At 42.2% G+C, this 72,089-nt stretch overlaps 1 protein-coding gene across 1 annotated transcript; it reads right to left on the minus strand.

Moving 5' to 3' along the window:
* Positions 1–33,897: 33,897 nt before the first annotated feature.
* SOX9 (SRY-box transcription factor 9) lies at positions 33,898–43,911 on the minus strand. Its single transcript, XM_060764224.2, has 3 exons — positions 42,792–43,911; positions 38,049–38,302; positions 33,898–36,901 (listed from the first exon to the last, which is right to left on the minus strand). Exons 1-3 carry the CDS (start codon positions 43,304–43,306, stop codon positions 36,084–36,086), a joined length of 1,587 nt encoding a protein of 528 aa, XP_060620207.2. The 5' UTR covers positions 43,307–43,911; the 3' UTR covers positions 33,898–36,083.
* Positions 43,912–72,089: the final 28,178 nt, after the last annotated feature.

Raw genomic sequence — 72,089 nt, forward strand, 5'->3', positions numbered from 1 at the left:
TTCAAACTAATACTGTTGGTTAGTCCTGACAAGAGTATGTATGCATATATGCCTTCAAGCCACCAGTCAATTTATAGCAACCACACGAGTTTTACATAGTTGTTGTTGCCAGGTCTCATCACTCTGTTCAGCATCCACCTTTTGATTAGAAATAGATTATATTAAATGTTCATTCATTTGTCTCCCTAAGTATGTGTTTTTCACCTTAATCTGGGATCAGCTCCTTTAGTGAAGATTTCTATCTTAATTTCCAAACAGCAATGTATGTTCTCCTTGTATGTACAGTATTTATGTGTGTATATGTTTGAACAACAAGCTGTGAGCATTGCATTTGGAACTTAAAGGCCAAATCTTAGAGATATCACCAAGGGCCATTTTTAGGAATTACATTTTGACCAATCAACTTTATGGCTTAGCAACCCAGCATGTATGTGTTATTCACAGTTGGTTCAAGTACTACAGATTGAAAGGTTGGAATTCTGTTGGGGACTCATGTCTTTACAATAGCAAATAATAGAGTAATAGAGTTGGAAAAGACCACAAGAGCCATCCAATCCAACCCCTGTCACGTAGGGAGACACAATCAAAGCTCCTCCTGCAGATGGCCATCCAGCCTCTGTTTACAAATCTCCAAAGAAGGAGACTCCATCAGTATATTCCACAGTCAAACAGCACAGTGTGGATTTGTGTATGTGGGATTAAGAATTATGCAGTTGTGAAACATCCATCTCCATTAGGAGGCTGCTGTTATGTTACAATGTAGCAGAGCCAGCAAAGTGCTCAGTGTGCATTGCTGCCTGATCCACAATGGGACCAATGTGCATTGGGCACTAATGCACATACAGAACCCTTGCTTGTTTCCTGTTACACATCTTCTTAATTCAGCAAAAGGGTACCTTATTATCTCTGTTCTAAGTGTATGTAAAATTATGCAACCTGCCAGGTCATATAGGATTCTTGTGGACATTTTTGAAATACTTGGTTTGCTCAGGCCATCATGATTATCACTTGATCTGCAATTACATTCTTTTCATTTGAGAGTTTCATCCTCTTTAAAATGGAGACCTTCACACCAGTATAACAGAAGTGGGACACATTGTATACTATGAACCACTTTTGTTTCATTGTATCCTTATAATGCGCCCAACCTCCATCTTCCCCCCCTCCCCCCAAACTTTCAGTTCTTCCTAATTTGCAGGGGAAAAATGGGTGCTTCTGGTTGTCTCTTCTGAGATAGGAATTTGAAAGACGAATATTTGTAAAATTGCCCTCATAATTTATAGGAAAGAAATACATGCTCCCTGCAGTTTGGAAAACTCCTCTGATGTTAATGCTACTTGATGTAATTATATTTATCATTTAGCAAACTACAAAGTCATTGTGGTCAAAACCCATTTTAGTGGCTCAAATGTCATGCCAGAGAAAGTGCTTTGTATAGACTGATGCCTCTTTTTATCAAATTTGTGGGTGAGAGATTACCTCCATTTTAAAAAAAAGGCTGTTGTTAAAAACCAAATTTCTGTAAATATATTCTTTATGCCACCTTTCAAAAGGTTAGGGAGAAACTTATAGTGGATTGTTTTACATATAATTAAAAGCATTACTATGGAACTTTTAACTCCTCCACCACCCTTACTCCCAGAACAGGTGTGATAGCACACTGGTGTTTGTTTACAGAGAAGGATGGGGAAAGCAATTCTGCGGAGCTTTTAAGGGAGTTTTGCAAGGTGCTCTGGATTAATCATTAATCACAACCATTATTCTTCAGCTTCACTCTGTGCATTTGCCCTCTCCTTAAAGAATGTTTTGAAGTAGCCGAACTTACAGGAATGGGCCAACTGTGAATGAAGAGCCAAGAGAGGTGTGACCGCACCATGCCTTTCAATGCTTGCGAATCACTCAGACCAAGGCTGGGGAAACATGTGGCCTTTCCCATAGCAGCAGGCATGTAGCTGGGGGGGGGGGGGCTTGGGGGGGCTTTTAAAAAACCACATGGAAGTTAAAAAAACTACAAAATCCTTTTTTAATGCCAGAAGCAAGTCGCTTCTGGTGTGAGAGAATTGGCTGTCTGCAAGGACGTTGCCCAGGGGATACCAGGATGTTTTGACATTTTACCATCCTTGTGGGAGGCTTCTTCTCTCATGTCCCCGCATGGGGAGCCAGAGCTGACAGAGGGAGCTCATCCACGCTCTCCCCGGATTTGAACCTGTGACTTGTCAGTCTTCAGTCCTGCTGGCAGAAAGGTTTGACCCACTGCGCCACCGGGGGCTCCTTACAAAATCCATGATTCCATAGCATTGAACTATGACAGTTAAAATGGAATCAAATTGCATTAATTCTGCAGTGTAAATGCATTTTATGTTAAATAGATTCAACAAGGGAAATTTTCTGTGAAAGAAAGGAAACTATCTAATTTACAAATCCTCCTTTGTGGTCCTTTTGGAAACAAACAAAATGGCCAGCAACCCCCTCCATCTAGTGGTGGGTTGTGCTTGTCCTAGAAGGTGTTTTGCAACCATCAATTAGATAAAAGTCAATGAAGATCTAAATCTTATAACAGCAGGGTCTAAAAAGGATTGATGCAGTATGCTTAATTCAGTGTCTTTTAGTGTTTACATTGGGGGTGGATGTGCCCTTGACGAAGATCACAGAAAAAAGGCAGTGGCAAAGACAAGTAGAAAAATGGTGCTTTCAGTAGGCAAACTAGACTCTGACTCCAAGGGTACACACTTCAGCAACAGGGTGGTCATTTGAATGGATTATCCTTAAAGGGCCCTTAGTGCTTTAATGCTGATGGATTGGTCAATTGATTGGCTGACAGAGGAAACAGATCCATCAGTTCATGCATTAGTTACGCTTACTAAAAATAGATTTGCCGTAGCTAGTAAGCTACAACAGTGAGAAAAGATGCTCTGCTTTGAAGTAAAGTAACTTTCTGTCCAACTCCTGTTGACTCGCAAGCCCCCTGCTACCACCACAACCTGTTTGTAGACAAGACGTTTGCTTCCCATGTCCCCACTCCTTCTCCTGCCAGGTTTCCCCCTCAGCCTCTGTAGGCAAAACACAGGAAGTTGTGATCACCGTGGACATGCAAGGCCAGAAAAGGTCAAAAACTGTTTCTGATTGGAGTTTCCCAATGTGTTTGCTTTGCATGCCCCATGGACCTTCTGACAGAAAGGGAGTCACCGCCTGACCCCTCTGGTGACCCATAACTGGGCCATCCAAGCTCCTGATTACAACCTTCTGGGAAATGCAATGGGGTTTAATAGAATCCTCTTGAGCCACTTCAAAATTCAAAATTGAACTGCCAGAATGCCAGTTCTCTCTACTCAGAAGAAATGACGCATCTAGACAAGTTTTTTTTTAAAAAAGGATAAGAAATGTGATACTGAAAAAAGCCATCTATGTCAGCCGTCATCTCATGTTGCATTCCGAGACCTTTTCAAACTCAATCCAGACTCATTTACGGCACATGAAAATTCCTCTGATTTGCATTTAGACTGCTTTGCTCATCCGCATTCACAATTTCATTTATATTAATTTGTATTACAGTGTTTACAGTGGACTTTGCAGAAGATGCTTCAGCTGTACTCTTTAAAAAGGAAACTTGGCCTGTGTAGCAACCCTTGCAAATGCTGACTTGCTATCAGTAAAGGTTTGATTTTTATACTTATTTTATATACCTGAGGTCATGTGAACATTTTTTAAGCCAATAGGGGTTGTGAATGGATAGTTCCAAGTAGCCCTACTATAGACCAGCCACATTGCATCGTTATAGCAGTTTGGCATTTGGCTCCTATACAATCCTAGGATTTGTAATTTGTAGTGGCAACAGAGGTGTGTGACAGAGAAGGGTAAATATCTCACCAAATTACAGATTCCAGAATACTATAGCATTGAGCCATTGCAGTTAATGTCATGCCAAACTGCTGTAATTCTGCAGTGTGGGTATGGTTCTAAATTACTTTGTGAGATCTTGCGATAAACATTTTAGGGTACATCTACACTGCATAATTAATAGAGTTTGACACTACTTGGACCTTCAGTACAATGGTGAAGTGTCGAGAGGAGAGAAGATGGCGACGAGCGAGCAGCTTCTAAGATAAGCTCCGGAATTTGCTCCTGGAAATAGCTGTTTTTCCACAACTCCCCCAGGATTTATAACCCAAAATGACATCCAAGGGCAAGAAAAGGTCCCGGACCAGCCCCAGCAATGGAACAGGGTCCCATAAATCACCAAAAGCACGGAAACAGATGAGAATCGATGCTTACCTTCCAAACTCTCCGGATATAGCAACATCACAGACTGTGAGTAGTGGAGCACTGATAACACCTTCGATAAACTCACTTATTGTGGGTTCCCCCCTCTCTGACCAGGAGACAAGCCCAGGACAAATGCCAGAGGGTAATGGAGATCATGGTCATTTGAACTCTCCGGGGTGCAGCCCCTCCCTAGACCATGATATGCAGAAATATCGGGAGATATGTTTGCTGTCAGTGGAATCAATGATGCTGATTTTGAACAGACTAGGTGAAATTTCACAACAGATTCAAAGGCTACTTGACTTGCATCCCCCACAATGTTTTCAGGGAGTCAAGCCTGCAGAGACGCCCAGGTGCTCACATGCGGAGGACGCTCCTCTGACCACAGCTACTGTTAATCACAGTAATAATCCAACAGTTGAAACTAAAGCATGCCTCACTCTGCAAAAAGCCCAGATAGTTCTGCAGCTCAATCAAAATGCTTTGGGCTGGAACCATAAACAACAAATTGTAAAATCACTGGCTTACTTGCTCAGAACCCAGCCCAAACTTATTGACTTAAAGGATCACCATTTTCTTCCAACACAGAATGGTGTAAAACGAATCCTCCTTACCTTCAACTCCCTTGAGATGTCAGACCGCCTGGCTCAAATGAAGGATATCTTATGGAACAGGCATGGCATAACTATCAGTAGGGTATTTAAGGATCTGACAGTCAATCATCTCATTCCTCGAAGTACATTGGATACACGGGTACAAGAAAGAAACCCAGCACAGTTAACACAGCTCCAAGTCAGAAGTTGTCACCCAGCAGTTGCTTCCATTGATTTGGAACTTAAATCAGACCCTAATACAGATTCTTCCACGGCTCCTCCCAAGTCAAGCCCCCCCTCTAAGACCGTTACAAAAGAAAACAACAATGACAGAGATCCATCTGTGATTCCAGTAATGACTCAAGTAACAGAAAAGCAGATCAAAGACACTCCTGCAGGTGCTGCTTTAACCATTCCACACACTATGGACTCTCCTCAACCCCAGATGGAGCTTGCCTCTCCACCGGTCATAGGTGAGGGCTTGCAGACAGCAAATGAGTTTGGCTCCCTACTCGCCAATGACCCACATTTCATTACTCATGTGGCATTGGTCCATCCAGCCCCTTCATCAGAAGGCCAAGTTTCTTACTCACCAAACAATGACCCAGACCTGATACAGAAGGATCGTGACCAGGCCATAGACCCCTTGGGACTATGACAGCTACAGGGCCAGCACGGGGTCAGCCTATTGACTTGGAATGTGGCTGGGTGGCTCGCATCCATTAGAGACCCTTGTTTTATAGACTTTCTCTCCCACTATGATATTATTCTGATCCAGGAATCTTGGGCAGTAGATGATCTGATAGCTAATGGATTCCACTCATATTGTGTAGGGGCAGAGCCAGGAGCTACACATGGAAGAGCAAAAGGTGGATTAGGGATTTTAGTCTCTACCACTTTACGTGCCATAACAAGGCCCCTTCCTTCATTAAAAACAACTGCAATGGCAGTGCTAATTCAACTCAAGTATCATACCTTGATGATAATAAATGTCTATCTGCCTCCAACGAGGAAGAAAGCCCAAACTAGAGCTTTATGGTCAGAATTGGAAAATTATGCTGCAGACCTCATGGTGCAGAACCCAAATGCCTCTGTAATTATGGGAGGGGATCTCAATGCAAGAATGGGACCTGATGATGCCACACTCTTTAAATGTTACAAAGGCCTTCCTCCTGCCACTGAATATGAGGTTCCACTTCTAACTCGCCGTTCCAAAGATCAAAAAACAAACTTTGCAGGGTTGTGTTTGGCTCAATCAACATCACGACTGAATCTCCACATCTTAAATGGTGCTCTGGAAGGTGATCACCCAGCAGAATTTACATATCTTTCTGGCTCTAAAATGAGCGCCATTGACTATATAGCCATCTCAAGGGACCTTCTTCCATATGCCAAAACCTTGGAAGTTAAGCCCAAGTTTGATAGTGATCATTTTCCTGTCCTGCTGCACCTAAATTCTTTCACCCAAAATACCCACACAGTGGAATGTTTCCAACCCTCCCTATCACCTCCAGGAGGAACCCATGTCAGGGCCAAATGGACTCCCTGTCTGAACCAAAGAATATCTGAGCTCCTGGCCTCTGATCGACTAATGGGGCTACAGACTGCCTTGACATCGTCAACATCCCCCAACATACTACTTGACAACTATATAAACATCACTCAAGAAATACAGAAGCACCTAAGGTTTAACAATTTTACATCAAGGAAGCAGCAACAGCAATACTCCAAGCCCTGGTTTGATAAAGATTGCGTCAATGCTAAAAATGCTCTTGTTGCCACTTATCAGGCCTTCATATCCAATACCTCACCATCAGCAGCGCAAGACCTTCTTCAACAAAAGAGGCATTACAAGCAGATGCTCGCATATAAGAAAAAGGAAGCTATGAAAAACAACTGGGCTCAGCTTATCAAAGCTGTCAAAGAGAAAGACTCAGCCACTTTCTGGCATATTACATCAAATGCCCAAAGATCTGATCAACCTATTGTGGATTCCCACATCCCTCCGGGGATTTGGGAGGCATATTTCCAGGATCTCTATATGGACACCTCTACTGGAAGGGACTGTCCCAACTTTGATACAGAGAACCTTCCACCATGGCCACCTGTATCAGCTACAGAAATTAAGAACCTGGTCGCCCAACTACCATCAGGCAAGGCCCCAGGAGAAGATCTTATCCCAGCAGAGGCCATCAAGAACAACCTGGATTTCTGGACCCCCATCCTAGCCTCACTTTTTACATGTATTGACAACCATGGCCAAATCCCCAAGGATTGGGGGCTTGCAATCATTGTTCCCATCTACAAAAAGAAAGGGAAAAAGGATGATCCTGCAAACTATCGACCAATCAGCCTCCTTAACACTATCAGCAAGCTATATGCTAGACATCTACAATGGAAACTCCAAGATTGGTTGGAACAAGAAAGCATATTAGCTGAGGAGCAAGCTGGATTCAGGGAAGGTCGATCCACCATAGATCAGTGCCTAGTGCTGCAACACCTTGTGGAAAAATATTCCTCCCAAAACATAACCTCACTATATGCTGCTTTTATTGACTTTAAAGCAGCATTTGATTCCATCTCGCGAGTTAAGCTTTGGGAAAAACTGGAGAGTTCTACAATTGATCGCCGTCTACTATATCTAATACGCCAACTTCATGAAAAGACCACACTCAAAGTAAGATGCAACCCACAGGGCCACCTCACCGAGGCTGTTGAAACATGCAAGGGTGTCAAACAAGGCTGCATCCTGGCCCCTTTGCTGTTCAACTTCTATATAAACTCCATAGTGGACCAGCTTCAAAACATGGACTTCCACCCCCCAAAACTGGCGGGAAGACACATCTCCATCCTGCTTTATGCAGATGATGCTGCTGTCCTCTCTAGAACACCCATTGGGCTCAAAAGAGCTTTGAGAGCATTAATACAACATTGCAACACAGATCAGCTCCAACTCAATTACAATAAAACCAAAATCATGGCTTTCGCTAATAGGCCCAGGACTTACTCTTGGAGCATAGATGGCCATAAAATTGAACAAGTTACATCCTTCAAATATCTAGGTGTAGTTTTCCAATCTAATGGTAGCAGAAGAGCTCATGGGGATCAAGTATCCAACACCGCGCAGGGGAGCTCAATTGCCATTCTTAAATATCTCAGGACAAGAGGGGGCCACTTCACACCGGCAGCGCTCAAGCTGTTTGAAGCCAAGTCATTAGCCCAACTCTTGTATGGGGCTCAGCTGGGCCCCTTCCCCAGTTTTGCCCCATTAGAGGTGGTTCAGTCCAAGTTTCTGAGATCGGCCTTGCAGGTCCCTAAATGCGTTTCTAATGCCACCCTGCGACTAGAGACGGGCTTTATAAGAGTGGAGGCCAGGGTGTGGGTGGCCATACTTAACCTCTGGCTCAGACTGTCCTGTGCACCCCTTGGCCTTGCCCCACTAACCATGGAGGATGACTTCCAATCCACATGGAAGCAGGCGGTAGCATCCAAAATCTCCTCGTTGGGATTTTCTCCAGGTCTACTATTAGCTATGGATTACAATCAAGCCAAGGCACTTATTAAACAACGTATCACAGACACAGAGCGCCAACTAGATCTGGCCTCGGCTCCAACCTTCCTTGTCAGTGAAGACAGCAGATACCTTGCCTCCCCTATGGCATATTTAACATACTTAGAGGTTCCTATTCATCGAAGGGCTTTCACCCTGGCCCGATGCCACGCTCTCCCATCAGCTGTACTCGAGGGCCGCTACCGGAAGATCCCTTTCCCAGAGAGACTCTGCCCCTGTGACTCGGGTCATGTGGAAACAATAGAACATGTGCTCCTTCAGTGCCCGTTCTACAGGGATACCCGTGCCAGGCTTATCTTACCTCTAATAGACAAGCACCCAGGCCATTCAGGACAATTTTATACCTCCCTGCTACTTGCAGATACTAATTCAGCTACAACCTACAATGTCGCAAAGTTTTGTGCAGCAGCATACACAATCCGCCAGGGAATGACTAGTTCCAAAAGTCAACTGTGTGTCCAGTAATCTTCTTCCCTGGATCTACAATTTGGTGATGGGTCTGGGCATTGTATGTTTTTACCCTGTTTCCCCTTCTGCTCCCTCACCCATATTGTGTTTTTAGTAGTTGTATTTATATATTTTTAATGTACCAAACATGCCAGGTTTGTATGGAAACGTGACACTATTTCCTGTGCTGGTCAATGACCGAAATAAATGTTTTTGATTTTGATTTGATTTTTGAAGTGTCCTTCTTTGACTGATATCACAGATAAGGGTAGCGGGGTGAATATGTTACCCTGTCTGCAGCTCTCTCTCAGCTACGCTTTCCCCATCACACAGGGGAATAATAATCTATATAAATAAAAATGTAATGTTCGCTTGTGGGATTAACATAACTCAAAAACCACTGGATGAATTGACACCAAATTTGGACACAATACACCTCTCAGGCCAACAAGTGACCATCACTCATGAAAACACTAAAAAACATAGCATAAGAGACTTAAAAAGCCAACCCCCCCCCCAAAACCAAAAACATCACAACACATGCTTAAAACCACACACACACACATATATATACGCAAACACACATATAGACACATACACACAAATATATACACACTCAAAACACATCTACACAGACTGGGCCACAGCAACACATGACAGGGGACAGCTAGTAATCTATAATAATCTATATAAATAAAAATGTAATGTTCGTTTGTGGGGTTAACAGAACTCAAAAATCACTGGACGAATTGGCACCAAATTTGGACAACCCAATGTATGTCCTTCACTCAAAAAATTGATTTTATCATTTGGGAGTTGTAGTTGCTGGGATTTATAGTTCACCGACAATCAAAGAGCATGCTGAACCCCACTGAAAATAGAATTGAACCAAACTTCCCACACAGAACCACCACAGCAATGCGTGGCAGGGGCTGGCTAGTAAATAATAAAACTTTATTTGTAGACCTCCCTGTCTCTCTAAAGGGACTCAGGGCAGTTTCCAACATATATGGCAAACATTCAATGCCAACGAGGAGAAGACATATACACAAATCACATCAAAAAAGAATACATCAAACAATATAAGCAGCCCAATTTTAAAATGAATGGCAAACAAAATTAACCAAAGATAAAACTTAAGCATCTTTCTGTACTTTAAATGCACTCCAAGATAGTCTTTCAAAATCTATGAGTATACGAGAATGAGTAGGAAAAAATCTAAACTTTCACACTTTAACTTTCATCACCCAGATAAAATGTCTTTCTAGGATGAAGCCATGTAGTTGGCTCTTAAACAGTTGCCAGGTTATCTCCCACACCCCTGTTTTACAGTCACATTTTAAAGACATCAGATGCCCACAGATAGGACTTATGTAGAAGAAGCAGTACAAGAGGGTAGTTTACGGCTGTTGCCTGATGCAAAATGCCTAAGTCAGACCAGTGGCATACGGCAGAGTGTTAAATCAGAATTGAACTCCTGATCTCTTAATACAATCTCAAGAAGGTTAAGTGTGAATACCAAAATCTATTGGCTCTTCTATGTGTTGCCCCACATGCTGAGCTGATTGGCAAGTGTTGCAATACAGGACATGCCCCAGGGAAGCATCAAAGGCTGGAATGATCCAAAGGGTCACCATTATACCCTTCTTTTTTCTCTGCTCTAGCCACTGATGAGGTCCATTTTCTGTTTTTCATCAGGATAGATTAGTGGAAAGAGGAAGAAAGCTGGTTTCATGTTGTGTTGTCTTCTGGATTTGTAGCATTGTTTGGATGCATTTATTAGTAGACTCACCAAAGCTCGGTTTATATAGTTGGTAGACTAGGTTGGGTGGCTGGGGGGTGGTTGGATGCTATCCCAGGTCGACCCGGGATGGCACCTAGCCACCCACCAAGGGAAAGTTTTGGGATCACCCAGATGGGGTGGGGACTCAAACTCAGGAGGGAGCAGGTTTTAGTTAAGTGTAGAAGGCACCCAAGACCCCTTCTACCCTGCTATGTAATCTAGAGTATCAAATCAGATAATCCACATTATCTGCTTTGAACTGGATTATATGAGTTTACACAGCCATATAATCCAGTTCAAAGCAAATAGTCTGGATTATATAAGTCTACATTGCCATATAATCCAGTTCAAAGCAAATAACCTGGATTTTATATGGCTATGTAGAAGGGGCCTAAGAGCCCTTACATACTACATAGTTATAATGCCATGATTTCTTCTGGTATCCTGGGATTGGTAGTTGAGGAAGAGGCCTGTCAAACCCTTTTATGCATCTGCCCAAACTACAGACCTCAGGATTCTATAAGAGGCAGCCATGGCAGTTAAAGTCTAATCATAATGCTCGAATTGTATAGGGTGAAAGGACAATAAATAATACTGTGAATGGGAATGCACCCATTAGTGGTTGTAGGAGAATAGAAATAGATCAGTGCTGAAAACCCCCATCTTCTAAAGCAAAGAGTTAACTTGTAGCCAAACCCTGCATCTCACCCCCAGCAATGTATTTTGACCACGGCTGCAAGTACTTTAGAAAGTGAAGGAATGATTCAAGCCAAGAAATTGCTGTCTCATGATTTAGCCTAAATTTTGGACACACTTAAGTGTTTACCCTTCATCCAAGGAAGAAGAAAAAATGAAATTTGAGATTGGGGACTTGATGTCTGCCAAGCAATGCTTTCTAGCATGAAGGTCAGTAGCAACTGAGTTCCATCCAGATGTCATTCAACTCGGCTTAGCTCCATGCTAGAATCATATTTATTTGCACTGTAGTGGAACAGAGGGAAATCCTAGAATACTTCTTGTGATTTATCATCTAAAAGAATCTACCAATGGGTTTTTGAGGCAAATCTCACTCATCTCTGTGGGCTCTGGCAACCACTAGCAGAGGAAATCCTGACAGATATTCACTGATGTGTTGAAACAATTGTGCTGTAATTTTATGTCGGAATTTACTGTGCTCATTTCTTTTTCTTCTTCTCCATCTTGTAAGAGGTATGTTGGATGAACTGTATGTTTATGGAAGATTTCCATATGAAATGTGGACCAAAAAATAGAGTGCAGATTTGGACACTGTGCTGCCTGAGGCAAAGCAGCAAATGGTTCTCTCCCCCACTTGAACAAGGGCCTTCCTACACCAACAGGCAGGCTTGATCTGGCATCCCAAATGCTGGGTCGAGCAAACTTGGGAATCTCAGACATCCCAGAGGTGGCAGGGTGTTCCCATTGTCCAGCCATGCCAAATGTAATTCAGTGCTGCTATGCAGGCACCCTAAATGTCACTCCCACTTGCTCCATGTCATGGCTGTTGTCAGTCCCAACAACCCACTTACCTTACTCTTCAGGTGCCTTGGCTGACAGTAGCCACTGAATTACTCACTAAGACCATTTAGAGGCAGGGGAAAAGCCTCTCTTACCCTAGGCCTCCTTAGTAAGGCCACAGTCTGGCTGATCATCCAGACTGTCCAGGAAAATGTAGGTTTGTGGCTGCTTACAGCAATGTCCCCTGGTTCCCTGAGGCTGGAGGCCGCTCCTGTGCCTGGTTTCAGTTAGGAACCAGCCCAACTGTTTTGACCAGCTAACATGGGAGAGAATCCGATTGTACCTAACTGAGCATAGGCTTCCCTTCCAGGATATCCTAAATCTTCTGGTGAAAATGAACCCTTAATTCTACCTCATGGTAGTATTTGCCCACCACTTCACACCATTAAAACTATGTGAAGCAGTCAGTTATAAGGAGACTTTAGCCCTTAATACATCTCTCACATCTTCAATGCCCATCTCCATACTGATCCATGCATTTTTGGGCTGCTTATTTTGCAGTGGGGAATCAGATATACCGTATATTCCGGCATATAAGACGACTGGGCCTATAAGACGACCCCCCCCCCCAACTTTTCCAGTTAAAATATAGAATTTGGGATATACTCGCCGTATAAGACCACCCCTCTTCCAATGCACACCAAATAACATTTTTTAAAAAAAATCAGATTTGAATTCAATATGGTAATTTTAATTCAAATGCTTATGACATTCAGGTTCCTATGAGAGGGACATTGTACCTTATATTGTACATTACAGTTGCTCTTCCTCCCTTAAATTTCATTTACATTCGGGGTCCTTTACATTATGCTGGCAATAAATTAAAATAAACAGTTGCATTAAATAATTCTCATTTACAACAATTAAAAAACCAGCTGAAGTAAAGTGTCATATCAGTTCCCTTTTGCCTTTTCGCAGGCTTCTCCTATTGACGCGGCCTAAAACGTCATTGACCTTTTCAGCTGCAGCATCACACTATTGGCTCATCGTCGACGAAGATTCCTTTCATAGAATCCTAAAGTTGGGAGGGACCTCTAAAGGTTATTTAGTCCAACCCCCTTCATTCTGCTTTCTTGCAGGGAAAGCACAATCAAAGCACTCTCGACAAATGGTTATCCAGACTTAATATTAATATTAATAATAATAGAGTTTTAAGGGAGCTCTAATGGCCATCTCGTCCAACCCCCTTCATTCTGCCATCATGTAGGGAAAGTACAATCAAAGCACCCCTGACAGATGGCCATCCAGCCTGCATAATAATAATAATAATAATAATAATAATAATAATAATAATAATAGAGTTGGAAGGGAGCTCTAAAGGCCATCTAGTCAAACCCCCTTCATTCTGCCTTCATGTAGGGCAGTGTTTCTCAACCCTCCTAATGTGGTGACCCCTTAATACAGTTCCTCATGTTGTGGTGACCTCTAACCATAATATTATTTTTATTGCTACTTCATACCTGTAATTTAGCTACTGTTATGAACAGTTATGTAAATATCTAATATGCAGAATGTGTTTTCATTCACTGGACCACATTTGGCACAAATACCCGATATGCCCAAATTTGAATACTGGTGGGGTTGGGGAGGATTGATTTTGTCATTTGGGAGTTGTAGTAGCTGGGATTTATAGTTCACCTACAATCAAAGAGCATTCTGAACTCTATCAATGATGGAATTGAACCAAACTTGACACAGAGAGCTACCAAGACCAAAAGAAAATACTGGAAGGGTTTGGTGGGCCCAGATCTTGAGTTTTGGAGTTTTAGTTCACCTATATTCAGAGAGAACTGTGGGCTCAAACAATGATGGGTCTGGACCAAACTTGGCATGAATACTCAATATGCCCAAATGTGAACACTGGTGGAGTCTGGGGAAAATAGACCTTGATATTTGGGAGTTGTAGTTGCTAGGCTATATAGTTCACCTACAACCAAAGAGCATTCTGAACCCCACCAACGATAGAATTGGGCCAAACCTCCCACACAGAAGCCCCATGACCAACAGAAAATACAGTGTTTTCTGATGGTCTTTGTTGCCCCCTCTGACCCCCCCCCATGACCCCCCCAGGGATCCTGACCCCCAGGTTGAGAAACGCTGATGTAGGGAAAGCACCCCAACATATAGCCATCCAGCCTTAATATTAACATTAATAGTAGTAGTAATAATAATAATAATAATAATAATAATAATAATAATAATTGGAAGGGAGCTCTAAAGGCCATGTAGCCCAACCCCCTTCATTCTGCTTAATACAGTGAAAGCACAATCAAAACAGATGGCCATCTAGCCTTAATAATAATAATAATAATAATAATAATAATAATAATAATAATAATAATGTTGTAAGGGAATTCTAAAGGCCATCTAGACAAACCCCCTTCCTTTTGCCTTTATGTAGGGAAAGTATAACCAAAGCACCCCTGACAGATGGCCATTCAGGCTTAACACTACTAATAATAATAATAAGAAGAAAGAGAATAGAGTTGGAAGGGGGCTCTAAAGGCCATGTAGTCCAACCCCCCTTCTGTCTTCATGGAGCAAAAGCAAAAAGTATGGTACCTCCTGGGCCTGGAAGTCAGTCAGTCAGTCACGCTGCCTCCCTCCTTCCTGGGCCCAATTGGGGCCAACGGAGCGTCTGGCCCCACCGCGCTGCTCCTGGAGGCCAGTCCATCTCACTGAAAGCCTTGCCGGGAGCAGCAGGGGAGGGCTCGCTCGCTCATCAGCCCTGAAAGTCAGGCAGGCAGGCTGGCTGCTGGGAGAGGAGATTCTCTTTTGCTGCCTCGGCTGTGTCGTTCGCTTGCTGCTTTCACCAGTGCAGGCCTCTGTAGGCCTGTGCTGGCGTAAGCAGCGAGCAGAGCACACAACCGAGGCAGAGGAGAATCTCCACTCCCAGCAGCCTGCCTGACTGACTTTCAGGCCTGAGCTGGCCTCCACAGCTGATGAGTGAGCGAGCCCTGCCCTGCTGCTCCCGGCAAAGCTTTCAGTGAGATGGACTGGCCTCCAGGAGCAGCGCGGTGGGGCCAGACGCTCCGTTGGCCCCAGTTGGGCCCAGGAAGGAGGGAGGCAGCGTGAAAAAGGCTGCTCTCCGGCCTCCTTCCTCACGCTGCCTCTTTCCTCACTGGGCCCAACTGGGGCCCAATGGAGCATCTGGCCCGCACCTCGCTGCTCCTGGAGGCCAGAGTCGATCTCACTCGAAGCCTTGTCGGGAGCAGCAGGGGCGAACACGCTCACCAGCTGCAGAGGTCAACGCAGGCCTGCACAGCCCTGAAAGTCAGGCAAGCAGGCTGCTGCAAGCGGAGGTTCTCCTCCGCTGCCTCGGCTGCGTCGTCCGCTCTCCAGAGGCAACCGTACTGGATGCGGCAGGTGGGAGCACTCACCAGCCACTTCACGTGGCTGAAGGCTGGAAAGGGAGGGCCGAGGTGGTCTCGCCAGAAGTGGCAGCGGGTGCACTTGCAAGCCGCTTCACCTGCCAGACTGAAGTCGAAGTCAAGGCTTGCCTGCAAGCTCCACTGCTGCTGCCATGCATCATCGTCCTAGTATATCCGGAAGACAAGACTACCCCCAACTTTTGAAAGGGTTTTCAAGGTTTAAAAAGTCGTCTTGTAGGCCGGTTTTTACGGTACTTATGTAGGCCCCTATGTGATTTCAGATGATAATGATCAGCAACCCTTTCACACTTTAAAAGTACAGCAGTATGATCCCAGTTTAACTGCCATGACTGCATCTACTGGAATCCTGGGATTTGTAGTTTGGTGGAACACTCATGGGCTGAAAGAGCTCTTGTTGCCCTCCAACACATAGAAGATCCTCATCTTCTATCTACACTGACCAATTAAAGCTGGCTTCAAACTGTATGCTCAAGTCCTATTATATACAGTTGCATAATGAAATGGTGTCCCTTATATAAACTGACAAAATCAAGCTTTGCTTTTTGAATTTTGTGTGGGTGTGCAATATTTTCGAGTCACAGATTTTGAAATCCATGTATAAGATTCTCTGGATACAGAAGGTCAGCTGTGTTTGCTGGGCTGAAAATGCTGTTTCCTGTGGAAGACCACCACATGCAAATTTTGTGGAAAATATGTCCTAAATTGTGAATAGACTCTTAAAAATTTATATATTTATGTATAGCTACTTTTGAGGAAAATTAGTGAAGAATTATGCTACTCTGGACTGGACTTTAGTCACACCTGTCAGTGAATTACATTATACAGTATAACATCGGATTCTACAATCCCTCTGATTTCATTGGAAGCTAAAATTTAATGTAGTAGATTCTTTTTTAATCATGGCAATTAAAGAGCCATGGTGGTGCAGCAGGTCAAACCCCTGAGCTGCAGAACTTGCTGACCGGAAGGTCAGCAGTTTGAATCCAAGTGATGGGGTGAGCTCCCATTGTTCGCCCCAGCTTCTGCCAACCCAGCAGTTTGAAAACATGCAAATGTGAGTAGATCAATAGGTACTGCTTTGATGGGAAGTTAACAGCGCTCCATGCAGTCATGCTGGCCACATGACCTAGGATGTGTCAATGGACAATGCTGGCTCTTTGATTTACAAATGGAGATGAGCAACTCCCTCCAAGGTCGGACTTGACTAGACTTAATGTCAAGGGGAAACCTTTACCATTACCTTTATAAGATGTTTTAATTCTACAGTGTATATGCATCCTAAGACATTTGGAGATAAGAGTTTAGTTCCACCTTCAGCTTTGGAAGCCTACTTGGTGACCTTGGGGAAAAACCACACTCTCTCAGCCTCAAAGGAAGCCAATAACAAGCCCGCTCTCAACAAATCTTGCCAAGAAAAATCTGTGATAAGGTTGCCATAGTTCAGAAAGAACTTGAAGGAACACAACAACACAATATTATTCCTAGTGTTTGTAATGGCTGCTCAGAGTCAAGCCATGCACTACCGATTTTTGTACAGAATGAATGAAAAAGTAAAGGAACACTACTTTAAAATGAATACATGGGTTTTTTAGTTTGCTAGTTTTAACAGTAAATTCCCTTCATAACGATATAAGATTTTACCTTTCTCTAGTCCTAGATTGTCATGGTTGACAACCACTAGCAGCACTATCTAAAATGAATTTCTTTAATCACTGTATAAAGCTCGATAGATTGTGGCTTAGGGCTCTCGGATAACACCTCCTCCTATTCAGTCTTTTATGAATGAATCACACTGCCTTCTCCACATAAAGAGCATGACATTTTCTTTTGGCAACGCTGGAAACCGTAGTCACAGACTGATGTGTGGCACAAATAGAAGAGCTATCTGTGATCTGGGGCATCTACACTATTGGTTTCCTTGCCACCACAGGGATCCTGAGAAGGGGCAAGGGTTACGGAAGTGGGCACAGTTGGTCTATACCTCAACTGGAGCTTTCTTTCAACATATGAACCGAGTGCTTGCAAAAGGCTTGAACTTTCTAAATGCTTGACTCTGACACTCATGAAAGCATGACTACTTTGGGTTTGAACCCAATATGCTGGACTAGATGAGCAAATAGACTACCATAAGGCAGCATGTGTGCTCTTTGAGTGTCTACCCCCACCCCCAATGCAAGTGCTTCTATTCTTGTTTTACTTAGAAAATACAATAAGAAATAAATGACTTCTCTGAAAAAAAAAGTTTCTTTTTTTTTTAATGCACGCTCTATTTTACTCCCCCCACCAATGAGCTGCCTTTTCAGGCAGCTGGGATCGGAAGCATGCCACGAGTGGGTGCAGGCGTACCCAACCGTCCCCAATTAATTAATTTCAAAACTATGCAGAGGTCCCGTTTGCATTGGCTAAAACTGTGTGAGAAAGTGTCTCTCGGCATTTCAGTGTTGTCCAGGATGCAGTTTTGTCATCTGAGGCTGCTTTGCATAACAATACACCAAGCTCTAATTATGCACAAGGGATGCTAATAGGCCCTGGCCATGTTGTATTGCCCTGGGAAAAGTATCTCTCTGGGAGAAAGAAAGAAAGGAAAAGAAAAGAAAGAAAATCTACCCATTGAAACAAAATCAGACTATAGAGTAGGGATTGAAAGGAGAAAGGAGTGTTTGCATGGTATCAAGTTAACAAATGAAAATTATTATTGCTATTATTTTTATGGTACAATCAAATTATATGGTGTTATATGAGCAAGTAAGGGTCTCTGCCTCAAGAGGATTACAGTATAAATTTAGAGGGTTTGGGAGGCTACAGATCATCTGTGAAGAACAGAAGAAAGGGAAGCGAATAGTGCATATTACAAAAGATAATCTGCAACTATTAAAAAACAAATGCAAAACAAAAGGACAACTTTGAGTCTCCTCTAGAAGCCTTTTAGTAAAGGTAAAGGTTTTCCCCTGTTATTAAATCCAGTCGGGGTGGTGCTCATCTCCATTTCTAAGCCAAAGAGCCAGTGTTTTCCATAGACATTTCCAAGATCATGGACTGCATGGACCGCCGTTACTGAAGATCTATTGATCTACTCACATTTGTATGTTTTCGAACTGCTAGGTTGGCAGAAGCTGGGGCTGACAGTGGAAGCTCGTGCTGCTCCCTGGATTCGAACCTGCAACCTTTCGGACACAAGTTTAGCAGCTCAGCGGTTTAACCCACTGCACCACCAGGGGCTACGCCTTTTAACTTTTAGAAAACTAAATATGCAATATTAGTATACCTTGCAAGCAGTTGTCACTGATGAAGCAAGGTTGAGGAAATCAAACAGAATTATGTCAGGAAGAAAAGGTGAGGATGTAGGGTTGCTGAGTAGTATAGTAATTTGAGTGTTGGATAGAATATGGCTCTGGAGACCACGGTCTGAATCCCATCTTGGCTGATCTTGGGCAAGTCACACTCTTTCCAGCTATAAGGAAGGGGGAAGTGAACCCCCTCAGAACAAATATTCCTAGGAAACCCCTACATTGGGCTTGCCTTAGGGTTGCAAAAAGTCAGACATGACTTGAAATCAAACAATAATAAAAACAAAGTTGAACTACTGGGCTTGATGACAACTTTGCAATCCTCACAAAACCAAGAATCATAGAATCATAGAGTTGGAAGAGACCGTATGGGCCACCCAGTCCAACCCCTTGCCAAGAAGTAGGAAGACCGCATTCAAAGCACCCCTGGCAGATGGCCATCCAGCCCCAGTTTAAAAACCTCCAAAGAAGGGACCTCTGCCACACTTGGGGCAGAGAGTTCCGCTACTGAACAGCTCTCACAGTTAGGAAGTTCTTCCTAATGTTCAGGTGGAATCTCCTTTCCTGTAGTTTGAAGCCATTGTTCCATGTCCTAGTCTCCAGGGGAGCAGAAAACAAGCTTGTTCCCAACTCACTATGACTTCCCCTTGCATATTTATACATGACCCTCATCATGCTTCTGCAGGCTAAACATGCCCACTGCCCAGCTCTTTAAGCCACTCCTCATAGGGCATTTTTCTTCAAACCCTTGATCATTTTAGTTGTCCTCCTCTGGACACATTCCAGCTTGTCAACATCTCCCTTCAATTGTGATGACCAACACTGAGTGCATCAACACTGTAGAATTCTCTGCTCAAGAGTACTGGTGCTTTGCCAAACCACAATTCCCAGGATTCTATAGCAGTGAACCATGACAGTTAAAGTGGTATCAACCTGCCTTAATTCTGTACAGTGTAGAGATGCACACTTAGTTCTGAATGGAGTGAATAGGGTAACAAATGTAATGATATTCTCTGATATAACCATCCCAGTGACACTTGTATATTTAAATTTCAGATTCATCTTTGATATTTGCTTTCTTTTCTCTGGTTTCAGTGATGTGACACAGCCGCTGCCTATGGTTCCAACCAGGAATGCTCAGAGAAATGCTCTACCATCTCAGTTCAGCAAGGGAGCTCTGTCATCAGATTAATCTGCTGATTAAAAAGTGCCTCCCTCATGCTCGGTTATTTGTGCCAGTTGAAGGATTTCTCATTCTTGAGAGCCTTGCTAGTTTGCTCTACTTGGTGGCCTCTGGAATCTGGGACAAAGACTCTTATTGGATGGTGGCACTTGAAAGCCGGAATAATTGGGAGCAGGAGGGAAGCAAGAGAGTTGGCATCTGAGAAACCATCATATTTGAATATGATGACTCTGAGCTTCTTTTTTTTAATCCTCTTCCAAGGATGACAACAACATCAGTACCACTATGGCAGACCAAGTTAGAAAGCACCCTCCCTCCTACCGGGCTAAGCAATGCTTATTGTTTGATTAGGCTGCGAGACAGATTAGAGGCCCCAGGTGGAAAGTCATGAGAATCTGCATTTAAATGGAGCGGTTATAAAAGATAGGGAGCCCAGGAGCCTGTGGCATTATACAGCCTTCCTTAGGCTCAGTAATCACTCTTTATTTTCCCTGTAGTCTGACCTGGGGGCACAGTTTCTAATTGCCAGGTCACTCCTGCTAATATTGTCATTTCCAGCCAGGGAGTGTGAAACCATGGCAACACCACATTTGGTTCCAAGTATCTAGAAGAATGAAATCTCCCTTCTCACATCACAGAAAATGGCTGGGTTTTTTTCTCTCCCCTTGTTTTCATTTCTGCATTGCTCCCATTCTGTCCTGCAATCCCTGGAAAGTTATTTTGCACCTCACGGATGTTTCTGATTCAACCTGCCATGCTCAATTTTTGTAGACACCTTACAGCGCTATCCTGGCTATCCTGTTCATTAACCTGGCTTCTAGAAGCATCATCATCTTGTTCTGTCTCCTTAGCTTCAGGCAGAAAAATGTCTTGATCCAGCTCTGACTAAAGATGAATATTAAATACTCACTGTGCTTGGATGGAGAGAAGAAAAGATTGAGATTGTTTTACTTTCAAGTTGTGAGCTGAGCCATCTTAGGCCTGATTTGGGAGAAAGATGCGATATAAAGCAAAGAAACAAAAAAAAGTTGTTGGCAAAGTGCATGGGGTACTTCCTTGGTTATTTAGAAAAGCCTGAAAATTGGCTGGTTTCAGATATCTCCATAGAAATCATGGGTAGAAGGCTATCCCCAAATAGCTAGGGTAACTTTATACTGAAATCTGAAATGTGGTATAGGTTGAGTGTCCTTTATCCAAAGTGTTTGACCCAAAGTGTTTTGGATTTGGGGATACCTCTACATTTATAGATTTCTGTGTTTTCTTTGGTTAGAATGAGGCCAGCATGGAGGTAAGCCCAGTGACTATGCTTCCCCCCATGTAATGGGGCAAGAAGTGATGCATATGACATAGGGCACAGGTGATGGTTTCCCCCACTGCCCCACAGATTCACCACACTCCCTGGAGAATCTCCCCACTGTCGCCCAGCTTGAGCACCTCTATGTGATGAGTTCTTAAGTCATCTTATCCAACCTTGTTGACAACTTTTGGCAGAAGTTAACCACAAAGTTACATTGGATGATCTAAATATTCATCTTCTCTCAGGTTAAAAGTTAGGGGGTTTTTTATTCACAGTTTTCCCACTTTCATGGGGATTCTGTGTCCCTAACCCCAGTGAATACAAAGGACTCACTGTATGTACATAATGAGATACACTAAAGATGGGACCCAAGACTAAACACAAAATTCATTTGTTTCATAAATACCTTATACAAATAGACTGAAGATCTGTTTATACACAATATTTTTAATGATTTTTACATGAAACACAGTTTGTATTTATTGAACCACCAGAAAGCAAAGGTTACTATTTTAGCCACACATGTGGACAATTTTGGAGAATTTATTTTAGTTTTGGAACCTGAGATAAGCAATGCACCACCTGTATCTATGTGATCCAAAATATATTTAGTGCTATCACTTCTTTTTATCTCTCATAAAATTAAAATTAGAGATGTGAATCTTGCTCATAATGACAGCCAATAATCACCAAGTGAGACTTTGTTCCCAACAGAAATCTGAAGTGAACGACTACAAATTCATTAATAGCAAAGAGTGAAAGCAGGACGTCTTGGGGCAAAGAATACATCACACTCAGAGAGGGCTATGTTTGATCCTGTTGGAAAATATGAGAGACGGGAGTGGATTTCTCAAAACTGTTATCATTCAGCAAGACAAAAGTTGAGCACCAAGAAGGCTGACTAATGAAATAAAATTATATGATCTTACTAAGAAGGCCCTGACTCTCGTCTCCGCCAATCGCGCCTGCGAGGGAGGCAAGACTGAGAGCAGGGCTTCCCCAGATGATCTTAAACTCCACTCTGATTCATAGAGGGAGATACGTTCAGATAGAGAAGCTGGGCCAGAACCATAGCATTAAGCCATGCTGTCAAACTGCATTAATTATATGATGTAGACACACCTTTAAATAATATATCTCATGATGTGTTTCCTTCTTGAACTTTGCAATTTTTTCATGGTTCTGATCTTTTTCAGAGATTCTAATTTGTACTTTACTCAGTTTCAGAAGCAGAAATGAAATCCCATTCGTTGATTTTCCAGCTGAAAGGAGTAAGTTAATTTTAAACTGTCCACTGAAGCTTTAAAACTCCTGTCCAACCTTATTATTAGCAGCTTAAAATTTATGGAGTGAGACTCTACTTGCTGATAGCCCTTTGGTGGTCAAGAAACTCAGCATAATTAGTCTGCAAACCAGGGAGGGTGAGCTCAATTTAACACTTACAGCATCCATTTCAAAGCAACTTTAAGGCCAGTTATGAAATATCAAGAGGGATACATTGTGTGAATTGTGCTGGGGGTACCTGAGTTCAAGTTCAAGTTGTGTATCCATAGTATACCTTATCCAGATGAGAACTGTAACTGTCCATTATCTTTTTTTATTAAATAAAAACAGCAATGGAAGACTTTGATCAGAGAAATAGCAACTAAGGACATCTTTTTACAGCTGGCTTGCTGGTGTCCACTTCATAACCAGCCTCTTAATTGTGTCCTGTGAACATATTTGGTTAACTGAAAGTCTCAATTGTGGAAGATGAGAGAGCTGCATCATCATTTTTTTTGTTAGTGAGTACAATGGGGCTGAGTTGGATTTGTTGCAGTGCAGCCAAAGGCTGAAGGTTATTTTGGGTGGTGGTGTGAATGGGAAGAAATGGGGTAAGAGATTGAAGATGAGAGGAAGAGATTGCCTTATTGAATAACTGCAGCATTACATTCCTGGTTTTGTGTCCCTTGGATGCCAGAATGTATGCAAAAGCAGTCAGCATGCTTGGGTGGGGCTTATCAGATCAATGGCTCTGCCCATGTAGTTGTATTATTCACATTCAGCAACCTTGGACAGCATCATGTCTTATCAGCTCTCTTGAAGCCTGGAAATGCTCTCAGACCTGAACCAGGATTGGATACTTTTAGTAGAAACAAATGATGGTGCTGCTAATTGTAAAGGTGAAGATGAAGGTTTCCCCTGACATTAAGTCTAGTTGTGTCTGACTCTGGGGGGTGGTGCTTATCTCCATTTCTAAGCTGAAGAGTCGTTGTTGTCCCTCCAGGTGTTTGGACTTCAACTCCCACAATTCTTAGCAACTACCAGCTGTTAGAAATTGTGGGGCTTGAAGTCCAAAACATCTGGAGGGCTGAAGTTTGCCCATGCCCGTTCTATCTCCCATTTAGAGGGAGACTTCAAGGGATGTGAATAGAACAGGTTTTGGGACATACATGGCCCAACTTTAATCTAGTTTAACATTCAGTCCTCTCCACTCTATTGGCTTGTGGTATGTCACCACCAATCTATCACCACCACAGCAACTGCATCATTACGACAAATAACAATTACTAAAATCGACAATACACACTGAGTTGCTAAAACTGTATTCTAAGCCCTTACATGCACTTTTGTAACCTTGCAATCTATCACATTGATCAATGCCTATCAGACAGGCATGTAGCCGAGGGGGGGGGGGGGGAGGCTTGAGGGGCTTCAGCCCCCCCCCCCCCCCAAATTCTCATGGTGGTTCGCGAAAAGGCCTTACTGGTGCATTATTTAAACTGTTATGTTTATTCATATCATGATCTGATCACCATACTCAATATATCCCATATGCATAGGGGTATTGGGGTAATGATACAAAAGGTTTGCTAGGCTAGACCCTCTTTCACTCAGACTCAGCCCTCCCCCCGAAACTCAGCCCCCTCGAAACCCCCCCCTGAAAAAAACTCAGCCCCCCCCCCCCCGAAACGAAATCCTGGCTACGGGCCTGCTATCAGACAAAGAGATTTTTTTGTCAAATTGTGAACCATGATGGTCAGTAGATAATGCTGGGCTGTGCATTGGAGGTGTCTTTCAAAAGTTATGACTTTGAAAGCCTATTGGCAATATTTGCCAAACTGAGACTTGATTTTCTAGCGGTTTGTGTTTCCAAACAAAAGGGCCAAGTTTGCAGACATGTTGAAAACACAGCAGCAGTATCCAGCAAATTTGGTGTGTTAATTAGTGCAGGTTTTTTTTAAGGAATTTAAAATTGCTGGCAGTCTTTTGACAATGAGGCCATAGATCAAATCCAAATGAAGAAACCACTTCTTTCTTTCATTAAAAGTTTTTTTTTAATTTTCTAGGTGCAAACAAAAATGTCTTCAGAAAGTAGAACTGGGCCAGGATAACCTTAATTACAGGGAGAAGTGGAAAATATACATGTAATGTTGCAAAAGTCAGGGTTTATGCATTCTGCTCTTATTGTTATTTCTCCTTTCTACAGGTCTTTTGCTTTTTTTAGCCAGCAGTGTCTTACCCAACCACAAACCCCAGGAATCTATCAAATGGAACCATGGCAATTAACGCAAAAAGGATAGCACTAACTTCATAGTATGAAATCTTTAAATATCTGTGGATAAGTTACTCTGCAATGAGAGTGAAGCTATCTATTAAGTTGCATTATGACTGTAATTAAATATACTGTTACTCTTAGTAAAAGGAATTCATTCCAGGTATCATGTTATTTGTAACTAGTTACTTTGAAGTTCTGCCTTAAACTCCTGCAATTTGACTGTGGCATAAGTGTTAATGGATTGGAAACCAGCTCATAAAAGGCATGAAGAATAGACCACGACGCATAGTCAGTTTCACTTCCAATTAAGTTTCTTAACTCTAAAAGTTCATCCATGCTATTCATCCCAGCTTTCAGAAGGCAGTTCACCAGCCTCAATCTGATGGAGGGATGTGGGTCCTCCTTGCCTGCACCGTTGGTCCTGTTGTCCTCTTGAATAGCCAAGAGGCAAAGAGAAGCCACACCTCTCCCTCAGGCCAAGGCTGGTGAATTTACCAGCCATGCACAGTTCCCAGTCAGCCCCTTGACAGGTTTACATATATGATTGTAGTATGTCATCAAATCTAATGCATGCCCGAATTTTGGTGACATAATTTAGCCAAAAAAGGTGCGCATTAGAGTCACGTAAATATGATAATAAGCTTTCAGAGTGTGGAAAACTGCTCTGTGTGTGTGTGTGTGAGAGAGAGAAAGAGACAGACAGACAGACAGACAGACAGAGGGAGAGGGAGAGAATGAATTACAGCTCTCAGAATCCACCAGACGACATGGACAGTCAGTAAATTTGAGTTAGGAGGAGTACACAGTAGGCCTGGGTAACAACGGAAAAATTTGTTTCTAAAATCGATTCGTTTTTTGGTTTTTTTTTTGCGTTTCGTTATTTAAAATAATTACAAAATTTTCCTTTAAAAAGTTCGATATTTACGAAATTTCGTAAATGGTAAAAAAATTACAAAACAATAACGAAACAATAACGAATCGATTCGTTAATGGCGGTCACGATCGCGCAATACGCTAAAAAAACTTCTGAAGCTTCCCTCTCCCTCTGTTGTTGACTGTTGGTGTGATATTATAATTTTTTTCACTAATTAAACAAAAAACAACTATAAAACTTGCCCCAGACATGCGGAAATAATAACGAAACGACCTCAAACCAATAACGAAACAAATACATAACAAAATACGAAGCATTTACGAAACGAATTGAAAAAATCGTTTCATTTTTAAGTTGCTCCAGAATGGTTCGTTATCGCTTCGTTAACAAAAAATTAACGAATTTTTAACGAATTATGAATTAACGAAACGAAACCGCCCAGCCCTAGTACACAGTAGTGGAGAGCATATAGTAGTAGGAAGAGCATTATTGTGGTCATCAGATAAGCAGTACTTACAGCTTAAGGAATGTAAAACTAGTATAAATAGGTGTTGCTTGGTCTAAGATATACTTGATTTCCCTTGCACTGGTAGTGTGGATGCAGTTTTGATCTTTTTCCATCACTGATGCACTTGAAATTTTACCATAGCATGACTGGCTCCACTCATAATTATAATACACCAGCTCAATTTTGAAGGTGTGCATTGCAAAAAAAAAAAAATGTTGCCCAATGTAATGTGTTGCTTCCCTTTGCTTGTAGACTGTTTTGTTGTCTGCTTTGGAATAGCCAACAGGCAAAGGGAAGCTGTGCCCTTCCATCAGGCTGAGGCTGGTGAATTGATCATCCTCACCCTTATGGAGTAGTGCAGTTAGGTTTACATGCACAACTCTAATTCACCATCAAATGCACACCTTACTTAATTCACCTTACAAATGCACCGGGATTGTGGTGCAGCTGGCTGAGTGTCAGCTGCATTAAGATCACTCTGACCAAAAGGTCATGAGTTCGAAGCCAGCCCGGGCTGGAGTGGGTGTCCAGCCATTGTGTAGCCCGTTGTCGACCTTTGCAACCCGAAAGACAGTTGCATCTGTCAAGTAGGAAAATAAGGTACCACCTTGTGTGGGAGGCTAAATTTAACTAATTTATGAGGCCATAAAGAAAGAAGACTCCGGGGAATGTGGAATGCGGAAGAACTTCATCGGTGTCGTTGATGGACGATGAAAAGCAGCAGCTCCCCTGGAGGCCAGAAAATTTTTTAAAAAAAAAAGTTAAATAGCCTTTGTCTGTTAAATATTGTTTGTCAAACTGGCATTGAATGTTTGCCATATATTTGTTTACTGTAATCCGCCCTGAGTCCCCTGCGGGGTGAGAAGGGCAGAATATAAGAACTGTAAATAAATAAATAATAAATTACTTTTGGCTATTTAATTTAGCCAAAAAAGGTGAGATTAGATTCAAATAAATATGGTATTTTCACTTACCTCCACCAAGTGTATTTGCATTCTGAACAGATGCCAGCTATTTTTTTAACAAGCTATCCTAGATGGCCATTGAACAACAGATGGTAAGCAGAAGTGTCTTTGCATTGTAAGGCAAATATGTAGTTGAAGGACACTGCAGAACAGATGTTTTATTCCAGATTTCTGTGGGCTGGAACATAAACCCATTCTCAGTGTGGAACTTGTGTCTATGGGCTCTTCCAGATAGGCCAAAATTCCAAGAGGAACTGGGATTTTAAATCCCAGTTCCTCTGGGGATTGAGTCCACACAGAAGCCCCAGGCCTATTTACAGTGGGGAGGGTGGCTACATGTCCTCACAGGTGAACCCAGGAAGGCCTTTAGCCAGCCCCCAGTCCTCCGTTTCCCCTCTAAACTCACAGGAGAGGTCCAGCTGTGTCCTCAGCCCACTCAAATTTGTTTGTCTATTTATTTAAAGTATTTATATACAGCTTTTCTCACCCCTGGGAAGACTCAAAGCAGTTTACAAAAAATAATGGCAAAATTCAATGCAATTATACATAAACCAAATCATAAATCAAACAGCATATGACTAAGCATAAAATACAATAGGAGAACTTCACCATAAAATAATAGGACATTTAAACATGAAGTATAACATTAAAAACATCTAATAAAACATTAAAATCACATGATCTAAACTAATAGACTGGACCTGATACATCACACTGACACGTTGGGAGCTATGGAGAGGGCAGGGGGATTTTTCCTGCCAGATGCCTACTCTGAAAGGGCTGAGGACAGGCATGTAGCCGGGGGGGGGGGGGCTTGAAGCCCCCCCCCCCCGAAATTCTCATGGTGGTTCGTGAAAAGGCCTTACTGGTGCATTATTTAAACTGTTATGTTTATTCATATCATGATCTGATCACCATACTCAATATATCCCATATACATTGGGGGATTGGGGTAATGATGCAAAAGGTTTGCTAGGATAGACCCTCTTTCACTGACTCAGCCTCCCCGAAACTCAGCCCCCCCGAAACCCGCCCTGAAAAAAACTCAGCACCCCCCCCCCCCCGAATCGAAATCCTGGCTACGGGCCTGGCTGAGGGGGGCTGGGAGGGGAAGATGGGGGTGACATCCTTCTCCTTTGGGATCTTAGAGCCCAAAGAACCAGGATGACAATGGGGATTTATCTCCAGGATCATGGAAAGTGATCCCAAGAGTCAATCCTCACAGGCCCAACACCTGAACAGATCCGGACCTTGCAGTAAGGTCCGGATCTTTTCAATTGTTTTTAAAATCCAGAATAAATCAGGAGAACCCAGTTTGCTCTGGATTAATCTGGATAAACCTGAGGTGTCATTTGGAGGCCTTAAGTTAATCCAAATCCCATCTTGAATGTTGGGCCTGTTTCGAAGGACCCTGCATCTTCCTTGAGCCTGGGAAAGGTATTTTGCATGGATTTACATGTAGCTTCCCAGTGATTAAATGTCATTTTGAAAAGCATCAAGTTAGTACAACAGTTTTCAAACTTTTGTGTTGAAATGTGGCTCTGATCCTGATTTTTCAAAGGGACATCTGCTAGTGTCACAATTGACCCCTCACCACCACCACACATACCACAACCTTCACTCGCAATATCAACATGGGGGCTCACTTATTCTAGAGTACAGTTCAGTCTTCAGATCTGCTACTTGAACTGGGCAAAATCACAGACATCTTTTCAGGAGTTGGAGCAGTCTTTGTCAAAGCTGCCCTGAGACACTTTATTGTGGCTTATACTGTGGCTAAAGTAGTGATTCCCAAACTCTCGTTTTCCATGTGGCTTTGACCTCAGTTCTCAGATTCCCTGATAACTGACCAAAGAAATAGAGGCTTCTGGGATCTGAAGTCCAAAACACTTGGAAACCATGTTATAGGTGGCTTATGCTGCTTCAGATGACTTATTTGTAGCTACAATTTAAGTACATTTAAAAATGCTGAGGAAGAAAGTATGCTTTACCTTCTTGGGCAACACCTTTATCAACCAGTGTGCAAGGGCAGTTGGAAGCTTGCTGATGTGGTTCTTTCTGCCTTATTAGCGATTGGCTATTAAGTGTGTAAACACTAATGGTTTCACTGAATATGTGACATGTGGTGATGTATTTCACAGATGGTGGGATGCACATAATCCTCTTGTCACATGCAGAACCAGTATATGTGCATAATTTTGGTTAGAAGGATTGATCCTACTGTTAGGTAGAGGGTGTATCTTCATGGTTGACTTAATACAGTTTGACCCAAGTTTAACTCCCATGGTGCAATGCTATGGAATCATGGGAGTTGCTGATTTGCTTCAACCTTTTCTGTTAGAGTGCTGGTGCTTCACCATACTACAACTTTCAGGATTCTATAGCATTGAGCTATGGCAGTCAAAGTGGTATCAAACTGCATTAATTTGATAGTGTAGATGCACTTCAGGTTGCACATGCTGAGGATTAGTTCTGACAGTTTCTTTGCTTATTTCCTAAATACTCTGCCTTTTTCCTTCTGTTGCACTGCAGAGTAGCATATAAAGTAAGACTTGTCCTGATCCCCCTAACCTATGTAATTTGCCAATTCAGGTGATATGTAGGATATAACTTCATCACCAGTTGACTATTCAGTCCACTTAGTTAATGCCCATCAGCTACTGTGTGGGCTTTCATCTTGTCCTTTGTCACCAGCAGCACATACCTTGGTTGAGCTCTCACTGGCCCTAACAAATAGCCAGAGAGAATGTAAACAGATGGGGTAGTGGATCTCAAGAGAGCAGGAGAGATTAGGATTATTCTTGGGGGTGGGAAGAATTTTCAGCTGCCCCCAACATTCATTCCTACCAGTCCTTTTGCATCCTTTCTTTTCCAGCATGTGTAGTTTTGTTAGTTTTACCCCACTGAATGTTATACATATTTGTCCAAAACTCTTATGGTTCCCAGCTTTCTTTAGAATCAAAATAAGGCACAAACCTGAAAAGCATAAACAAACTCCACTATGAAATAGCAAGCACCCAGTTAAGCAGTATGGAAATATAAATCTAGTGCATGCACGAACATATACTATCAACCCAAAACCATTGCTTTCTGGACTGAACATGGAAATGTTCACTTTTGTTGTTGATGATGATTATATTTCTTCATCTGCTGTTGTTAATTTGTGGACAGAAAGGCCATGCAGCTGAACTGTTCTCCTCCAATCCTTGGCTGGTACTGACAGCAGGGACCACATCCTGGATTTGTACCTCATAACTACAAAAACATGTGTAGCACATGCAAAAGAGAGATAGAGGTAATGAGAATGCAAAGGAGAACAGTGAAGCTCTGCTTTGAAACACAGAGGTTTGGGGAATGATTTCATCTGTTTGTTTTGCTGGAGAGGACCTGAGAGTCAATATGATCTTGAAAAGCTCCCCAGCGGATTCATGCCAAAGTCAACAGTCTATCTCGCATCCTTCCTCCATCCTTCAGGCTTGAATCACCTTTGACAAGTGTGCACATGACCTGCCCATTTTTTTCTTTCCCAGGCCGCAACTTGGCATAAACATATTCAGATGTCCACGGAAATCATTGTTCAAAGTGTGCCTAAGCTGTGCCAAATTATATCCTCATCCCTTATTTAGTTCATCTATATATTGGTCTTAACAACTAAAATGAATTGTAGATTGTTGGGGCAATTATTATGGCATAAACTTTTATGAATTCGGCATGGCATTGTGGCATGAGAATTAGATTACAGATTGGAAACCCAGGTTTGAATCACCGCTCAGGCATTAAACCCATTGGGTGATCTTGGGAAAGTCACACTCTCTCAGCCTCTGTGAAATGCAATGCCAAATCCTTCTGAACAAATATTGACAAGAAAGCTGTGATAGGTTTTCCTTAGGGTAACTGTAGGTTAGAAGCTATGTGAGGTCACACAACTGAAAGCTTTCAGATAGCTTTATTAGATGCAACTGATGTAGGGCAAGTTTTTCCCCCTACACCATCCATATATGGCTACTTCTCTAAGAAATATAGTCTTATTGCACAAAGGGGAAAGAAGACTGCTAGGCAATTATGTAATCAAACACAGTATGGCTTTTACACTGTCAAGTGGAATCAAGATTTCAAAGCCCAGGACTTCTATTACAGGGCACCTTGGATTTTTCTCCTCTCATTACTCCTTTCCATCTGATTTTTTCCATGACCTATTATATAGATATACATTTAGTGATAAGTTAGCATTTGCAAGGCTTGCTAAATGGGCTGAGTTTCCTTTTTGTGGAGTACAGCTGAAGCATTCTCTGCAGAGTTCACTGTAAACACTGCATTGTTGCTAATAGATTTGTGCAAATGGATAATGTTCAGTAACCTTTTACTGTTGCCAGATTTTTTTTGTGACCCCAACATTGAGCTATGGGGGTCATTTGAGCTCGGGACAGACAGTTTAAGAAGCTGTGTTCTCTTAGACCAGTGTTTCTCAACCTGGAGGTCGGGGCCCCTGGGTGGGTCGCGAGGGGGCATCATAGGGGTCTCCAAAGACCATCAGAAAACACAGTATTTTCTGTTGGTTATGGGGGTTCTGTGTGGGAAGTTTGCTCCAATTCAGTCGTTGATGGAGTTCCGAATGCTCTTTGATTGTAGGTGATGAACTATAAATCTCAGCAACTACAACTCCAAATGTCAAGGTCTATTTTCCCCAAACTCCACCAGTGTTAACATTTGGGCATACTGAGTATTCTGGCCAAGTTTGGTTCAGATCCATCATTCTTTGAGCCCATAGTGTTCTCTGTATGTAGGTGAACTACAACTCCAAGACTCAAGGTCAATGCCTACCAAACCCTTCTAGTATTTTCAGTGGGTCATGGCAGTTCTGTGTGCCAAGTTTGGTTCAATTCCATTGTTGGTGGAGTTCAGAATGCTCTTTGATTGTAGGTGAACTATAAATCCCAGCAACTACAACTCCCTACTGACAAAATCAATTTCTCCCAACCCCACCAGTATTCAAATTTGGGTGTATTGGGTATTTGTACCAAATATGGTCCAGTGAAGGAAAATACATCCTGCATATCAGATATTTACATTACAATTCATAACAGTAGCAAAATTACAGTTATGCAATACCAATAATGTTGTGGTGGGAGTCAGCACAACATGAGGAACTGTATTAAGGGGTCACAGCATTAGGAAGGTTGAGAACCACTGTCTTAGACCACTGCAATGGCCATTACTTGACTTTCTATTGATACCATGTTTGCTCATTGCTTCCATTTTACTTCCAAACATGAAACAGTTATTAAAGCCTCTAACTTCCTTTTAAAATTCAACAGTCGAGGGAAATGTGTCTGTTTGAAAAGGCTACCTCCAAGTAAAAAGTTACGTGCAAGAGTACCTGACAGATTTTTAAAGGTAAGGATACTTCACAGAAGGAAATTAAAAGGGACGTGGCAAGAGAGGAATGGGATGCTTATCTCTATTGCTTGTCCACTTCAAAAATATCCTCCCTAAGATAGCTTTACTCTCAAATCCATTAGGTTTGCATAGAATAATTTCTTGCACCTGTATTATTTGTATAATATACACATGATACAACTATAACTAGGCCAGGAAATTTCAAGGTGTGATGTTTATGTGGAGTGAATGTGAGACTGAGTTGTGAACAACCCAAACCAGTTCTGTCAGCCATTACAATAACAAATGTTCCTGCAATCCTTTTGCCCAACTTTGGCCTGTCCCCAATGTAACAGGCCACGCTTGTCCCATGTAAAGGGTAGTAGAAGACCTCCCTACTGTTTTATGAAAACTTAATGTTCCTATTTTAGGATCTGGGAACTATGTCACTAGAAATGACTTCCAGGAGCTGATCTGCTATCAAGTGGCCATTTAATGGAGATTAGCTCTACAAATGGCAGGTGTGAATGAATCATAGGGCCATCCAGTTCAATCTCATTTTGCCATACAGGAAAACAGAAAGCACTCTGACAGATGGCCATCCAGCCTCAGCTTTAAAACCTCCTAAGAAGGAGATCCACAATACTTCCATGCAGCATATTCTACTGTTGAAAAGCTCTTCCTGTCAGGAATTTCTTCTGAAAGTTTCCAGAAAGAAATGAAATGGGGCCATCTCTCCATAAAGGTGAGCCTATCACTGAGAACAGCTCCATCAGTTACAGGCAGAAAGGCTCCTGTGAGAACTAGGGAGACTCTGAGTACTGAGAAATGCAAATCTGTTGGATCAATAGGCTAACATGGACAAACAGCTGTGACTGAATAAAGATACAAATGGTTATATCCTTACCAAAAGAGGGAATGTGAGATGTGATACGTTTGCTTCAGCAACAGATAATGTAATTCAATAAGCTTGATTTCACTTAAAGTTTAATACAATGTATATTTATTGCAAACAATAATATACAAAAAGGTAAGTTTTACAGAGAACCAAAGGGATTTGCAAACAAAATGACACACACAGAAAAACCTTAACTAAAACTGATTTTTAAAAGGACAGGTCTTTTAAGTTACAGAAATATTTTTAAAAAGATATTTTCAATATAGAAATAGAAAAGATACCATATTATAAGAGTGCTTTAAGATTTTCTTCTACTGAATTCTCTACAAAACTGTTAACAAGTATATCTTTTTTAAGAAAAAAATAGTTGGCTACTTTTTTTCAAAAAAAAAAAATAGCAATCTATAACTGTTCAGCCACAGCTTTGCTGATGTTAGTTTCTCTCCCCCAACCTCCCTCTTAAATCAAATAGCAGAAAGAAGTGGAAGGCTAGCAAGGCACATTGGGAGCTATCCGTCAAGAACTTCTGGTCTGCAGCTTCCCTTCATTTATTTGGGGTTTTCAAGGAATCAAGAAGAGAAAAAAAAAACCTATGGAAATGTGCAAACCCCATGGAAGAGAAGCTTTCCAGAGCAGCAAAGTGTGATGATTGTACCCATGTTTGTGTTGCCTCAATTGGACACATGACGACCTGGATTACAAAGATGTTTGAATGGAGCAGAGAGACTTTGAGTGGGTTGTATTACTTCAGTTGATAGTCATTCAGAAAATATCTATCCTCTGTATATTTATTTTTAAAAGGAGGAAGTACAAAGGAGGATTTTTTTCTTTTGAAACATTCATGCACACTTAGAGAGCATTTCAAAATGGTGTCCCCACCTTTAATGGTGGGGACAATTCTCCCTTCTTGTTACCTCCTTCTTCTGCTGCATGTAAGAGAGACTTAGGTCCAGTTCATGAGTCAAGAGGCACCAAGGCAGAAAACAAGGCAAATGACTCAGTGATACACTACTTTTGCAATCTTGTACTTATACAGTGAAAAATTGAAGGGAGCAGAGGAAGCTTTCCAGTTTATTCTTTAAACAATAAGGAAAAGAGAGAAAGGAAAACAAGGAAGCAGATGTATTTGTACAAACCTAAGACACATTTTGGAGGAATAATAATAATAACAATAATAATAATAAAATACAAAAAAAATAAAAGAACAAGAGAGATAAATAAAAAAAACAGGTTATTGATTTAGACCATAATTTAACAATTAGGCACCATATACCTTCTGTGTAAGACTCTTCAATTTCTGCTTACATTACATGACCTTGTGATGTGGAAGAGAGGAAATGGAAGAAACACTTCTGATTAAAAAACTCTTTTTTCACAAAATAAATATATATATTTCCTTTTTCCCACCAAAAAAGGTCACCAATCAAGTTTCCTAAAGGCAGTATCTCCCCCTGCATCTCCACCATCACTCTCACAATAGACTCCAGGGAATAGAAAATTTAGTTTACAATGGGATTTGTAGGAAAGGTGGAATTTAGACTAGAAAACTTTCCCTCACACAGAGGAGCCCATGTCAGAAGCCAAGGCTCTATCTCTGTGCATGTGTGTGAAGGAATATTGGCATGTGGCTTTAAAATTGGGTGCTGCTGGTTGCCAAGAATATAAACATATTTTTTTAAAAGCTTCAGACCTTCAAACTGACTCTTCTCCTTTAGAGACTCATATTTTCCCTCTTGGCAACGAGGAAAATCATTGTGCAAGTCTCTTGGAAGCTATCACAGGGTTGTTCTTTAAGGCTTTTCATGAATGTTACATTAAGGCTCAAGGTGTTATTTCTTTAAAAGAATTATCCCAAAATATATATTTACTTCCAAGCTAGAAAAATAATGTCTCTTTCCAAATCCACATCATCACATTGAGCAAGTGACCACTGGTTAGTGAGGAAATATTCCCCCTTTGTTTTGTGGACTTCATTTTTTGCTCTCCACAAGCAAAAGATTATATAAAAATACCTCTGACAGCAAGAAAAAGAGCTAAGGCATATTGTTTTGTTAAGTATTGTTTAACTGTCAAAAGCAAAAGATGGAACATTGTTTATTTTTTTAAAAAAAGTATGTCTAAAAACATGAAGTAAAATTACATATAAATCCCCTCAAATTGGTAACGAATCATACACAGTACATACTAAAAATATTTAAAATAGAGAAGATTCCTCACAGAGGAACACTTTGACTCTTGTCTCTTTTTGTCTTTTTATTTTTAGTTATCGTTAAAAAAAAAACAATCACCAAGTCCAGATCTAGGCAAACTAAGTTGGTTGCTTGAAGAAGAAAAAAGAAGAAATTGCCTTCAAATTAAGTTTTAAGTCATCCAGGGAATGTTCAATTTTTGAGAAAAAACAGTCTGGCCAATTTTGAAAGGATGCGGTAGTGCACAAGGCATTCTGGTTTTTTTCTCTCTCTTTCTTCCAACTTCCCGCTCACTCGTTCATTTGCTGTTAGCATTTTTTCTTTTTCCTTTCCGGTCTAAAACTGTTCTAAGTCTGAGGAAGTTTTCACCACGGTTCAAACTCTCAAGGCCTGGTGAGCTGGGTGTAGACGGGCTGTTCCCAGTGCTGGGGGCTGTGGGTTTGGGGGATGGATGGCACCCCAGTAGTGTCTGCAATGGGTGTGTACATGGGCCGCTGGGCGGGGTTCATGTACGTGAAGGTGGAGTAGAGGCTGGAGCCCTGACTGGCGGCATGGCTGTAATAGGAATTGGAGCTCTGGTGGTCTGTGTAGTCATACTGTGAGCGTGTGATGGTGGGGTAGGAGGAGCCATAGTGCTGGAGGTTGAAGGAGCTGTAGCTCATCTGTTGGGGGGAATGCTGCTGCTGCTCACTGTAATGGCTGGGACTGAGCTGCTCTGTCTTGATGTGTGTCCTCTGTTGTGGAGGCTGCCCTGGCTCACTGCTCAGGGTGGTCAACGTATGGGCCTGTGGCTGCGGAGGCTGCTGAGCTTGGGATGGTGGTGGCTGTGAGGATGGTGGCGGCTGCTGAGTGGGTGGCTGCTTGGACATCCAGACATGCCCAGGACCGGTGGGAGTTGCGGTCGTGCTGCTGATCCCATAGCTGCCAGTGTAGGTGACTTGTCCAGGCTGACCGTGGGTGGCTGGGACACCTGGATGGCCATTGGGTGGAAGATACTGGTCAAACTCATTGACATCAAAGGTCTCAATGTTGGAAATGACATCGCTGCTGAGCTCGCCAATGTCCACATCACGGAAGTCGATATGAGGCGGCTGCCTTCCCCCTTCTTGCAGTGGGCGGCCTTCCCGCTTCAGGTCCTGCTTCCCAGTCTGGACATCTGTTTTGGGGGTGGTGGGAGGAGTAGGAGGCCCTTGAGACTGCCCTATAGGTAATACAAAGGAAAAGTACGTGTTTATAGTAGATGCCTACTACTTTTTTCATCTCTGGTATCAAACTGCAGACAGACCACACCTGGGCCTATCTCTTCCTACCGATACAATTACAAAGAGAGTGACATAAAGCCATGAAAATCTAGCAGTGGCCATTTTAAATCAGCTAGAGGTGTTGTATTAACAGTGATAGCAAAGTTAATGGTTAATTCAGACTGGAAGTGAGTAAATGAGAAACCGTTGAAGGTAGGCAGTTAGTTGCTTGGCAATAAACCAGGGTTTTTTTTTTTAAAGCAAGGAGTATTTTTAAGCTACAAGAAATGATAATACTATCCAACAAAATTTGAAAAAGGTTCTGTTCCTGGTTTGAAAATATTATTTCCTGTTTAATTGTGCAGGATTTACTTTGATAGTAGCTGTTATACTCCAGAAACTTTGTTTTTGTGGTTGACACAAACTATGTTGAATTGGTTGAGACTTCATCAGCTATTCACTGAAAAATTATAGCAAAATGTGCTACAGAATGTCCCGCAAAAACAAAGTTTTTGCAGTTTAATAAACCTTTTCCATGTTCTTATGACAGAGCCAATTAGGAAATGGCGTTTATAATCCAGGGACAGAAAATATGTTACATAGTGTAATCTATTTAAAAGGGGGGAAAAGAGAAGAAAAACTGCTCACAGAAATGGTTTGCTAAGCAGTGTAACAGATTTTAGAGAAAGGCAAGGATTTTTTTGACTATACTCTTTGTAAATTATATTTTGTGCTGACGTCTCTCCACATCATTTTCTCACAAAAGATACATTCACAGCTATGATGAATTTCTGAAGACATGTCCCATACATATGTTACTTGCATCTATAGTTTTCTGTACCCACTATGATTTCCAAAGGTATATGTTATTGATAGGGTCATCTGGCTAACTGCTGGACATCTGGACATCTGTTTTGGGGGTGGTGGGAGGAGTAGGAGGCCCTTGAGACTGCCCTATAGGTAATACAAAGGAAAAGTACGTGTTTATAGTAGATGCCTACTACTAAGTGCTAAGTGTCCTGTACTATTCAGCTCTTTCTGTGTGTCTGTCTACGAGCATTCTCATTTTCTTTTGCAAACAGTGACTTTGGAAGACAGTGCACTTACCAGAATGTTCTCCGGGGGAATGTACTTCACTCATGCTGGAGGAAGACTGAGGGGAATCTGCCTGAAGGGCCTTGAAGATAGCATTAGGAGAGATGTGGGTTTGTTCAGAGCCTTCCTCCTGCTCAGCCTGCCCGTTTTTGACTGACTTTCTCCTTCGGGGCTGGTATTTGTAGTCTGGATGGTCCTTTTTATGTTGCACCCTCAGTCGCTCAGCCTCTTCGACAAAGGGACGTTTCTCACTCTCGTTTAATAACCTGAGCAAGACACAGAAAGACAGGAAAGGCCCCATGGTTATTTTGTTGCTTTTAAAACAACTAAAACTAGGATTTCCATTGCATACAACTTAAGCTAGATTTGTATTGAAGGGACAAAATGGTAAGAAATGCTAAGTTGTGAGAGATTCACAATATGTCCAAAATGAGCTCCTGGTCCTATGAAGCTCAAGATTCATAGACTGATGTGAAAGTGCGACATGCTGTCAAAATGCCAAAGAGCCATAATGAACCTGGCATGCAAGCAGCCATGGGGCTATGCTGCCTTTAAACACGCTGCTATCCTAGCATCTCTTGTCCTTTCAGAAGCAGTAAGGAAATTTCCCAGGCAACATCTGGGCATTGCCAGGAAAGGTACCTCTGCTCCCCACTGATCCATCTTAACCAACTTAAGATCCCTTTCAGTCTTCCAATCTTTTCTAGAAGAATCTAATACACAGTTTTGGTGGCCAACAAACAAAGTGAGATGGAAACCCAAACAAAATATAGCAAGAAGTCAAGTCAGGGGTTTTCCTCCACTCCGTTCCTTAAGCAGAATTCAGTCAGAGACACCACCCCATCCTGGTCAATACCCATGAATGTGGATTCAATAACAGATGAGGTAACAGACACCTTGGATGGTTCACGTTCCTGCACATTATGCCTAAATGCAACAAAATACTCTGCTTCACTTACAAGTGGGGCTTAGCTTTCTCTCTCCCCACTCTTTTGTGTTTTGCTAGTCACAAGCATCAGCTGCTGCCAGGTGACTCACTTTCTCTTATCCCGCCCTCCACTCCCCATTTCCACTGGCACCCTGCAGCAGCAAGTCACCCTTCCTATCCTGCCTCCTTTTGATTCATCCATGTCAAGTTTATGCCAACTATCATCACACCCTTTGTGTGCCTGTCTACATTTTGTTCCCAAGCAAGGTGCGGGGCTTTTTGTGTATGTGTGTCAGGGCTTAGTTTTCTCACTTATTTTTATAGCCAAGCCAGGGGACCTCTGAACTACTAAAGTGAAAATATTGCTGAGTATGTGCAGAGTGCCTTTGAGTGTAACTGCAATGTATCTACACATTTAGTTTGCAAAGGCAGACCTTTTTAACCATTGGATCTGGTTTCCCAGTAGGATTGCAATATTGCTTCTTTCTTTTTTCAAATTGAAGTTTAGCATACCACCTCCATAAATAGTGCTTCATCATTTGACTACACTTGTTTTCTCCTGTTTTGGTTTCTTATCTGCAGAACCAAATCAGGTCTTTTGCATTTTCTATCCCAATCTAAAATAAACAGCAGAGAATACAGGAATATTTTCCAAACCTGCAGTGAAACCCACATTTCTGATTCAGAAGTCATTTTCAAGACAGACCTTACAAATATCACTTGTTTCTAAAGTCTTCTTGAATGTTTTGGGAGATTTATGTACAAGTGCTATATATTGAAATATTTTAAAGGCACCAGATCCCATCTGAATTTAAAAGCTGAAACAACAAATAACAGGTGCTGTAGGATATATTTTAGAAGACTGAAAAGTTAAACCACTTTTTGAGTATTCCTTGCATAATAAAACCCCCATGTCATTCATGGGGTCCCCATAAATCAACAGGCAACTTAAAGACACACATGCACATGCCGTACATGGACTGCAATCTTTCTCTGAAACTCAAGTCGCGAAAACAAATGCTCTCAGCCTCATCCTTTCCTCCACAGTCTCACAGGTCTCTTTCACACCACAGAATCATAGTGTCATTTTCCAACCCTAAATTGTTTCATCTTGAAGAATCCTGGGATTTGCAATGTGTGTGTGTGTGTGTGTGTGTGTGTGTGTGTGTGACCGGGGGGGGGGGGGAGATGGGGTGATCCTTCTCAACAAGTGCGGAATGTGTGTGTTCTCAATCTGGAGCCTCTGCTATCATGAGAAGCAGCTATGGTCTGAACTTACTCTTGGGTAGATGAGTGCAGACCCCTTTCCTCACTTCTTGCTTCCTTGCTAATGTGGTCCCTCCTGCACAATAACACATAGATGTGCAGCTCCTACTTGTTCACTGTGCTTCCATTCACACAGAATCAACAAAATCTTTGTGGGGTAGTGGGGGCAGTGGCCATCTATCTATGTCAATGCACTGCACAGAAGCCAAGAAACAGAGACCACACTGCAGAATCATTGCACCACAATCCCACTCTGACTGCTACAACAGCATCCTTGGGAACACCATGCAGTTTAGGGAGAGGAATCCCGAATACTCAATACCAGGGAACTCTGGTGTCTCCCTAAACTTCAAAGCTCATGGGGAATCTTTATGTGCCTGTCAATTTAGCAGTAGTTTACAACATTTGTCCTACAGGTGTCTTGGACTTCAGCCCCCAACATCCCTGACAGTTGGTCAAACTACCTGGGGGCTTCTGGAAACTGAAGTCTGACATACCCAGAGGACCTAAGGTTGGGAACCACTGCTAACTAGACAGTCACTGGCCTCTGAGTCTGCTTGGTCTAATGTGAAAGACAACTGAGGAAATCCTGGGTCTCTCTAACTCACTCCCATCTCTGTCCCTGGGCTACTGGGTGCATCTATAATGCAGAATGAATACAGTTTGACCCCACTTTAACAGCCATGGCTCAATGCTATGGAATCCTGAGAGTTATAATTGGGTGAGACACCAGCCTTCTTTAGCAGGGAAGGCTAAAGACTCCATGTTTCCATAACATGTCAGTTCAAGTGGTGTCAAACTGTTTCTTCTATGTGTAGCCCTTTTTAAGTTGCTGGGACTGGATTCCTAGGTCCCCTCACTAGCAGAGCCAATTGGAAGATAAGGTCATAATCATGGCCATAGTGAATACAAGTAGTGTGAAAGTATGTCAATTCTACAGTATGGATGCACAACCCCGGAGGGCTCCTCAGTGTGGATGCATTCCCTCTCCCTCCTCCTCTCATTCCTCCTCCAATCTCACCCCCAGAGTTGGCTGAGCTCTATGAGCCATAGCAACAAGTAATTCTAGATCAGAGCTTTCCAAACTGTGTGTCACGACATGTTCGTGTGTTGGCTGCAGCATTTAGGTGAGCTGCACAAATGTAAGGGAAATCTCTGAGTCTATGTAAAATAGGCACCAATTCATATATGTTTAAAAGATATAAATGAAAGGTTTCCATTAGATATGTGGTGTCCCCATTCAGTTTATTACTACAATATATGTATGTGTCCTTATCTTTTAGGAGAGGTGGGTTTACCCTCCAGCTTTCTAGTAAACCTGCACTACTGTGTCATGAAATGATGCATGCCTAAAACATGTTTGGAAAGCTCTGCTATAGAATGCATGAGAATGGTGTGCCCTAGAGTGCTCCTCCCCTTCCCACTCCACCCCAGTTTGCTGGGGCAATTAAAGCGGTGTCAAAGTGTGTTAATTCTAAAGTGTGGGTGCACAGCCACACCCCCAGTTTGCTGAGGCAGTTAAAGCAGTGTCAAAGCATGTTAATCCTAGACTATGGATCCACAGCCCTCCCCTCTGCCCCCAGTTTGCTGAGGCAGCTAAAGTGCTGTGAAAGCATGTGAATTCTACAGTGTAGGTGCTCTTCCCTCTCCCTGCTCTCCTTCCTCCCCCCAAAGGCTAGCCTCCAGAGTTTGCTGAAGAGCTTGCTGCACTCCATAAGCCATGCCACTTGAAATCAGTATGAAAGCATGTCAATTCTGCAGCATGGGATGCCTCTAGAGCAGGCCTGGGCAAGTGTTTTGGACTTCAACTTCCACCATTCCTAACAGACTCATGCCCCTTTCTTTTCCTCCTCAGCTGCTTAAGTGGGAAAGAGAAAGGGAGAAGGAAGGGGCCAGAGGAATTGTGGGAGCTGAAGTCCAAAACACCTGGCCAGAGTTTTCCCAGACTTGCTCTAGAGGGCTTCCCCTTCCCTCCCCCCTGCCCTCTGTCTCTCCCACTGCCATCTCCATCCCTGGTCTACTGGAGGGAATTATGGGAGCTGAAGCCCAAAACACCCATAGGGCTGGAGTTTGCCCATCCTGCTCTAGAGGGTTTCCCCTTCTCTCCCCACCTCTATCCAAGCAATCCTGGGCCACTCTCTAATCTCCGTCCCTAGTCTACTGGTGGGAATTGTGGGAGTTGGAAGGCCGGAGTTTGCCCATGCCTGCTCTAGAGGGTTCTTCCCCCTCCCCTTCCAGGCAATCCTGGATCTCTCTCCCTCTCCCATCTCCATCCCTGGGCTACTGGGTGCATCTACAGTGTAGAATGAATACAGTTTGACCTCACTTTAACTGCCATGGCTCAATGCTATGGAACCCTGGGAGTTGCAATTTGATGAGACACCACCAGCCTTCTTTAGCAGGGAAGGCTAAAGACCCCCTAAAACTACAGGGAGGGAGTGAGTTGTACTTTGGTGAGACCCCAGTTTTCTTTAGCAGGGGGAAGGCTAAAGACCCCTTAAAACTACAGGGAGGGAGGGGGGAAGGGGGGAAAGAGCCCACTCCGCCCGGCGCTTGCTCACCTCCAGAGCTTGCCCAGGGTCTTGCTGAGCTCGGCGTTGTGGAGGTGCGGGTACTGGTCGGCCAGCTTCCTCCGGGCGGCCTGGGCCCAGACCATGAAGGCGTTCATGGGCCGCTTGACGTGGGGCTTGTTCTTGCTGGCGCCGTTGACGCGGACGGGCATGGGCACCAGGGTCCAGTCGTAGCCCTTCAGCACCTGCGAGACGGCCTCCCGGATGCAGACGGGGAACTTGTCCTCCTCGCCGCCTCCAACGCCGCCGCCCCCTCCTCCAACGCCGGCCTCCTTCTTCATCTCGGCGTCGCCGCTCTTGGCGAAGGCGCCTCCGTCGGCGAGGCGGGGAGGGCGGCCCCCGTGGCTACTGCTCCCGCTGCCCTCGGCGTCGGAGCCGGACCCCGAGGGGCAGGGCGAGCCCGAGGAAGAGGCCTCCTCGTCGGAGAGGGCCGGGCTGGGCGCGCCCGCCGAGAGCGCCTTCTCCTGCTCGTCGGACATCTTGAGGAAGGGGTCCAGGAGATTCATGCGAGGAGAGAGAGGGAGGCAGGCAGGCAGGCAGAGGAGGAGAGGGAGAGGGGGTGGAGGCGAAGGGGAGCAAGGAGACAAAACAAAAAGGGAGAATGAAGGGGTGAAGAGGGCGCCTTTAGTTGCTGCAGCCGGCACGGCACGGCATGGGAAGAAGGCGCGAGGAGAGAGCCAGTCGAGCGGGGAAGACTCGGCCCACTCCGGAGCTCAAGAGGCGGGCATCGAATCCCCTCTCTTTCCCCTCTCTCCGCCCTTTCCCCAAAGTCCCTCCAAGCCTGGAGTGATCGTTTTCTCCCTCTCTTCGAAAGGGTTCCCTCAACCCGAGTCTCTCTCTCTTTTTTCCCCCTTTTGCAGGAAAGGAGAAGGGGGCTGGGTTAATTATTCTGATTCCCGCGGCTCTCCTCTCTCGTTTTCTCTTCACTCCTTTCCCAAAGTTCCTTCTCGCAAGTTTGGAGTGAAGGGGGAGAAAGGTAGGGCTATTTTTCCTCTTCCTCCTCCTCCTCCTCCTCTCTTCTTCTCTCCCTTCACACCACTTCTCTTCCAACCAACCACTGGGTTCCGAGCTCGGCTCTCCTCCGTCTCTCGCCTCTCTCTTTAATAAATACTCTCCTCGGCTATTTCACCTTAGAAAATCCCAGCCAATGGCGGCCCTGCTTCTCTAAGGCTGGCAAGGCCAGGATTGGCTGGAAAGTTTTTTTTAATTTCTAACTCCCCCCTCCCTCCCATCCCTTCAAAAGTTTGGGAAGGAGGGGAGAAATGAGCTCAAAAAAGGGAGGGAGCGAGAAAGAGAGAGAGAGAGAAAGGAGGGGGAAAGAGAAAGTCTGTCGCGCGTTGGACTTCCAAACGCTTCTTGTCCCTCCCGGGTCCATTTCTCTTTCTTTCCTATGTTGATCTAAGCAGATTTCTCTTGATGCTTTCAGAGCAAAGAGAAAAGGGCACCCAATCTCATTGAAGCCATGTCACCTTCGCCAATATTGCCTTTTTTCCCAGAAAGGGGGAAGGAAGAGAAAACAACTTTTCTGCTCTTTTCTGTCTTTCCCTCCATCCTTTTCAAAGCCAGTCTCTTGAAAAGGAGGAGGGAAAGGCAGAAAAGAGTGAATCACCTATTGTTATTCTATGGGAGGGTTTGTTTTGATTTTGCTCATCCCACTTCTCTTGCCATCCTGAAAAATGCCAAGAAGAAGGCAACACAAGGAAAGAAACATTTGGCGGTCCAGAATGCCTTAGGATCCTTCCACACAGCCATACATCCCAGAATATCAAGGCAGAATAATCCCACAATATCTGCTTTGAACTGGGTTATCTGAGTCCACACTGCCATATATTCCAGGGCCCTTCCACACAGCCATATAACCCAGAATATCAAGGCAGAAAATCCCACAATATCTGCTTTGAACTGAGTTATCTGAGTCCACACTCAGATAATGTGGGATGTTCTGCCTTGATATTCTGGGATATAGGGCTGTGTGGAAGGGCCCTTAGATTACACTATGTAACACCATTTATGTTCTTAGGTTATAAATTGATTGATTTCCCATATTTATATCCCGCTCTTCTCACCCTTGCAGGAGACTCAGAGCGGTGTACAGAATAGCAATATTTAATGCTGCATATTCAACAACATAAAATACATCAATGCAATGTCATTTCCTATTTGGTTCTATCATAAAAACATGAAAGCAGTCTACTAAACTGCAAAAAAACTTTGTCTTTGAGGGACACCTGGCAGCACATTTTACAATAGTTTTTCAATGGATATCTCATTGAGTCTGATCCAATTCAACATAGTTTGTGGCAGCCACAAAAATGAAGTTTCTGGAGCGTAACAGCTATTTTCAAAGTAAGTACCACACCATTAAACAGGAAATTTCAAACTAGGAACAGCACATTTCCTGATTTTTGTAATATAGTGTTATATATCCTCAAGCCACCTCCTTTCAAAGCAAACTAAAATGCCCATGTTGTGAACATAAAACAGTTCTAGGGCCCTTTCACACAGCCCTATATCCCAGAATATCAAGGCAGAAAATCCCACAATATCTCCTTTGAACTGGGTTATCTGAGTCCCCACTCAGATAATGTGGGATTTTATGCCTTGATATTCTGGGATATGGAGCTGTGTGGAAGGGCCCTTAGGGTCCAGAATGCCTTATATATCTTCACAAATGAAGTTGGATCTACTCTGACATATAATTCAGTTTGAACAATAGTGTAGATCCATCTTATGATGCTCATCTTTTGAATGTAAGGGACAAAGGTCACGATGGATTGCTACTTTATTTTTCAATGACTGCCATACCCTTCCCCTCAGGATATGTCCTTCTCCAGTACCCAATATTGAAACGTGATGTTTCGACTTAGCATGTCAACAATGGCTGTCAGGTATTTTTAGGTTAGAATTCCATCCTGACTTCAAATTTGGGCATGAGCTCCACTGAACCCATAAGGACAAATTTCCCAATAAATTCACCATAGTATTTCGAGTCCCTTTGGGAAAAAAACGTGTCTAAAAACGTTGATATCACAATTTGATAAAACACATGACCTCAATGCGCAAAATAAAAGCCCAAACCTGCAAATTTGGTTTATTGGGAAACTGTGCCAAGGCCAATGTTCCTTAAATAGCCAAGCTCTTGTCCTTGTCAGTCAGGGGGAATACATTTTCTTCTATTGCTGTGTCATTAGTAGTATTAATATTAGTATTTTTCAGGGTCACTCTCAGAAATGTATATGGCTAGGGGTCAGGCTTGGTGTGTATTATTTTAAATTCTAATTCTACAGATTTTGGGACTTTTCAACATCTCCTGGGCAGCATTGTTTTAAACTTGGGGATGAGAAGGAATGCCAATGAATATAACCTTTAGATAAAATGACAGGTTTAACAAGTAACCAAGGCCGTCTTCACTGCCATATCATGCAGCTTGAAAATGCATTATATAGTCAGTAAAGACTAGGCCTCGACAAACTTCAGCCCTCCAGGCGCTTTGGACTTCACTCCCACAATTCCTAACAGCCCCAGGCCCTTCCCTCCTGAGGTTGTTGGGAATGGTGGGAATTGAAGTCCAAACACCCGGAGAGCTGAAGTTTTGCCTAGGCCTGGTATAGACTCATATAATGAAGTTCAGTGCATGATATGGGTCTTCTGACTTATGGCGTCCTAGATGGGGCCTTGGTTAGCTGTGGCCAAAGGGTGGCGGGGGCGGGAGAGAAATGGCCATCGCTCGGGATGGATTCAGTCTTGTGATGATCCCTCTTTCCTTTGGACTGGAGACGTGACGCGTGGGTTGCCTCGCCCGTCCCACGCACGGCCCCGCTTTGGCAAGGACGGAGTCCGCTTCCCGCCCTGCAAACCCCTTTAAATTATTAGCTGTCATGTCGCCTTGCCTAGGAAGACAGACGCCACGCCACGGCTCGGCTTTGTTTTGCTTTGCTTCCCGTGCGCTTTTTCCACTCGCTCCTCGCAGCCTCGCCTTGGCACTTTTTCACAGTTACCCCTCTCTCTCTCTCTCTCAATAGGTCACCTTTCCTGCCATTCCCGCATCCGTCCAGAGGGGGCAGCATAGGCTCAGAAACGGGCGCCAGAAGCGGGCCGGAGCGCCGCGCGCCGTCCAGGCCGGGGGCGAAGGCGCCGGCATCCGCGCATGTGAGCTGGCACGCGCGGAGGTTTAGCACAGATTTCGGCATTCCCGGTGGGGACCCCTCTCCCTTGTCACCAGCCGCAAAGTTACACCAACCGGGAGTGAAGATATAAAGCTTCACTCTCAACTTTCTGGATAAAGATCTCAAAGGGATGCTATTGGAGACCACTTTGACAGTCCTGGCTCAATGTTATGGAACTCTGGGATTTGTAGTTTGGTGAGGAACGGGCACGATTTGGTGGAGAAGACTGTGTCAAACTACAACTCTCTTGGTTCCGTAACTTTGAGCAATGGGAGTTAAAAGTGGCGTCGAATGATGTTTATCATTCTACAGCAGGTCTGGCCAAACTGGGCCCTCCAGATGTTTTGGACTTCAACTCCCACCATTCCTAACAGCCTCAGGCCCCTTCCTTAGCGGCTGAGGGGGAAAAGGAAGGGGCCTGAGGCTGTTAGCAATGGTGGGAGTTGAAGTCCAAAACATCTGGAAGGCCGAAATTTGCCCATGCCTGTTCTAGAGTGTAGATGCACCCAAACACTTCCAGGAAATGCTATTTGGTTCATGAACGGGCGCGCGTGGCAGACATCGCCTTGCTTTTGCTGTTGCCTTTGTAGTGAAGGGAGAGAAAGCCGTGCGCATGCGCGAGTCTAGCTTCCCGCCTTTCCCTCCGAGAGCCCGAGCGTTCTAGGGAACGGCGCGCTGCCCTCCCGACGGCATCACCTTGGGAAGAGCCTTCTCCGCGCATGCGCTTTCAAGTCGGACTCCAGGGGTGGTTCGAAGCAGCTGATCAAGATGGCGGGCCCTGGCCTTGCTTGGCTGGCCCCTTCCTCAAAAGATGCTTTAAAAATAACAATGAACATGGCGTTTTCCACGCAGCTGAATGAAATCCCCCATTGTCTGTTTTGAACTTGGATATATGGCGGTGTGGTCTCAGATAACTCAGTTCAAAGCAGATGTTGTGGGATTTTCTGCCTTGATATTCTGGGTTATATGGTTCTGTGGAAGGGCCCTTCGAGATAGTTTAGGAAAGCACCTGGAAAGCAACCCTATCAATACAGAAAATCCCACAATATCTGCATTGAACTGGGTTATCTGAGTCCACACTGTCATATATCCCCTGAGGGCCCTTCCACACAGCCCTATATCCTAGAATATCAAGGCAGAAAATCTCACATTATCTGAGTGTGGACTCAGATAACCCAGTTCAAAGCAGATAAGTGGGATTGTTTTGCCTTGATATTCTGGGATATAGGGCTGTGTGGAAGGGCCCAGAGCCACCTTTTGTGCTTCCAAGCCATTCTCACACAGGGGCCTTCCACACAGCTGCACAACCCAGAATATCAAGGCAGAATCAGTCACAATATCTGCTTTGAATTGAATTATCTGAGTCCACACTCAGATAATGTGAGATCTTCTGCCTTGATATTTTGGGATATAGGGCTGTGTGGAAGGGCCCTCAGTCACCTTTAGCGCTTCCAAGCCATTCTCACACAATATCAAGGCAGAATCAGCCACAATATCTGCTTTGAACTGAGTTATCTGAGTCCACACTCAGATAAAGTGGGATGTTCTGCCTTGATATTCTGGGATATAGGGCTGTGTGGAAGGGCCCTGAATCCATATTGCCATATCTTTCAGTTCAGAGCAGATAATGTGGGATTTTATTCAGCTGTGTGAAAGGTGCCTTTAAGGGCCCTTTCACTCAGCCCTATATTCCAGAATATCAAGGCAGAAAATCCCACAATATCTGCTTTGAACTGGGTTGTCTGAGTCCACACTCAGATAATGAAGGATTTTCTGCCTTGATATTCTGGGATATAGAGCTGTGTGGAAGGGCCCTGAGAGAAATGGCACTTCTCTCCTTTCTCTCAAAAGAGCTCAAGTCCCTCCTGGGAAAGGATTTATCTCCTTTTCTTCACAGAAAAGGGGAAAAATGAGGCCAGGACTCAGAGACGGGTCAAATCTCTGCTGCTGCTGCTGCTGCTGCTGCTGCTGCTGCTTCTTCTTCTTCTTCTTCTTCTTCTTCTTCTTCTTCTTCTTCTTCTTCTCCTCCTCCTCCTCCTCCTCCTCCTCCTCCTCCTCCTCCTCCTCCTCCTCCTCCTCCTCCTCCTCCTCCTCCTCCTCCCTTCTCCCATCTCCCATCTCCCTTCTCCCTTCTCCCTTCTCCTTCTTATCCTTCAATTCTGAAGGGATCCCTTCGCATCCCGGCAGAAAGTGAAAAAGATAAACGAGAATGAATCCTTTTGGGCAGGAAGGAAAAAAAGGATAGGGACTTTCCTCTGAAATGAAACTTTAAGGAGGGGAAAGAGAGAAGGAACGTCTCATAGGGAGATAATATTCTCATCTTCTCCTTTGCCGCACTGAACGCCAAGGGAAGGAAACGGGTGGTTTGTTTTGTACAATCTGTACCAGCCGTTTTCTTCCTCCTCTTCTCCCTCTTTTTGAAAAAAATAAATGGGAAGGGGGATGGGAAAGACGAACTTTCTCCTTTAGACACACAAAACATTATTATTGTTCCTTTCTGAGGCACTCTTCTGAGACCTCCAGCGCCAAGCAGAATAGTCTCTCTCCCGCAAGAAAATTCCTGACGAAAAACAACCAAGATAAAACCCCGACACTCGTGATAAAAACTGAGTACTTTGGAGAGATAATAACTCGATTTGGGGTTTTGAAAACACATCTTAATAGGAGCAAACCAAAAAGGAGGGAAAAGTGTTTGGAAAAGGACTGGCTCTTTTGGTGGCGAAGGAAACAATTTTCCTCAAAGGGAAACCTGTCCTTTCTCCTCTTCTTTTTCTCTCTAATAGTAAAAGAAGAAAAGAATTTTTTGTACTACTGTGTACACTACGACTGTGTAGTTTGTTTTTTGAGGAGGATTAATCCAGGATCAATGGGAAAAGCCCATTCCCCTCAGAGTGGAGAATGGTGTTGCTCTTCCTCAGTCCTCTCCGCCTTTTCCTTTCCCATTTTCCCTAGTCTTGGAGTGATGGAGCCACAGGGAGAAACTACCCCGAGGGTTTTCACGCGCCTCTCCCCAAAGAGGCACAGAATTCGTTCCGGAGTAACGGGGAGAGCGTTACTCCGACGGCGTTCCTATAGGGAATTAATTCTTTTCCCCTCCGCCGGGGTAATTCAGCGGAGGGTTCGGAAGGGAGAAATGTGCGCGCTTCGAAAGCGCGACAACGATCGAACTCTGGCGCAGACGGTCCGATGCTAGTGCGCGGAGGGCATCTCAGTAGAAAGTCCAACACAGCGACCTAAACACACGCAAAGACGTCTCTATTTCTTTCTCTTTCGAGCCCTCCCCTCCCCAAACTTTCTCTAAAGCGGAGCGATCTCTAGAAAAGCCCCTTTGTCGCAGCATCGCCTCCGTCTTGCTCTGGTCATTCAGTGGCAAGTTTTGCAGCATCGCGAAGCCTGATGTCACCCGCAGATGCCCGTGACGACAAAAAGATACACAGAGCTGTGAGGCAGCAAGGAGAAGCGGGGAAAACAAACCAAACCAAAGCCAAGGGAGCAAATGCAGGCAGGGAGGGACCCGAAGGGAGGAAAAGGGATCTGCTCCCGAGGTAGGACACAGATCTCCCATCCCTTGGCACCGCGAAGACCACAGCAGTTTTCACCCATTCTTCCAGCCTTTCAACCTCTCATGGTTGACACCTTTTCAGAGGCAGAAAGGATCGGGGAAAGAGTCTTTGCTTTTGCTTTAGGGAAATAATAATAATAATAACAATACTAATAATAATAATAATAATAATAATTCTTACCCACCTCTCCTCATGGCTCTCAACAAAAAACACATTGTACAGTTTTTGAAAATTATTTCCAGTATTTCTTAAATGTGTAATACCAAATTTAAATGCATTATTATTATTAGGTTCTTGTGGGTTTTTTCGGGCTATAGAGCCATGTTCTAGAGGCATTTCTCCTGACGTTTCGCCTGCATCTATGGCAAGCATCCTCAGAGGTTGTGAGCAAGCATCTATGGCAAGCATCTGAGGATGCTTGCCATAGATGCAGGCGAAACGTCAGGAGAAATGCCTCTAGAACATGGCTCTATAGCCCGAAAAAACCCACAAGAACCTAGTGATTCCAGCCATGAAAGCCTTCGACAATACATTATTATTATTATTATTATTATTATTATTATGATCCCACTTTTCTGTCTTAGAAGACACTCACAGTGGCTAACAATGCTAAAAGCAATATAATGCACAATTATGTAAACATTAATCCTGGAAGCATAAATATATATATATTTTTAAAAACTATTACAATGCATATATTATGGTAGCATTTTATTTTTTACAAAGCCCCCAATTTTTCTATCCTCCATTCCTTTTTGTTAAGATAATTATAATTAAATGCAGCAAATAAAAAATATAAAATATATCAACCTCTGATATCTCTCATTCATCTTTTATTTGCCTACCAACTCTAGTGAGTTGGTAGGCAAATAAATCCCAAAGATCTTGATTTAGTTTAGCTAAAGATTGACTTGATTTTTAAAGTCTTTATATATATTTTTAGAATGTAACATGCAGGATCTCATAGTCCCAAGTGCTTCCCATTAGTTGTCTCAAATTTAGATAGATGGAGAGTGTGGCATGTCCTGTTTGAATGCTTGAACCTTCCTTTCAGCTGAGAAGTTCTAAGAAAAGTCTTTTGAGAGTCTTAATACTACATACACCAGAGAATCCCCGGCTAAACTATAATCCAACAGTAGTTCTGCTCTGTAGATGAAGGGCTTAAATCAAATGTGGGTGGGAAACATATCAGGATCTCCTGGTAGATTCCCAGGGATTTGCTGTCAGTCTGCAAAGGAATCTGATTCCTAGCTATTAGACAATAGCTAATGGTAAAAAATGATGATGACACATTTACATGACCTCTGTTCCCACCTATAAAAATGCAGACATTATAGCTGACCTTTGACCAGGTTTTTATGCAGCTTTATTTGCACTATTTATGATTTATTATTAGAGTATTATAAGAGGTGTGACAATAATTCAAACATAGATGACACATTTCAACACTCATGGGATGCAACATGCAATTGACAGCATAATTCTCCCTGCTCCTAATTTATACCTACATCTGATGAGTAAATTTGGGGCTTCTAGTAGAAAACATTTACTTTCCAGCAGACCCAACATCTGCTTCTCCCCAATTTAAATATTTGTGGCTTGACTTTAGCAAGCAACACATAGAATTTTAATATTATGTTTTTCACTCATTCTTCTGCAAATATTCCAAAATCTCATCCAAATCATGCATCTGTGGATGAAGGAGCAGGGGTTAGAGATGAGGACAAAAAAGTTGTCACCTAGTTTTTAACATGTGTTTCCTAAATACTGTTTAACTATAATTATAAAATACAAATGAAATGTAGTACATGATTGTGGATTTTGAAAAGGAAAAAGTCATTCTGAAGCAGCTAGTTCTGCCATTTCTACTGTTTGGGAAAGAAAACTTTGTGAAAATCTACTTGCCTAAATTGTTCCATATATGGGATTTTTGATACATTTTTAAAAAGTAGTTAAGAAGATGATACAGAATGAAGAACTTTTCCCAGAATCCAAAAGCACAGAAAAGTTATCTGTGTAAAAATGTATCATTTGAACCAGATGCAGGTCTTTTATAAAGCTAATGGTTCTTGCCCACTCAGGATATCCCCAAATGCTTTAGATTACAGGAAGAGATAGATTATAGCAATATATTTCTGTTTATGAAATCAGTTTCCCCTTCAACTGCAATGGGAATTGTGTCTACAGCCAGAAGGAACAGGGGAGGCTGAAAGGGTGCTAGAGGATGCCAATATCTCTTGTTATCAAAAAGTCCTTTAAGCCCTGGCCCCACTACACCACTGAGTGGCACATTTCCCCAGATATGACAGTGAGGCTGTAGCTGTTCCTGCAAATCTTATAATGCGGAAGTGAAACCAAGATTATATGTGCTTCTTGATCTTGTGTTTTTGCATTCAAAGAAGCAGTAATCAGTTTTGCTTTTTTATCTGATGAATGGCTTTGCTTATTTGTCACTCTTTATTTTTTTCCCCTTGTTATAAGCAGTAAAAGGGAAAGTAGAGCATAGTAAAGAAGAGGCTTTTATTTTTGACAGAAACAACCCTCTTTTAAAATGAAAGCTCAGATTTTGCAACAATGAAATCAAAAAAATTAGCAGTTTATCAGAGGAATAATTGAGGTTATAATAAAAGCTTCAAGTTGGATCCTTGTCTTTTGAAGAGAATTGTCTAACAATTGTAAATAAAATAAAATAAATAAATAAAGAATAGCTTTAAAAATCCTGTTGTATACCAGGACAGCCTTTCGGACATATCTAGAACAGCAAAACAATTAGAAGTTCAGATAAGTGGAAATATGTTTTTCTGGGGCTTTTTTGTTTAAACATGGGGTGGATGGGAATACTGAAAGTTAAGATTTTGTATAATGAAGACATCCTCATGTTAATTATCACTCTGTCTAACTGATTTTCTGCATCTTTAATGTTTATAATGAATTGAATACAGCTGTGGGCTATTGTTTCCCGTTTATGTAGTTCAAATGAAGAGGTGGCAGGGAAATTAATACAGATAGCATCTTTCTGAGTGTAGTGCAGCTGAACTTGTACTTTATATAGACACAGTGGTTAAATCAAACAGCTATTTCCCTTTCTTTGATACAAACTTTGGATACAAGCTAGGAAAATGGACCACATAGAAATTATTTTTGTGAATATGCTGGACTCCATTCCCATGGATCCTTTTTTTACTGACTTCGGTGGGATTCTTGGAACCACTGTTTCTTGAACTAGGGACATAATTTGTACATCATAACAAATCCACTGTTAACTGGAGAGTAGTTCAGTGTCTTGTATTCATTTCCTGAACTTGTCTGCACTTTCTAATGATATGCAAGCTGCATGTCTTCATTTGCTCACTAAAACCTTAAGGGACAACATGCAATGTTTCATCTGATGTGAAACTGTAAATATATTCATAAATTTCTCCTTCATATCTTTTTTAGCTCCACTTTCAAAACTTTGTGTATGTGTCTGTATGTCTCATTGCTTTCCAACATGGTCCTGGATGGTTCTTGAATCTGTCAGTGTGCATAGCTGCATCTTTCCCCTTCAATCTTCCAAGAGAATATCTTGATCAGGATTATAAAATAAAACTCAAGGCCAAAAGAACATCCCAAACTACTTTCTGAATGAACAGTTAATCCTTAAAGGAATTCTGAGTATACACACATTTTGATCATAATTTATCGTTCATTATTTATCATCTGGGAACATATTTTTTTCTTGATTTTTGCACTGACCCATCTTTGCTCTTTTAACCCCTCATTTCACATCTAGCATCTGAAAAGGTAAAATGTCATGATTTTTTTTGGAAAGCATTAAAATGAAGGTTATAGATCACTTAGCAAAGAAACAGTCTTTCTTTTACTCTTGTAACCAAGCAAAGAAATGATTAAAGTATCAAAATACAGGTCATATTTAAATGATCCTGATTATAATTTCTGAATTTGTCCTTAATCCACATGCAAACCAATTAGCAGAGGTGTTAGATTCATCTTGAACTAAAATAAAAGTACTATTGTTGCTGACCATGAATATGTTGTACTTTAGCCCGTTTCTTTAAATGAAATCACATTTCATAAATGTGATTTTTAAAAAGAAATATTGCTATTGCAATAACTAATGTACTGATGAACTTACACCCATGCCAGATCCAATGACTTAATGGAGATCAGCGATGGGCAAAGACTTCCTTGTCCACAAAGTACATCCATTAAGCATGAATTTCTCTGAGACTTTTCTGGGTACATTAGAAGTTTTAAATTATTCTGACAGCTTCGGGAAGAATTCTTTGAAAACTTATTTTTGGGTGTTTTCCTCCATGTCCTTGTCTGTTCAAAAGGGATTTCATAGAACAAATTCCTAGTGATTTGCATCTCTGTATGACTGAAATAGTAGACATTTACAGCTAAAAGTGAAACTTCCTGCAAATTTCTTGAAATAAGGTATGTGTATTGTGTACACTTAAGTCTACTCTCTTAGTACATGTGCTTAGATTTCCAGCCTACATCACCTGCAAGAAGCAGCAATAGAGGACACTTAGAATTGAGGCAATTGTTTTTTCTTTCTGAAAGTATATAATCTTAATACTGTACAGTTAGGGTGTTTAAACCTTGCTGGTCCCGGTCCATCCTAAGGTGCCTATGTTCTATCAATACCAGTAGGAGCAAGCTCTAATCATAAGTGTCTAAAATTCCACTGATTTTAGTGCAGTGGAGGTACAACTAACTCTCTCCAGTTTGGGTTCATTGACTCCAGGGATATTCAATCATCCTAATGGTGGGTAGGGTTGCAGCTAAACTATAAACGCTTCCAGACAGTAGTGAGCCATTTGTATTTTCATAAACCAGTCACATGCAGCAAGGACTGAATTGTAACACTGAAGCTATAGTTTCTTGTCCTCAGGTTGTTAACATTTTTGTTGTTTTACATTTTCCTTTCTTGCTAGTTTGAGTCACTTTACAACTTTAGGTTAAGGGCTATTAGCACCCCCCACCCACACACACATTTGTTTCATGTGAGTATATTATATAGACTGAGTGTATTTTTAATGTCAATTTGTGCCTGAGAACATGCAGTGCAATCCTGCACAGGTCTACTTAGTAAGTAAGTAAGATCTAGCTATACTTTTCATAATTAGTACTGTACAGTGCAAGGAATTTTATATGATTCCTTAGAAAAAATAATTTCAATTCTATTTTAAAATAGTTGTGCCAATGTAGTATTAACTTTTCTGGTTTACATTTTCCATCGTCATATCTTACTATTTCTATTAATATTGCTGCTTGTGGAAGTCTTCTTTTACAAAGAAAAATCTAATATTTTTGCAGGCAGCTGTTTAATTATGACATCTACATCCAAGTTAACATGCTGTGAAAATTATCCATGATGTTTCATAGCACATACAGATAAATAAATGACAGTAAGTTAAAACTAAGTCATATTCTGTTTAGGAACCGGGTTAGTTTTAAATTACTGCCAAGGAATAGTTCAAATTACACGGCCAAGCGACGGCTTACAAGAAATCCATCAGAACTGGAAGAGAGAATAGAACAGCCATTCTCTCTACCTGTTTGTGTAGCTCCTTGCTAATGCAGGACAAGCCAGACTGTTTATTTGGAGAAGTAAAGTTGTGGAAATATACTTGCAGGGTGTAATGTGGACAGCACGTGTTCCTATGAGCTACCTGAAGTCTGCGTCCTAATAGTTTGCAGATGTCCTTGGGTCACTGATTTCCTATGGGCCAAAGAGCACAGCTCCCCTCCTCTCCCCTTCCAGCTCTTCAAATTAAAAAGAGAGAGAGAGAGAAGCGGGGAGCAGGGAAGTATTCACTTCTGGAACTTGTAAAATTGTTTGTTTGAGTTGTTTCCAACACTGCCCCAAATATTGAATCATTTGGAAATTCTAACTGCCAGGTCCATGCTCATTTAGAGCAATGATTTATTTGAAAAATAGAGACATCGGCTCTGGGGTTGCTTGAAGTTTGCTCAAGGTGGGGAATTTATTTACATTGGAGAAATTTATTTAAAAATCTCAGTTTTGCTCTACTGCATAATAAACAAGGATTTTCAAGTATGTGTCTATACATGTGTGTATATATGCATGCGTACACATGCAGCTGAGTTTGTGAGGAGATGCCTGTGCACAGCCATATGTACAAAGATTCTCACATTTGTATCTGTTAGCTGAATGTCTATGGGTTTCTTCCCGTCCCTACAGGTATTGATTTGATGTGTACTTATTATCTGTTACATTTATTTTCTACCTTTGCCTGCTAAACTAATCATAGCAACATTGATACATCGACATACATAGGATTAAACCATCCTGGATAAATGATTGACCTACTGGAATTTCAAAATGGCAAATAAGTGACTACACCAGGATCTTGTTCAGTTAAATGAGCAGAAGGTGTATTTTCTTGTTGAATATATGGCTTATTAGGACTACCTGAAACTTTTAGAGCTCTTTTGCAAAGCCCAGCATCAAGAACCAGTAGAAAGCAGTCCAGGACTTTGACAACAAGCCAGCTTAATTACAGAATAAATGAGAGTGGCATTCTCCTCACACCCCCAGCCAGATTTCTGTATGTATTTGCATATGAGTATGATTTGCTTGGGCCATTATTTATAATAAAATATAGAAGCATATTTTACCCGCAAAATAAGAGTGCTACTACTCATTAGTGCGTATAAAGGTTTTCCCCTATAATACATATGGGTTACCTATGGTATTCCTATTGTATACAACAAAGGTATACACGGAGGCCACTTTTATTCTTTTCTGCCTGTCACATGGAAATACTCACTTGGTCTCCCTAGGTTGCTTTAGGGTTAGGGGAAATGTCCTTAGAAGCTTGAGATTATGTATGCTGAGCCACATGTGCACAAAAGCCGAGTGAGTGCTGAAGGAACTTATCACATGATACTGGTACTCTCCTATAGTAACTTTGTATTAGTATTGTTACTGTGTTGCTTTTTCACATTCACAGGGGAAAAGAGCAATAGATCAAACTATATTGTCGCAACCCATGTGCAATGGCTTCTCCTGGTGCAGTTGTGGGATTCCAACTAGCAATGTGGTTTCAGTGGGCCTGGTTTTCCTATATTAAATAGTACACATGTGCATGAAACGAAAGGTGAGGTCAACAACATTGTGCAGAATACCTATAATGGGAGCAATAGTAAACAAGGCACACCAAAGCTCTAATGAAGAGGGTGTGTGAAAGTAAAAAATTTAGTGTTTCCATTTGCTTTCAGAATGTGATTGATGCAACAAAGCAGCCTCATGTGATAAAGTCATTAGAAGGAAATATGGACAAATACTTTTAACTAGAAAACTAATTATAACATGTTCCACAAAAACAGTATTCAAATCAACTATGGAGCATTATTTTAAATCTTCAGTCACAAGGTTTTCCGTCCTCCTTCTGCTTTAGTGTTATAGTTATAATTGTTATAGTTATGTCCCTTTCTTTCCATGAAAGAAAGGGAGGGAAGGAAGGAGGAAGAAGCGATAGAAGTAGCTGCATAAATACTTACATTGTTATTTATGAGTATATAGACATATGGGTGTTTGCTTGTGTCTGTTCTTATTGTTTTCCTATATTTTGCTAAGTGGAGAAATTTTACATAAGCCGCCCCCAAACCCACTGAAGAAACTTTCCAAACTGCAGCAGTAGCAGCTACCAGACAAGACACTCTGCCAAAGAGTATCATTGTACCTTTTATTGAAAGAGGTTGGTTTATTAGAAATCTTCTGCAGAAGAGGATACATTTATACAAATGCCTTGGGAGACATCCAAAACAGTAGGATAACCAGACATTTGCACCATGGGATTACATTAACCTGTGTCTACACAGTCAAGGTTCAGATAACCAGCACTTTGGCAAGAAAAGAGTTTGGATCAGAAAAGTTTCAATTCATTAGGTCATGCAACCTCCTCCTTAAAAGAGTTCCTTATAGCAATTCAATATTCTTGTAATATGAAAGTGATTTTTGTGTAGTTATGGATATTGCAATTATTAGGTTCTAAATACCCTAGAGGTAACTGACCCCATCTGATCTTGAAAGCTAAGCAGGATCAGCCATGGTTAGTACTTGGATGGGAAACCCAGGAATGCCAAGTAATTCAGACTATGACTATTTTATTTTTTATAGATTTCATAGATTTGATCCCTTCACCAACCAAAGCTCTTTTCCAGTTTCCTCAGTAAGGCTACACTAAGGCAGTGTCAGTGAGGAGGAATCTACCACTATGCTACACCCCCTTTTAGATGAAGCATCCCTCTGAACAAATGAATAAACTGGCATCAGATAATATATTTGGAAAGATGAAAACATACCTTGAAGTGAAGGACTATGTCAGGTTTGTTCTTGTTATGGGCAAGTTGGGTTGCTGTTTGTCTCTCTTTCTGCTTCCCTCTAATGTGAAAGCTTATTTGACAGGAAGGCTTGAGTGGAAGATTTTTTAAATGCTGTGTTTTAAAACATGCCTCAAAACTTGCGGTGATTATTCCCTTGCAAAGCTGTCCCCAGGTAGTTAACATTCACCAAAATATTGATGGCAGTCACCTTTCCTGCCAGCGCTTATCTGAGAGGGCTTGAGAAGAAGCTTGGCACTGCCTGAAAGGACCTATTGTATTCCCTTTATGTTTTAGAAGAGAAAGCTGGGGAGGTGGGAGGGGGAAGAAGCAGGAGCCTAGAGCACAGGTTTAGCAACAAAGGAAGAATTTGAATCTATTCTCTCAATGACAGGGACAGGGCTCATGATGACATTCCTTGAGAATGGCTTATTATTTTGTCCTTGGCAGTGTCAAACATTGCTCAGGTTGGACCTGAGAGAAAATAGGAACTTTGATGATGGTCTCAGCAACCAGAGAGAAGAATTCTATATAACGAGAAAGTGGCTCATCATTGTAATGGTGGGGCAAAGATTGGGGGGGGGGGGGGGAGGAGGGAAGCTAGAGAGAGGTCTTGGATAGTGCAACACACTTTGGGAAGGACACTGCTGGGTTCCTTGTCAGCTCAATTCCTGGAATGGGGTTTAGGTTTAACTGTTATTTTCACAAGTAGATATTTAGAGAAATAGTGTAATTTTCTTGGCAAGATTTGTTTAGAGGTTGTTGCCATTGCCTTCCTCTGGCAGAGAGAAAATGACTTGCCTAATGTCATCCAGTGGTCTCACAGAGTTCTGATCCAGTACTCAAACTATTCTGCTACACTAGATCTCTTGGGTTATTTTATTATTGGCAGTGCTCACAATTGCTACCCATAGTTGCCAATCCAGCTGCCATATTCTGAAGCATAGCTGAGAAGATTTGAAACTTGTCCTCCTAGAATCCTAGTCTACACTCAAATTGCGCCCCTCTGTTGCTGTCCCTAGTTCATTAGGGAGAAAAAAGCCACATCTACAATAGTCCCATAGTTATACAGCATCATATGACTTATCTATTGTGGGGATTGGTCTTCCCTCACCAATATGCCAGAAACAAGTACTATATTTGTGTTCATTGGCTGCCACTATTTCTTTCCTTCTTAGAAAACTCACTGTGGGTTGTCAGCTGATAACTTATGGACAGGAATTGGTTGAAGACCACCACCATTACAGTAGCATTGTTATTCTCCATCTTCATCGCTATGATACTTCACCTTGTTGATGGGAAGCTTCCCACCGGAGTGGAAATCATCTATCGGACAGATGGCAAGTTGTTTAACCTCAGTAGTCTGAAAGCCAAAACCAAGGTTACAACAACATCTGTTATAGAACTCCAGTATGCTGATTACAATGTTGTCTGTGCACATTCAGAAGAAGTTCTACAAGCCACTCTAAACACCTTCGCAGAAGCATACGAGAAGCTCGGTCTGTCATTGAACATCGAGAAAACCAAAGTGCTGTTCCAGCAGTCACCAGCCAACCCCTCTCTTAATGGTGTAACATTAGAAAATGTTGACCATTTCCGCTACCTTGGCAGCCACCTCTCCACCAAAGTCAACATCGACACTGAAATACAACACAGCCTGAGCTCTGCGAGTGCAGCATTTTTCCAAATGAAGCAGAGAGTGTTTGAGGACCGGGATATCCGTAGGGATGGCAAGAAGCTTGTCTATAAAGCTATTGCTGCCTCCAGAAAATCCTGTAAATCTCTTGGGAAGACAAGCAGACAAATGTCAGCATGCTGGAAGAAGCAAAGACCACCAGCATTGAAGCAATGGTCCTCCGCCATCAACTCCGCTGGACCGGCCACGTTGTCTGGATGCCCAACCACTGTCTCCTAAAGCAGTTGCTCTATTCCGAACTCAAGAATGGAAAATGGAATGTTGGTGGACAGGAAAAGAGATTTAAAGATGGGCTCAAAGCCAACCTTAAAATCTCTGGCATAGACACTGAGAACTGGGAAGCCCTGGCCCTTGAGCGCTCCAGCTGGAGGTCAGCTGTGACCAGCAATGCTGCAGAATTTGAAGAGGCATGAATGGAAGGTGAAAGAGAAACATGCCAGGAGGAAGGCACATCAAGCCAACCCTGACTGAGACCGCCTTCCACCTGGAAACCAATGCCCTCACTACAGGAGAAGATGCAGGTCAAGAATAGGGCTCCGCAGCCACCTACGGCTCTACCCGAATACTGATAATGGAAGACTATCCTACTCGTCCAACGAGGGATCGCTTAAGTAAGAAGTAAGTAAGTACTGTTGTAGGAATTACAGAATGAACTGAACCCCTGCCTGAAGACTGGCAACTGAACTTGAGGTTTTGCTAACTAATATAGCTGATGGCTTCATCTAATATCACCTACGCAGATATCTGTCCATTGAATGGGACTTCCCTTTTCTTCCTTGTATATTTCCTCATGCATTCAAAATCTGCTGTGGATTATTTCACAATCTTATGAAACTGATTTGTGGCACACTGCCATACAGCATCATATGATTTGGGGGTAAAGACCAGAGGATTAGCTCAAATTTCCATTTTAGATCTGATATCCTTTCAGTTGATGGATTGCCAGATACTAAGCTGCTTCCATATATCATATAGCAAATTTTATCTATGGACAACTATTAACTTTCAGAGATGATGTTCATCCCTGCTATCTTCCCATAAGTTCTTTTCACAAGCCAGTATAAAGGTATTGCCATGGACTACACATTACCTTTCTTTGTCCCCTATGGAGAGGCATTGGACTCTGTGGAGGTAGGTGGAGACTTGGCTTTATTTTATCTCTTTAATAGTAGGAACCTGAAGAAAATTGGGAGGAGACCCTAGAATGTAGGCAGGAAACACTCAGGAGGCACCCAGCTGCAAAATGACTGGGATTACAGATCATGAAGCCAACAATGAGGTCAGTCTCCCTGCCTAAAGGGCAAAAATTGGAGAGCGTCCAACTGAACCCGAGTATGAAAGAAACACATCTCAATATGTTATGAGGTGATGTTTATTATTTAAAAAGACTGACACTTTTCAGGCTCTCTGATGAAAGAGTTTCTGATACAACTTATTGGTGACTGGTTGAAATTTCTACAGACTTCCCTCCCTCCCCAGACCTCTGAAGAAGGCCTTAAAATATGAACAAGCCAAAATGTGTCCGCCTTTTAAATAATAAACATCCCATTACAACATTGTGAGACTTGATTCTTCCAGGCATGGGTTTCCACCTGAAAGACCAACCACAGAGCATGCAGAAACCCACAGCAACTGGCAGTCTAGTGCCCATACCAGAGCACTGTTTTCCAAGGAGCATTCAAAAGAGAGAAAGCCAGGAATGAGTATGGTAGCCCACAGAATTCAACTGATACATTTATGCCTTCTCCCCGATCATTGGGTGTGTAGGATTGGGACACCTTGGGGTGCATGCTTGTATTTTAAGGGGGGGGGAAGGAGGAATGTACCCCCAATATTGTTATATGCACAGATGTAAAATGATTTTTTAAAAATAATTTAAACAGATTCACAATACAACTGAGTAGGGAAATATGACCATGTGACTTGCCCCCCTACTTTAGCTTCTGTTTGATTTCAACATACCACTGAAAGCCAGTTTGTCAGGTGCAAATTGAGAGTTTATGGTATCCATAACAAACACGGGCCTATCCCAATTGGTTTTTGGGCCTATATACTCAGCAGATCATACCCTTGGTGCTGTTTTCTGTGTGGAAGGTGCAGATTGTGGGTTGAGGTAACCAATACCTCCGAGCTGTCACAGGCATGTCATTTTCTGATCAGGGCTAGTATCAGCTATACCTTACCCCTGCTGGGGTGGAGGGTCTATTAAAATAGCCTGCCCTTGAAGGCTAATGGACCCGGAGATTCCAGGCTTAGGGTAGGGGGCAGGTAAATGATTTTGGGGGGTTACATTTAGCCTGTGGGCCTTAGTTTGGGAACCCCTGCCTTAGAGGGTACTATGGCTGCTATAACCAATGATCCTGTTGAATCCCTGGTTAAAGTCTAACCAGGCTATAGACACAATTGCTCCCAAATGTCCTCTCCGACCTGTAACTAACTAGGCTCCCTAATAGAATGTCAGGGAACTGTAACAAAAAGGATGACAACTAGATCTGAGATGGCAGAAAACAGCACTTCTTTATGACAAGATAAAATATATCACTAAATCAATTAAAATGTCATTGTGATGATGTTGTTTGGAAACTCCAATTACTTCAAAAATGGCAGCCAGATTGGTTATGGGAACATCTAGGAGTGAGCATATTACATTCATGCTAAAGTCATTCTACTAGCCATTTAGTTTCTGGGCAGTGTAAGAAGTGTTCGTTTTGACCTTTAAAGCCCTACGTGGTTTGGGTCCAAACTACATACAGGATTGCCTTCTTCCATACAATCTCAAGTCGTGAGGAGAGGCACATAATAAATAATATTAATTACTACTACTACTACTACTACTACTGTTGCTACTGCTCGGTTGAGATGCTTATAGTGTATGGGCATTTTCTAGGTTTTATCCTAGTTCCTCACCAGGTTCTTTATTGTTGTTCCCTAGATACTGGTGAATTTCCTTCATCTTGGGCTTAGTGTTCTGAGATCATTGACTCAGAAAGAAGGAAAGGTCAGTTTGATTAACATCCAGCCCAGAGGCATTATTAGACTCCGCTGCCAAAACAAGCAGACATTGTAGAGGATGCAACTTGCTAGCATATGTACCCTGTGTTGCAAGAGAGAAAAAGTCAGAGTTAGATTGGCAGTGGAGTGAAAAAGATCAAACGAGCAGGTCAACATTTTCCTGCACAAAGCATAATAAAGACAAGGAAAGATGCTATTGGTAATGGTGGTTGGCCGGAGAAGAGGGAGAGAGCTGGGTCAAAATGGGAAAAGGTAGATGTGACTGAATAAAAAATTCAACAAATGTGGCAAAGAGATTGTGTTTCATTAATTAAGAGAAAAACAGAGTAATCCTTCAGAGATCCAAGAAGCATAAAGCATCTTTGTTTGGCGCAAAAGACGTTGACTTTTAATCCCCCATTGAGCAAGATGGGCCAACACCCTCCTACTGTGCTTCTGAAGGAATGCTGGCCATCCAAACAGATAAAAGGCAGGAGGCAGCCCAGACAGATATGCATGGGAAAGCAGTTCCCAAGACTCTTATAGCATGACGATCATTTTATGTTTGTGCAGACAATAGGAATGCAGGTGTTTCACCTAAATGGAAATGCCAAGTCTAAACCACATAATCTTCCTTGTAGATAGAAAGGATGTGTTCAGATCCAGTTTGGACACAATCTTGGGCAAGACATTGTGGATCAACTTTTTCAAATGCTTCCTTGAGCACTTTACAGTCCTTATGTCATTCATCAACCTATCACTCTGGTGAGACAGTTCATTCTTCGTTCCATTTTAAATATGGAAGATTCAAGCAGAATGATCTTGGTTTGCTCCGGGCAATGTTCCTGATTTCAATTAAACTACCCTTAATCACAGAAGCAGCTGGGCTGCTCTTGCACATGTCCATAAGACACAAATGGGTAAAAAGTGGTGAGCTTTAAGGTCTAGTCTCCACTTCAAAGGGTCAGAATCAACAGTGCCAAGGTCATTTTAATGTGCTTGCCATGCTATAGTAATGATATGGTGGGTGTTTTCCCCCAGAATGCTTTCATGGCTCACTTGTTGGCTTGACTATTTATTTATTTATTTATTTATTTATTTATTTATTTATGTCTCGCATTCTATCCCGTCCTTCTCAGCCCCTGAAGGGGGACTCAGGACAACTTGAGTACTTATATCCTTGAATACCAAGGATAGACCAGAGCTAGCTAGTGAAGAATGATGACATTTCAATTACATAACTGGAGCTTGCAAATTAGTTAATACCAAGTCATTCCTTAGTCTTTAGCATGTATACTCTGAGTGCATATGAGCTTCACTTTCCTACACATGGAAATATAAACTGAGAAGACAGAGGGGAAATGCGTCATTATGTCGTTTTCTACTTGTCACAGGGAGAAAGTGCTACATGTCATTTCTTAAACACCATTAGCAGCGGCACTGGCTGGTCCCATCATACTGGAAGAGCTAGGAAATGCATCACTCTGGAGATTCTAGAAAATACCGAGAGAGAGAGCATATTTTTTTCAGTCACGTGTGGGGCAACAGCAGAGGTGGCAGCAAAGACCACAACCATGAATAATCAAATCCACAGATGTGTAACACAACAAATGTGGAGACAAAATCTATACTATGTATTGAAACAAATGGAACTTCCTTGGATGTGACCACAGTGAGAAGCTAGATGGGAGAGAAACCTTGATCCTGTGTGGCTAGTGTTATGCAATTGGAGACAAGACACCATGTAAGGAGGTTCTGGATTCCTCCTTGAGCTCTGCATGAAGCAGAACTTATGTTGGTATAATCCCCATCATCACTATCTTAAAGCACCAAGAAGATTCCAGCTAGACTATGCTTGAAACTGAAATATCATACCTGTGCCTGGTTTTGGCAACATTGAGGCAACTATCAGGGGAAAACTTCATCTCAGGCTGAGAACATTACTTAATGAATAACAAGGAGACTGGCTTGCTGGCATAATTGCTGCTTGTTTGTATTTGAAATGGGATAGCATGTTTCTACTACAATTCCCTGATCCCACATCCATTCTCTGCTTCCCTATAGAGATTAGATTTCTAAATGATCTGAGACATTAGAGAGAAATCAGTAGCTGATTAGTCATCCCACTTGACTGCAATCACACCTTTCAATATTAATTATCCATTCCTTGAAGTTGATGACATTGAGCATTGGCAACCAAGGACTGCTCAGTGTTTTGCATCATCAGTCTAAGACAATGATTTAAAGGGACAAAATAACGTGGCAGGCAGGAAACAAGAGCTCATTTGCAAATGTGATTGGAGAGCCCCAGCAGAATCTTCAGCTCATATAGCCTGTGGCTACCTAGTGCTATAACCTTAATTTGTATATGAAATACAGCAGGAGATAATGCACTGTAGGTTTTGCAGACATTCCTGGACTGCACTTGCAGCCTAGCTCTGGTTTGTGCCATCTTGTGCCATTTCAAAACATGGCTATTATTTAATGTAGGAAAAAGGAAATGAATACAAGGGAACATATACAGGACACAGTGCCCCCAAAGAGACCAATTTGAAACCTTTTTTTTTTGCACAAGGACTCAATTAAAACATGACCAGAGGCTCTTAAATATGACTAAGAGCCAACAGCTGGGTTGAAAAATTATTAAAACTCAGGTTGAGCTAGAATTAAATACACTATGCTTTATAGGCCTATTAGTGCAAACTCTGGCAAATCCTAACCTACGTGTGTGTGCGCGTGCATACACACAAACATATATTCATCCAACAGAAATTCATAATGTACTTGCCAAATTATGTCAAACCTGACCAGAAACCCTGGGCAACTCATAGAGAAGTGTTAGCTAGTTCAGCCTCCTTTTCAACTTTGGACAGTTGAGACCACAATCCTATACTCGCTTCCCTGAGATGAAGCTTCATGACTGATATAGGCAGTGTCTGTGGTCATTTGTGTTTTGATTGGGTGTTCCTGCATGGCAGCAGAATTGACTGATTCGCCTTTGTAATCTTCTAACCCTATTATTGCATGATTCTATGATTTCATTGACAATGCCTTACTCTGAGAAGGAGTCTCCTGAGAGTGAGGCATTGAGACACAAGGTGGAGGCAGTGACAGAATGGAGAAATGGTGGTGGCCAAGGAGAGAGGATGGTGAATCTCTGTCAGCCTCAGGAAGTATGAAGTCTTGTACACGTAGCCTAATGGTTTGAAATATAGACAGCAGCTTTTATAGCTTGATACCTCTTGGAAATGTTCCTCTTTAATAATGTAAAACCATCAGCCTGCCCCATACCATGAACTCCTTTTATAATTTTTGAAATAGCTTGAAACAATGTTCTATGATTTGAGATCTGTAGTGATGTTGGCTGAGCTGCCAGGGCAACACAGGAGGGGTTGGGGGGGGGGGGAGGGAGAAGAAGAGTTGTGGCCCCCTTCCTCCTCTAATCACCCTTGTGCCCTGGTCAATATCATTCCAGGTGATGACCAAAGGCTACCAGCCATTTCGCACTGCTATGATGAGAACAGGAGGGAGCAGTAAGTGCCATCCTGTGTTTGGGGCCATCCAAGCCCGAGGAATATAGAACGGCCATGTAAACAGTTATGGTTGGTTCCTTATCAGAACTGACCCAAATGTTTACACAGACCCAGAGTCTGAATTCGCTTTTGCGTTTGGGGAAAACTCTTAAGCAAACTAAACCTTTTGTTAATATGTTTCAAGGCCACATTAACCTGAATCAGCTCCATGTGTTATGTAGCCGCCACAGAGCTGATTTGCTTCCCCTCTCTTTGATGGTAGCTGTCCATGTAGATGTGCCTTAAATCCATGAGCGTTTACACTACAGTGTCTTTCAGTCTCAAAAGCACTACAAAATCCCTTTTCATATTGACATTGAATTACTTTTCACTCTGTGATTTGATATGGAAAATGTTAATGTACATTCCACACAGAGATTAGAAAAACAATATTTTTGAACTAAAAAAAGAAAAGAAAAATGCTGCTCTTGTGGTCCACCGCTCTTCTCCCTTACCATGGCTGGTTTACTGGGCTGTTCTGAGTGTTGTCATCCAAAAGTGTATCATAACCTCTGCGGGCTCTGTAGTTTAACTTTTCCACAGCTTGAGGTAGATTATATTGCCCAGTAAACATAGTGGGGAAGGAGAATGGAAGAGCTTTGAAAAATTCCTGCAAATGGTGAAGATTTCACAGAGTGTAAGGAGAGGAAGAGAGTCCATGGCTGACATTGGGATGATAGACATCATCTCAGGCAAGGGCATGGGAGATTTCTCAGCTTAATTTCTAGCTTCTCTGTAAAAATTTGGGACAAACATTGGAGGTAAACTGCCAAACCCGTGTATTTTAAAGCTCATGCTTTGGCTCTCAGATTCCATTCCCAGCTGCATCCATGTAGAGCCTGGATGCAAAGAGATCACCCTTTCTCACCTTCACATATTCTGGATTGTCAGTCGCAGGGGGAAGGAAAACAGAGTTACTAACAAAGACTTAGTAAATAAATGAGGCCTTGCTCAGAGGCTGATAATGATTATGAAGACTGTCTATTGAAGGTAATATCTGCACATGAACCTTTTTCCTGTAAGAGGGAAATTGGTTTATTAGGTTTGTAAAAGCCCCAATTGTGAGATCTTCATTTCCCTCCTTTGCTTCCCTCTTTTGGTCCCTTTCACAAACAGCATCCTAATAATTTTGAAGGACCGTCAATGGAGAAATACATAAACTGCTTTAATAACCCTGAAAATAATTCTGCTTGAATGAACTAAGAGATGACTGATAGGTTTTTGAAATATTTTCTCTAAAAGGAGTGTATTCTCTAGTCCAATCCAATTTGACTCAGAAGTTTCAATTTTAAAGGATGAAAACACATATCAAATTAATATTCTGCCTTATATATTTTTTAAATTGTAAAATATTGTTCTGGTGATTCTGGAGTAAGGGGGTCCCACATAGATTATATGATGCTGTAGATAGCACAACCTGAGATTCACAACAGCAAATGTAGCCTATCACTAGACATGTATTTTAGCTGCCACAAAGGTTTAAAATCCTGCTATTGCTTACATAGTACTAGTGGTTGAAATGAACTTGCATAGGGAGCTATTGAATGCTCCCTTATATAAGCTATTTCCCAATCCCTTAATGACATGTAGATGCAGTTGCATCTACAGGCAATCCCCACGTTATGAACAAGATGAACAAGAACAAAATGTTGGTTTATTCTTAAGTTGAATTCGTTTGTAAGTCAGAACAGATACATTTTTCAGTGTCATGCCAGTCATTTATTTATTTATTCACGATATTTCTACCCTACCTTTCTCGGACCCAAAGGTGACTTAAGGTGGCTTTACAACATAGGCTGCTATTCGATGCCCTTAAAACAATGTAAAAATTACAATAACCATTTAAAACAGAATTATAAAATACATACATTAAAACCTTTAAAAACATATAAAACCACTACCTTCACTATTAACCCCGTTGTTCAAAAACATCAGCTAAGCCATTCCAGTATTTGATTTCACATAGTTCTGTGTTTATCTATGGCACTAGGTTCCCAAAGGCTTGTTCAAAAAGCCATGTTTTCACTTTTCTGTGAAAGGTCAGGAGAGATGGGGCTGATCTAATATCCCTAGGGAGGGAGTTCAACAGCAGAAGGGCCACCACTGAGAAGGCCCTGTCTCTTGTCCTCGCCAGTCGTGTCTGCGAAAAAGGTGGGACCGAGAGCAGGACCTCCCCAGATAATTTTAAACTCCTGGATGGTTCATAGGAAGAGATACATTTGGATACACACACACACACACACACACACAAACACAATGGGGGGGAGTGTGTTTTGGATAGCATAGAGAAGGGTTAACACCTCATACCTCACCTCTCTAGTATTTATTTTGTCCTCTGTGCTCCTGTTAAGAAGATTTCACCTAACTTTCTGTCCCTATGATCATTGGATTTGAAAAAAAGGCTTATTGTGGAAACAAGGATTGACTATAAAGCTTCAGTGGAGACACCTTTTCCCCATGATAACTCTTTCAGGAGTGAATTCCCCTTCCGAGGGGTAGATTTCTCTCACTTGCTGTTGTCTCACCTGATTCTTAACTATGAGTCATTTGTAAGTCAGCAGTTTGTAACTCAGGGAATGTCTGTATAATCATAGAACCAGCCAGCCCAACCTCCTGTCATGTAGGAAAGCACAATCAAAACACTCCTGACAGATGGTCATTCAGTGTCTGTTTAAAAGCCCACAGAGAAAGAAATTCTACAGTACTCCAAAAAAGTGTATTCCATGGTTGAACAGCTCTTACTGCCAGGAAGTTATTTTTAATGTTTTGGTGAAATTTCTGGCCTTGCAATTTGAATTCATTGCTTCATGTCTTTCGACCTCTTCACATGGCCATAGTGCCGCAAAAGGGAAGGCACATTGTAGTGCTCCGTGTGCCCTCCCTCCTCCCCTCATCACATGGTAGGGATGGGATAGGGTGCGTTTTTCCTCCTCCATCACATGGAAAAAAGGGGAGGAAAGTGAGAGTATCTCCATCTACCCTCACTTTTGGCACTTCCACCTTACTTTGGGAGGAATGTGGGCAGGGTCTACCATGAGTCATGTGATGGTGTGCAGCAGCCCTCGTCCAAGCCTCTGCTGAGCTATGAGAATGCTCCATTTGAACATGTTGTTCCTAATTTAAGAGAGTTGTTTATAGACTGATTTGTCTCTGTTAGGTACTGATCTGTGAGTAGAATATGATAATGAATATGTGCAGATCAAAGGGAGAATCTGCTCTGTTAACACCAGCACAACTTAATTTGGGCAAGGAGAAACAGGATGCCTCGGGGCATTTCTGTGTACAAAAGGTAACCTAACAGATCATATCTCACCATCTGAATCTTTTTGGTTCCTAAGATCCACAGAAGAGGCTCTTCTCTCAGCTCCACAATCTTCCCAGCAGGTATTGTTCAAAGGGCCTCCTCAGTAGCTGCCCCAGCACTTTTGAACTTTTTCCCTAAAGAGGCTAGAATTTCCTTCCATTGCTGAATCAGACAAACTTTCAGAATGGAAAGAAAAAATGTGTTATTTTACATTCTAAAGTTAACTTGTTTTTAAAAAATCTTTTAAAATGGTATATTTTTAATGTAGTTAATAGTTTAATGTGGTTTTAATGTTGATTTTCTGTGTGTTCTTAATTATATTATAATCTCTAATGTGGATTGCAATCTTGGGGAAAATGTGAGATATACATGATGATGATGATAAAAGGTGATTTGGGTCCTGATTTGTCCCAAAATGATTATGCACATGGTGCTAAATGACTGTAACCATTTTTAACTTATTAGCTTGTTTTGTTTGATTTTCCCGTTTAAATTTATTTAACTGTTTTAAATTGTTTTAATCTGTTTATAATAGATGTTGTTGTATACCTCCCTGAGATTTCAGTATACAGAATGAGGTAAAATATTTTAATAAAATAATATGATAAAAAATAAATTAAAAGGCAAGAGACTGATTTGAGCACATTGTTTCAGTATATATGTTTGTGGAAGACAAAATATTTTAATGCATGATACAATAGCATTATGATAGCTAGCTCATCAGTCTCTCTTAAAGGCAATGGAGCAATAAAGATGCTCATCCACTTGAAGGAGTCAAGGCCCTGGTAGTTCAAGTACACAGCATTGACATTCAGGTCATGCAAGTGGCTTTTAGTGATGGACTTATCAAGCCAAAAATTGAAGTTATAACCCACCATTATTTGAGACAATGAAGCCTTGGTTACTTTGAACTATTTTGACCACTCCCTGCAGTTTCCTGCTGGGTTCTGCAATGAAGGGCTGTCTTTTCAAGCATACAAAAATATATCTTTGTAATCCTAGAAGAAGCCAAGGGTGGATCATGGACTATAGGTTGCTGCTAAGCATGATAGGACCTGACAATGAGGAAAGCTGATTTACTGATGACTGGACCAAAAATTACAATCCTACAGGGAGCATGGTGTGTTACATTAGCCTGGCTTCTTTTTCCACACCAAGACATTCAGAATATGAGCTTGTCAAACCATTGATCCAAGTGATCTTTTTCCAACTGGCACAGAAGAAAGCTGTTTGGTGTGCAGATTATTAGATAGGTAATCCTAGAACCAGTTCAAGGTCCAGATATTGAATACACAAACCAGTGGATTACCTCAAACCAATTCCATAAATCTATACTATTTGCAGCTATACTATTCACAGAGAATGCAGAGTGTTTTCAACTCCCCCTCCAAGAGTGTACATGTGTTCAACAATGGAGTGCTTTGGGCGTCAGCAAATTCTGCACATCCTATTTTGCCATGCAATGTGGTTAATTTTGGAGAAAAGTCTTTTCTGATTCCTCTTTACCAGCTATATTGCCCTCATGATTTGGTAACCTGTTCCCTATCTTATTTTTGCCCATCACATTTATTTTTGATGAACTTGTTTTCTTCATGCTCCTGAACCACTTATTATGATCACATGCCCTGGATCGACTGCC

This window comes from Anolis sagrei, chromosome 2 (assembly GCF_037176765.1).
Source record: "Anolis sagrei isolate rAnoSag1 chromosome 2, rAnoSag1.mat, whole genome shotgun sequence".
Taxonomy (NCBI): domain Eukaryota; kingdom Metazoa; phylum Chordata; class Lepidosauria; order Squamata; family Dactyloidae; genus Anolis; species Anolis sagrei.

Excerpts from the sequence above, each read along its gene's own strand:
- SOX9 (XM_060764224.2), bottom strand. The coding sequence starts at position 43,306 with ATGAATCTCCTGGACCCCTTCCTCAAGATGTCCGACGAGCAGGAGAAG. Across the intron at positions 38,303-42,791 it reads ACCCTGGGCAAGCTCTGGAG|GTTATTAAACGAGAGTGAGA; the intron begins GTGAGCAAGCGC and ends TGTCTTGCTCAG. Across the intron at positions 36,902-38,048 it reads TTCCCCCGGAGAACATTCTG|GGCAGTCTCAAGGGCCTCCT; the intron begins GTAAGTGCACTG and ends TATTACCTATAG.